The sequence below is a fragment of the Anguilla rostrata genome, chromosome 6 (genome assembly GCF_018555375.3).
Source record: "Anguilla rostrata isolate EN2019 chromosome 6, ASM1855537v3, whole genome shotgun sequence".
Classification (NCBI taxonomy): Eukaryota; Metazoa; Chordata; class Actinopteri; order Anguilliformes; family Anguillidae; genus Anguilla; species Anguilla rostrata.
The window spans coordinates 9,023,498-9,084,564 of NC_057938.1; the positions used below are offsets into that span (position 1 = coordinate 9,023,498).

At 40.9% G+C, this 61,067-nt stretch overlaps 1 protein-coding gene across 3 annotated transcripts; it reads right to left on the bottom strand.

Annotated features, from left to right (window-relative positions):
- Positions 1–45,373: 45,373 nt before the first annotated feature.
- Positions 45,374–58,946, bottom strand: lmo4 (LIM domain only 4). 3 transcript variants are annotated; one of them, XM_064338188.1, is made up of 5 exons: positions 58,484–58,946; positions 55,734–55,980; positions 49,814–49,910; positions 49,028–49,183; positions 45,374–46,282 (listed from the first exon to the last, which is right to left on the bottom strand). In XM_064338188.1, exons 2-5 carry the CDS (start codon positions 55,967–55,969, stop codon positions 46,274–46,276), a joined length of 498 nt encoding a protein of 165 aa, XP_064194258.1. In that variant the 5' UTR covers positions 55,970–55,980; positions 58,484–58,946; the 3' UTR covers positions 45,374–46,273. The 3 variants fall into 3 exon arrangements, with proteins under 3 accessions (XP_064194258.1, XP_064194256.1, XP_064194257.1); XM_064338186.1 differs by having other exon boundaries at positions 55,734–56,094; XM_064338187.1 differs by lacking the exon at positions 58,484–58,946 and adding an exon at positions 57,633–57,812 and having other exon boundaries at positions 55,734–56,094.
- Between the last annotated feature and the right edge of the window lie 2,121 nt (positions 58,947–61,067).

Sequence of the window (61,067 nt, forward strand, 5' to 3'; positions counted from 1 at the left end):
TTGTTTGATTTGGTTAATCTGCACTACATAATCAATAACATGCTTTCATCCTGGTCTAATTTAACAAATTGTCAGTGTTAAATCAAAATTGTCTGAGTTGTCTGAGTCCAGTAGTGATCATGTGTACACTTAGAGTTTTAAAAAAGAGCTGCTGTTTTCACAGAACTTTTTTGCTGTATATAGTTCCCTTCAGTCTAGCTAGTATACCTTCTTTAACTGGCAGGGATGCGCATCGCATTGCATTAATTTTTTTTTTCATTTCTTACGAGACTTTTTACCTTCAGTGTTTTCCAGGGTTCATGTTGGATAGGAAACCAACGAGGGAGCCACTTGATAAAGTTTGCTACAGTGCCGGCAGTACCGTGCATTCCTCTCCCCTCTCCCTGAGGAGGGAGGGGCAAAGGGCACTTATCCACGGGTCAGTGAGCTACGACTATACCCACTTCTCGACACTTTCAGACGCTTTTGTGTGCCAGTCGGTATTCAGAGTTTCGCTACTCTGCTGAAAGCAGTGGACTTGGTCCCGCAGCGGTCGTGGATATAGGTGGTGGAGTCAGAGAGCGTGTCTATCGATCACATTTATTGATCCTGTTCCTCAGCTTGAAACAATGGTTTCTTGCTCACCGCTGGAATGAAGAGAAGGGAGTAAATCTTTAACTCACGCCCGCTGCTCCTTGATTGATCATGAGGCAAAGGTTTGGAGGCTGTGCTTATCTGAATTGAGGAACTTGTCTGATGTTGGCGGTTCTGGCGGACAAGGTTATTCATTTAAAAGGCAGCGCCCGATGAGTTTTCGCGATAAGGTCGGTTTGTTTCGGATTTAGCCAAAATTTGACATCTCGTGGCATGCTCTAAAGAGGTATGTTTGAAACTGCAAGGTTGACCTCTGCTTGCTGTTTTAGTGTGGTGTCCTTGCACAGGAAGAGCAGCTGGAGATATACAGTGTGCAGCGCTGGAGACCAGTTCCCTCAGCCCTGAAAGGCCCGTCAAAAAGATTCCACAGCCAATGCGGGCTGTTTGCATTAATCCAAATCAGAGAAAATTTTGAATCATCATTCACCCTCTCAGTTTAAACATGCGAATGGCAAAGGTGTCCATATTTACTTACTTGCCACTAGTTTCCTGCTATTTCAACTCCTAAACTTTCAGTCAGCCCTTTTCCTCTGCCTTCCTCAGCACTTCCAGTCTTGCAGAAATGCAGGTGGTAGCCGGCCAGGAAAGCCCCAGCGTCTGTGCATCCCCCGGCACCTCCGTCACACGCTTCCGCGCCTGGCCAGGACAAGTGCACCGCAGAGTGTCTTTAATGGGACTTAATGCAACTCGCAAAACACCACCACTCCCACGGGCCCTTTAATTCAACCAGTCCCATGAGCGTACGAGCCCACTGAGCGTGAAGATTAGAGTTCTGCGCTTCGATTGAGCTATGCTCTCTCTCTCCTCTCTCTCTCTCTCTCTCTCTCTCTTTACCTCATGCTCTCTCTCTCTCTCTCTCTCTCTCTCTTTACCTCATGCTCTCTCTCTCTCTCTCTCTTTACCTCATGCTCTCTCTCTCCCCTCCTCTCTTTCTCTCTCTCTCTCTCCCTCTCTCTCTACATGCTCTCTTCTCTCTCTTCTCTCTCTTTACTCATCTCTCTCTCTTTACTCATTTTTCTTCTCCTTCTCTCTCTCTCTCTCTTTCCATTTCTCTCTCTCTCTCTCAAATGGGCAACTATTTCCGGATTAATGTACAAGGTAAATATTTTAGTGCTAACACTTATCTCCTCAGAAACTGTTTTGCTTTTTTTTTCCAGTCCTGTGCTCGAGTGGAATGTAAAGGGGGGCGTTAATAAAAGGGAAGATTCTAGCTAGCTGATGGTTTCCATCAATCACCTCCCAGCTTTGGAAGTGTAATCTGGGGTGGGGGGTGGGGTGGAGTTGAATGTGAGACGAGGCATCAGGCTTTTAATCTTTATAGGTTAATGGACTCACTTGCATGGTCTCTCTGAGCTCCATTTCAACTGAGCTGGGCCATCTATGAGCATGCCAAAGACCGCAAGAACCTATTTTATCAGAAATTCCTGGGTATTCCGGGGGTGTATGACAAGCAACTCTATGAACCAGGCCTATGAAAATCGGAGAGAAAAAAAAAAACCTCCAACATAAAATATGGAGTATTTATTTTGAATGTATGCATTTTCAGGAATACAGTAGCCAGAGAATTTGCTCATTGTTGCAGTTTAATGCTGTATTCACCCATAGCACGGTGACATCTGAGCTTACAAAGGAAGTAATTTACTTCCATGAGCTCAACCTGTCCGGAAAAGAATTACTTGCACATTCAATTCCTTTGTCTTTCCCATTGAATTTGACAACATCTGGAAGCGTTTCGTTAGCGAAATCCGTGTCCCCAAACGACCCTCTCCCCACCAGCAGCCTCAGAGTGCCGCTTTGTCCTTTACAGGGCCTGCAATGTTAATGAAGTAAGGAGCACAACAGATCCATCCTAGACAGTTTCACGGAGCCACATCCATCCAATTCAATTATAAATTAAATTGACTAACGAACCGTAGCTCATTATGGGAATCAATTACTCTGTCCGTCGACCAAAAATGTGGAAAATAAGAAAATAATGGTCATGCTTCGATATCCCACATTCCCAAGAGACGGAAGCATTACACCCCCTCCCAATACCCACCCCCCATCTAACCGTACACACTATGCTTATAACAGGGAAACCAGTGTACATTGGGGTCATTTTAAAGTGTATGCAGGTTTTCATTTCTACTCAATGGCAATTTGCGGAGGAATTACATCAGTAAGCAGCCATTGTTTTCATTTGCATGCCATAAAGCTGCTTGCCTCCGTTTCATTACACAAAAGGCCAGCCCCTCTGTCCTGCCAACCCCTCTGCTTTGTGTTGAGAATTGATTTGTTTTATTTTGTTTGTTCTTCTTTATTTACTCTTCTATGGCAATGTGGAAAGATTTTTTTATTTTTTATTTTTTTTTACACAAATGGGGACGAGGAGGCGGGAGGTAGAGAAGAAGCTGTCCTCAATAGCATTTACGAAGTTCTTCGCGTCATTTTAATGTCATTTCCATTCAACTTCTTTGTTTTTCCGCGAGTCTTCCCCACTGAATTTTACCTCGCCGAGAGAGAGGAAAAAAAGGGAACCAGCTGAGGATCTGATCGGTCACTGTGTTTCCCTGTGGGAAACGTCATTACGGCTCTTCATGTTTTTCCTAGCCTGCGCCCACATACTGACATTAGTCTAGCTGCAGAACGGTTTTCACATTTCATTCGTTTAACTTTCTGTGCTCCACACAAGGCCAAGGGGGACAGTCTGCCCTGCACTGCGGTACGTTTTTATAGATTTCTCCGTATAGATTTCTCTATTAGCTAAGATACTGGTCACCGTGAACACATGGCCTTCTGCATTAATATAAATTTATAATGTATCCGTTTCAGTAATAAGGGTATGAAGGGATCATAACCGGAAGCATCTCCACGATTTCATTGTCAGTGTCTCTTAGTTTGGCTATTGGTACTTGGCTTCAGTACGATTTAATGGAAAAAGTACACTTCCAAACCAAACGTAATGATAGAGAGTGCATTATAATTATATTTACTTTGAATTCTGTATCTGATTTCAAATATATCTAAGGCAGAAAGACAATTTTCTTATAATTAAGACATACTGTAAATAGGCCATGTATTTTTTTTTCTCTTCCTGATATCTAATTGATGCGGGAAAATACATTATGCAGAGCAGCGTACCACAAATGCTTCACATAAAAATGAGCATTTCATGGTTTTTGATGCCTAATTGGCATTCCCAAAAGAAACTGGCTCCCCTATGACTGAAAATTGAAGGGGGGGGAACATTAAAATTCATGCAATAAATTATCTAAAAATTTATTTTTGTGTAGTACAATATCATGGAGCGCTACGCCTTGTATGTGAAATTATACAAATAACTGAATTTGGATCTTGACTGAAACTACCATTCCCTACCTATTCATTGTTCTCTACAATGTGCACACTTTTTAAAAATATTGTCTAGTTGGTTCAAAACCCCATGTGACTAAATAATAATTCTGAGGTGGTAACTAAAAAAAGTATTGCAGTTTCTTCGAATTCCCTTTTAAGAAGATGTGTCTTTGTGTGACAATGGAGATATAGTCCTTCGGGTATTTGGCATTAATAAGATTTTTCTACACTGAGTGCTCTGTATATAGGCATTATATTATAATTTGTTGGCATGTGAATGGATGGCGTGAAGACAAATGTTGCCCTTCTCTCTGCATCATCTGCATATTCCCAAACAACATCCTTTCATTATTGGTCAATTAGAACGGTCATAAATTAGGGTGTCAATAACACATTGCTTGCTGCATGTGATGCTGTTGGTTATGTGTCAGTATTGCATGTCACATCACATAGTTTCTCATCATACCACCCTAAACCTACCTGTAGTATACATTTAAAAAAAATATATTATCCAGGGGGAAAAAAAGAAAAAAATGGATAGACGATTCTTTCCCTGTGTTATTATAGAGCTGTTTGATCATTATATACACTTAAGAAAAAGCATTGATAATTATGTCTTTAATCAAGTCCGTTTATGTGTCGTTCCCATTAGTTTAATTAGAATTTTGAAGTTAACGTGTGAAATGTCAGCTGAATGCAGTAGACACATCTGTATCTGCACCTTTATGTATCAAATGACTACAGGCCTTAACCACTCTGCTATTTTTAATTACATCCAATTAGAATAATTAATTTGCCTTACTTCAGAAGTATATTGAAGGTGTCACATTTAAAGAGTAGACGTGTAGTCAGTTAATTGCTTGTGCGGAAATAAAGGCCTACCAGGAGATGTTGTCATGACAACATAGGGTAGGGCTTGACCTACCTGTTGGGCAATGGGGAGGATGAGTAGGTAGCCTGTTCTCGCTACTGCCATCCAATTAAAACAGTGTTTCCATACATTTGTTTTCTCACTGTCTTGATTTCATCAGTGACTTTCCGCATCATAACTTGTATGGACATTGGACAGTACATCCTCCAGTGCACACACTGCTCTCTCATTTAGGAGGCAGCTTTGGAAGCAGAGCCAGCCAAAGCCCTGTGATTTGCCTTTGGCACAGAAGACTGAATGGGATTGGATAAGAGAAGATAAACAACTGAAATTGTTGTTTTGAAGGGGTTAGAGATTTTAATAGACTTTTGTATTACTTGGATCCTTGATGAGCCCCATGTCTCAGAATTTGTGTAAATACCACCTGATGTGTTAGATGTAAAACTGTAGTCAAATTGTCATTAGGCTTCTGCTGTAATCAGAAAGTCCCTGGAGCACTGAGCACTGAACCCACATCCCTGTTAGTTAGGGAAAATAATATCAAAGTTGTTTTTCTAGTCACGGTTATCCAATAACATTTTCAATCAATACAGCATGATTGTCTTGACCACAGTTGTTTGGTTACAATAGGAAACCTTTGTAACAATTATACTATCACAATACTGCAAATGGTTTCAGTTTCCCTCACAAAATGAAGATTTATATTTTGGTTAGGCTAGCAAGCATAGAGGGTTCTGGACACTCACGCTGGGCTGGACAGGTTGTAGCATACGACTGCTTTGCACTGCAATTTCATATTTTCTGGTTTAATGGGGTGGTAAGATTGCATGGGAGAGTGATTAGAGTTCTTGAGTAATTTGAAGCAAGAATGCATAGTTTTTAAACAGGCCATGCAGGAGAGGTGTCTTGGATCAGTTAAATCCATGGAAAATTGCTTGTTGGACATAAGGATATATGAAGCATTTGTGAGTGAGCATTTCAGCTAATACTGACATGGTGTGTGCTTGGTGCATTGGATTAACCATTCTCCCTGAAGATAATCTTAAATAATAAATATTCATGATAAATATTGCATGCATTTTAAATGACAATTCCCTTCTGCACATACGTAAAGGTTTATTTACAGTATATGTAACATATCATTGTAAAATATAGCATCTCACTTGTTATAGGTTATGGTTCATAGAAAAACAGGATGAAATAAAGAGGACTGCAGTGCAATGTATTGGACAGTAGCTATCATTTGGTTTGATTACCAAAAAATCTGATTTTTTTTCTCTTTTTTTTCCATCATCAGAAGATTTTCAGGTGTGGGAGGAAAATAATTCTAACCAGATACTGTGACATCAAGTTTCTGATTTTAATAAGAAATGCACCACCACTCTTCACATTGGTGGTTGTCCTGGGCATATTAAGCAAATTACTCTGCAATGGTGCCATCAATATGTTGTTAAATTTCACACTAGACAGGCAGTGAGGCATTATGAGTTCTTACATTTTAGTACCTCATTGGCCAAGATTCAATAAAACAGCCTCATTTCTATATGAATCAGCTGTTTGCTGTTAAAGGTCTGTTGTGAGATCCTGGCTCCAGCCTAGATCCTATAAATTTAAGGCCAGAACTGTTCCTGGATGTTTAACCCTCATGAGCAATAGACATATCCTGATACCTATCCATAAAGGCAGGCTTGATTGAATATCATGTGTCTTCAAAGTGGCTAAGTAGGTTTCATTGAATCCAGCAGGTTTGATCAAACTGTATTTCTTTTTAATTAACTCAGTAGCTTTGACTGAAACAGGGGGATTGCCTTTTTAAACGTAATGTATTGCTAATTTTAGGAAAGGTTAAATAGGTAATGTTGTGTGTAAAACTGATTACACAAAAGCAAAGTGTGTATAAATTTTTTACATAAAGTTATATGCGTTTAGACTGTTGTTGGCTCTGCCTTAAATAATAATAATAATTTCCATTAATTTGGTTCTAAGACCACATTGCAGTACTACGATACCTTTAGTAAATTCAGCCATTTTTGCCAGCACTGTTCTCACTTAAATACAAAGAAATCTTGCCTTTTTGTTTTGCCTGTGACATTCCCATAAACTAATCAGAACTACTTAAAGAGAGACAAAAGTTATGCTCAGTCCTCTGTTCCCTTTATGGCAGAAGAGCAAGTGCATGCAGAAATGTCTAAGTAATGAAGATGGATGTGTGCTGTTATCGGGCAGCCATTCAGCCAGCCTTGGTGTAACCTTAAACAATGCAGATAGCTCTATGGCACTTGCCACAAAGAATGTAATTAATGAATAAGGGGCTTGAAGGAAAATGAGCTTGTGTGCATTTGGAGATGAATTGCAGACAGCGAGTAAATGCTGTTCAAATATCAGACAAAATGGCCTGGTTTGTCCTGAGGTACACGGTAATGGGAAGTGCAGGCTTTCTTTGGTCCCACCCCTCATACTTTTTGTTTGCGTTTATATGTACCAAGGCCTTGGAGTGAAAGGACTGATCAGGCTTTGGAATGGTGTACAAGAGGGTGTGTTTAACATCTCATGGAAAACACAACCCATGAGCATAGAAATAGTGGCAATTTGTCTGATTCTCACAGGGACAGCAAAAAGTTTCCTCAGACAAAAGTAAAAAATGAAAAGAAAAGAAAAACAGATGTAAACAATGCTAAAGCATATGTTATAGAGCCGTAAGGCTGTAGGTGAGCCACAGGCCAAATGATTTCCTGCAAGGGTCTTCTTAAAAGCCACCCATCATTGTTTGGCGCTTTACATTTTTGGAGACAAAAGGTGTGCATATTCAGGTAACTGGGACATGGGGTTAAATACGGTTCGCATCCTGTCTCAGCTAGAACAGTATGGGCTTATGTCAGGCCATAAACCACTGCCTTAGACCATTAACCACACCTTGAAGTGCCATATATAATGGCATGAAGTGATTTATATCCCTAATACCATGGCTACTAAAATACATGCAAATATCAAATACAATACTAAAATCATAATGTAGGCTACACATCCGCCATGACGATTGCTCTGATAGTTTGGCAGCTGGTGTAAGCTTCTATCTTAGCATTTACTTTTCTCAGTGAAATGCTCCAAAAAAGGAGGGGAAATCTATCATATCTCACAGATCTCAGCTTGCATGTTGCAACTTTTGTGAAACAAGCCCCTCGACAGCAACAGTACAAGCAGGCGTTTTCACCCATCTGCACTGATTTTGCTTGTGAAATCTGACCATATACTTGAGAGCGCAACAAGTCTTTCAGCTGATACAAGCTTTTAAAACAAAGGCTTTAGCTTCTCTTTTTTATTAGATACTTTATTTATCCCACAGGAAATTACAGTTATTAATTATTATTAGGTCTATTTGGGGTTACGCTGCAAGATTTCTTCCGCATTTATATAAATGTATTCGTAGCCTACTGTTTATTGTTCAAACTTAAAATATTAGAAAAAATTGCCACTTTTCAATAGCGGTGGCTAAGTCCATGTTTAAAAAGGTCTTCCTTTCCCGCAGTGATATTCTGTCACAGTTATTTGGTGAATCCACATCCGTGTGGATAGAAAATACTAATTTCCTGTGTGCTCTCAAGATGGTAAACATGGCTGGTGGTTCTTCGACAACAGCATTAGCCCAGTGTAAACAAGTTTCCACGTCTACAAGGGAGTCCTAACCCCCCCTCCAAAATGTAATACCCTGCTTTTGTTGGTTTCATTTCAACATCACCAGTTGTAGATCCGAGGTCACTGGCCAGGCAGTGGTGGGTGTGGCTGCTCCTGGCCTGACTGCCAAAGTTGCTGGGTCTGGCCCATAGAAGGTGTTCAGGATGATGACAACCTTAACAGCCCCCCAAGCCTTCACCAAATACAATGCTCAAAGCCCAGCAACCTGCTTCGGCAACCCTTTTACAACTTAGCACCTGTTTGGAGGTGCTCCTCAAACATAAATTTAGGAATGCAGACTGTGTGGTTGCTATGGTTTCGCACATCTGTACTTGTTCAATTACTGAGGCATCGTTAAACTCGTGAGCCCTTTATCTCCCAAGTCCCTTGCTACATCGGCCATGTGAACTTCACACACATGCTATACCATAGACGCCAATGATTATAAAATGCCAATGCCTATTCTACTTGTTTTTTTTTTTCTCTGTCACCTCTTTCCTTCCTTTTTGCTGAACAAAGAAACACACCCAAACTCACCAGTGACTGATTTATAAATTGTAAAAATTGATAATACAGAGCAATATAAGGTAAGCTTTGCTTTGACACCCAGATGGCTCCCATTTGTGTGCATCAATTTCATTATAAAGCTCTACGTTGATTATTGTATTAAAGGAGCTTGAATTAGTTGAATCGGATTTTATTTATGTCATTTTTGAGTCACCAAACAACCGGCTTCCAGCTTTGTTATTGTACCTTCTAAGAAATGCATTTGGTCAGAACAAATGTAAACAGTTTCCCCTCAGGTCTTATCTAATGAAACTAAACCCATTCAGAATCAATTGTGCAGGGCTGGTTGAGAATGCTGATGTTGATTAAGGGGTTCAGCTGCAGTCGTGACAGAACCTAGATGAGATTCCAGTGCTTTTCTAAATCTCTTCATTTGTAAGGTTTTGCAAGTAATCGGTAACTCGCTTAAAAATATGAGCATATTCAAACTTTTACTTGAAACATGGAAAGGTCATGGACGTTAGAGATGTTCACTTTGCATTACTATATGAAGAAAATAAAGGTGCACAGACTGGAGCTGAATTCCACTGCCTTACTGGCACCTTTTTTTGCACTGGTAATCAATCACAAAACCTTGTGGCACGATTAAAGGGGCACGTACGCATTAGGTAACTAAACTAGCTCCAAAATGAATAATATAGCACAGAGTAGACATTGCAGATGGAGGCCGAGATTATAAGTCTTTCTACAAAGATGTTTTATGTAATAGGACCATATATTGCATTTAAACCAGTGGCAGTTAAACATCTTAAACACTGTACAATCAGATGCAAAACCCCTTTTTATAAAAGAGCTCTGTTTGTGATTGAAAGAGGTGTGCCCAGTATTGACATAATCAATCATGGGTAAAATGAAATGCTCTATTGATTTTTTTTCCCTCCTCCCCCCCTCCCTTTTTGAAGGCAGGGGTAATTCAATCTCTGTCAACTTTCCGGCATGCATCAATTTTGTTTATATTTCAATTGATGATATGGGTTTATTAAATAGCTGTTTGTTAAAATATCACTAGGGAACCATTCTATGCAATTAAAGCCACCCCAAGGACAAGCTGAATGAGAACTATCCTGAAATATCTGTAATATCTGTCTGCAAATAAATGTAAAGTACTATATCAGCCAGATGTTCCATGTTGCATGTACGCTTGCTGTACTGTTAGTTTGCCAAAAGCCAATAAAACACTGTCTAAAATTATGCAGTTTCCATAGGAAATGCCTTCAATATCAGACTATAATGGGCTCTTCATGTTCTTTTGGTCCACTTTCAAAGAGAAAATAATGGGCCTTCACTCCTACAGCCAATTCACACGGGAAGTCAGACAGTGAGGCCTGGTTTTGATATATGAGTTGGGAGGCCCACCCCTCCCAGCCCCTATTTGCCCACAGCCCATTGGTTCCGTGCTGAGGAGAGCTCCGTGTTTGTCTTGGGCTGTCAATCACCGTCATGCGGGGCCCCGTGGCAGACGCACCTGGGGGGAAAGGGCAGGACTCCGCCCAAGTCTGCAGCCACGCATGGCCCGCCGCTTAATGAGCAGAGCACGCCCGTAATGAGCAAAAAGTCACAAATTTCAAACACCCATTACAGGCAATTAAATGCCTCAGTGCCTGATTTAAGATAGCCATTGTTCATTTCTAGTGCTCAGCACTAAAGCCTGACCACTGGGAACACACAAAGCAAAAGGGGAAAATCTGATTTAAGGCTTGTTATATTGTTCCAAACTGCGAAAGCTTTCAAAATAACTTGCCAAGCAATGTTTCAGCTCTTTGACAGTACAGTAGCCTTATGCACTCCTGCCTTACAGTTTACATTAATACAAAAGCTATATTAAGCTTTTAGCTGAGGACTGTCTTGGCCATTCCTTTGGCCCCCACTCTTTGGACAGACTGAAAATAAACTCGTCACAATTTTTTATTTTAGTCTTTAAAGGTTCTTCCAAGAAATTTTGGAATATTTGTAAGATTTACTTTTCAGTGGAGGAGCATTCCATTTTTGTTCAATTCAGATCCCCTTTAGCAAGGTGTTTTTGTCAGTAAACTGCACCCCACAGATAAAAAGGATAAAAATCCGGATTCCTTTTTGTTTTCTACGGCAATTAGATTTATTTGGTCTTCAACTGCTGTTGTTGACCATGAATGAAGTCAAAGCAAATGACAATGCTGAACATTACAACCTCCTGAAACCCAAAACATTTTCGCAGCTGGGTGACCCTTGGGGGCCGATCCTGACCAATCCCCGCTGACAGGAGTGATTAATCACTACATCCTTCATTACAGCTCCATGCACCTGAAAGGCCGAGGAAGGTCCACGCTGTCTCCTTTAGAGCCGTAGACCCCGACAAATGTGAAGATAGAAAGGGAAACGTTACATCATTGCCTGCGACTCCGAGCACACATGAGCAGAGCATTGACGAGTCCGGTGAAGTTACGTACCTGAAGTCTGAGGCCTTTGCTGAAGGGAGGCACATTGAAAATGAAAGCATTTTCTGATGATGGTGACGATCTACTTGACCTCACTGATCCAAAATGTACAGTCTAGCTAGCTGAGCAAAGTGTAATACCTGTGTCTGGAACAATTAGTAGCTCATAAGTAAACATAGTGTTCCTCACTAGTGGCATGGTCTACAAGTAAATCCATTTGGTGTTAGTTTTTAACTTGCATTTATGTTAAACATTTATCTAAACAATTTCTTTTTTTACCTATAAGCTCTTAACATGATTCTTAGGAGCAACTGCCAGAACTGCCAGGTTCGTCAGAAATGCTCAACGTCAATGAAGCCTGTGTATTAATGAAACTTATGACAAAAGTATAAGACTTGATTTCAATTTGAATCCCTTTCTTTTGTTGTTGTTCTTTACTTCATTTAATTTTTTGTTGTTTTGTTTTGTTTTGTTTTTAATAAAACTAATTGGAATAATACCCGGGGTGCTCTAAATCATTACTAAATGAACAGTCTGCTTTTATTAGGATCCCGCTTGTAAATAATGCATTAAATGCCTGGCCTGAACATCAACTCTGCTCTGAGTTCTCATAATGGGGGGAATAAAAAGATGTTGCTCAAGTTCCCTACTGAAGTAATTCTAACAAATTCAATATGACAGATGATATTTGCAGAAATGGTGATACAATTATGAATCACCTAAAGCACTTTTCCATACTAACAATGCAAATTAAAATTTCATAACATGCTCTGCGTTCCTTGTTTTCTTCCCCTCCTTTTGTTTGAAGTTAGTCAAAAGTGCACTATGGGGGGAAGAAGCTGTTTGTATTCAAAGCAGTACGGTTCATAGCTTTGCCCGTTAAACCATTTTGGGAGGAATGCGGTCCACGTACATTTAATTAATTTTGTTGCTGCGTTGGTAATTTGCACAAACGCTGCTATGCAGTTGTTCAAAACTCTTATTCACATCGGCAATGAGCTGCTGTTTAATGTCAGGAAATTGGCTTATTGTTTAAACAACATAGTCAATAGCCTGGGAGAAGCCATGGCCCACTACTGCCAGACTGACTGTTTGCAGCTACACCATTTTGTGATGAAAACAGGTAGTAAGCTATTACAGTATGAAATATAGATATAATTGTAATAAAGTTACTTTTTTAGAACTGTTTTGTGCTTTAATTCATAGTCTGCCAGATCTGGTGGCAATATTTCTGGCTCAGGTCACACTTAAAAAGCCATAGTAGCCAAAGTTTATGAAAAGGAAAACATACAAGATAAGCCCTGTCATTGCTGAAGCGTTGGTGATTTATATAATCACCCATGAAATTTAAAGTGTTGTACATGACCTGACCGTAGTGTCTGTTCTCAGCAGAATATCCACAACTTCAGATTACAGCTTGAATTTGATTGGTCTGGAGGTTCCTGATATTTAGAACCTATTTGTTCCGAAAACATGTTGTTAGAATACGTTGTCAGTATCAAAATGGCTTTATCTTAAAAATTGTTAAAAATATGCATTGATATTCACAGTTTGAGACTGGTTCCTAATATACCCATGGGTATAGGTAATGAGTGCGCTATGTAAACGGAAGCCCATTGTAAAGCTTCTGGGAGCCTAAAACTGTGTACCTTGTTATATTAAAGGTCAAATGCAGACTCTGTTTTCTCAGAGGAATCTTTAATTATCCCTCCCATTCAGGCCCAGTCTACAACCATTCAAACTCCAATTAAGTGTCCAGCTTTCTCTGCACACTGCTCAGTTCACAACCAAAGCATGTTATCATTAGAAGACCTTTTTTGGTAACAGTATCCAGGAAACCAAAGAAAGATGTTCTTATTTTAAAAGGAATGAAAGTGCCAACAATGTTGAAATGGATATGACAGAGTGGCATATTATTTTCTCCGGTGTTGCCGTGATGGTTGGATTGCTGCTTATTTACGCGTAATTGTTGTCAAACTCGGACTATAATCAGCATGGAGTCATCTGTGAAAGCCACAGTGTGGTGTCATACAAAAATTTCTGTTCTACCAAAATGATCTTAATTAGTCACTGAAACAAGTTTACAAAATGAACGTTCCGTTCCATGCAAAATCTGCTCTCAGTAAATAAACAAAATGTGCTTGCCTGTTTGTGTCTGAGTGAAAAACAGATAGAAGGGGAGAGAGACGGTGTGAGACTGAGTGCACGTGTGTGTGTGTGTGTGTGTGTGTGTATGTGTGAATTTGAGTGTAAGCAAGCACGTGAGTGTTTGCATGGGCTGAGTGTGTAACAGTGAGGCCTCTGGGGTGTGAGATAGTCTCAATGCATTAGAACAAAGTGGCATTTGATACATTGCACACCAGGTGCATTTTGTGCAGGTTTCAATTGATTACAAGGGAGCCACTTATCTCCAGAAACCAAACTGACACCTTTTATCTCTCTAAACTTTCATTTGCCCTCTACCACCGCCCAAGAGTCTGAAAAGGCCCCTCGTCTGCCAAGAATGCCCAATCTTACTGAAAGAGAGCATTTCATGTTGCCCCGTCTCCATTTTCCTGAACTGAACCCTTGTCCCCCTCCCTTCCCCCGCCCGACCCCTGTCATTTGGTTGTGAGTTGGAAGGGGTTCTGAGTAATGTGACTGTGTCCTATGGCACTGTGCCGGCCTCCTGCTGCCCCCCCCCCCCACCCCCACCCAGTCAAAACCTTTCTTCCTCTGTGCCATCACCCTAGGAATCGACTCGAGCAGGCCGCTGCTGCGTCTTTCGACAGGGGGCGCCCCTTAAAACTTCCCTTAAGGCCTCATTTCGACAACACCCCAAATTCCCAAGACCTCTCACAAGTGTTTGTTTTCTGTTTTCTGTTTGTTTGTTGCATTTTATTTATGAGGCCAAGGCAAAATTTCAACTAGTAGACCCGCTTTCATTTAATCAAGCCTGGCAATTTTGTCGCCCGGGCAAACAATTATCCTGTCAACTGCGAAGGCCCTTCACAGATCTCACTGAATGCTTTCTACATCAGTGATAAAGCACCTGAGTACTTGTTTTCACTGTCCCATACCCTGTTTCAATAACTTACTGGTCCAGTCTGAGAGAGGACTGGAGGTGACTGCCCTTATCTGGCACTAGGCATATATACACATTTCCGAAGCCAGGTTCATGATGACCATTAAGCTGGAGTCAATGTTTTGCAATGTCTAATAAAGATACAATCTGAAACCAATATTTTCATAAATCCATAAAATGCTTCCATAAGAACACAATCATAAATAACTGTATGGAAAAGATAGATGGCATATCAGGAATCAGAAAAAGTCTTATATTGATTAGCCACTGACTACATAGTCAAACTTGTAATAACCTACAAGCCAAAAAGGCAGCCCATATCAGCTGGGAATTACAAGGATTTCAATGAATGGATTCCTTGACCTGAGGTAAAGGAAATGCTAAACTTTAAAATATATTTTCAAAGACACAGTATTTTGGGTCTGCCTTTGATTTAATTTTCTTTTCTTACTTTGCCTTTTAATGGTGTCTGCTACTCAGAGTCCTTTTTTCCCCCCAAAGCACTTTGAATGCACTGTACGAAAAGCACTGTGTACACAATGCCATTACCACCAACGCCACCACCATCACCCATTCAACAAAGGCATCCACCCCCTACAGAGGGCCAAGTGTCCTTCAAATTCTTTCTGACATGAAAGATAGCAAATAGACTCCTTAAGATGTTCTGTTCAAGCTCTGCTGGCCCCTCTCCTCACCTGCGTCATCATTCCTCAGTGGCTGCGCTTGGTTGGTGTCCTGTCCACCCTCCCAGCCCCCCCTCCCCCTCTCGATGAAGTGGGTGTGGACCAGCTAGGAGCAGCCCCTTGGACCCACTCCCCAAATGGCCTTGCTGGATTAACATAAAAATGATTAGGAAGGAACAGCCCAGCTTTCAGAACAGACTGTGCAGGATTTATGAATTTGTCCATGGAAATTATCATTTGTTTTGCTCGGCGACAGGCCCAGTGCATTCTTGTGTTGGCCAGTGTGCTAAATGCACCATTAACTCTGAATAACAAGTTTTAAAGAGTTACATTTTCCATGGCTTTCTCTTGCTTAACTTCATGATTTGGAGTTAAGAATAAAGTGGCAGCCAGATTGAACCTGGTCAAAGTGCCTTCAGATATAGAGGTTGTTGTGCATTTGGAGAGCAGTCCTTTGTTTCAATACAGTTGAATACATTCCCAGGTCTGAAGTATTAATTACACAGTGTACAGTTCAAAAAGAAGCCATTTTATTTCAAACACTTTTTGAAGATTTCTAATCTCAAATATACTTTCAATTATACATATATAATATTTTCATAACTGATATGCCTCATTTTAGTGCCATTTAAAAGTTTTCTTTCATGCATTGGTCACCAACTGGATTCTGTTTAACAAATGGCTGCAGTGTAACTGAACACATCAGACCTCTAAATTAAACCCTGGACAGCGGGCAAGAATGCTCTGATGATTTAATCGCACACGTCCCACCCGCTGCCTCCGTGCCACCAGCTGGCCACGTCGTTCCGCCACAAGCCTGTCGTAGCGCTCGGTCCGTAAGCCATACGACATTCGTCAGGGCCGAGCCCCCTTTAAAAACAGTGTCACACAACATGTCCCGGTCCCGTTTCTACTGTCACAGCGAGGAATTCGGCACGGGGAGAATAGCGCCTCAGCAGAAACGACCACACGCTGCAAATTTTCATATACCACAGCCCCGAGGACAAAATCCCTCATTACGCTCCGTGAGATTTATTAGAATAGATTATGGAAATGTTAATTAAGTCATTAATTACATTATTTAAGTAGCACTGACAGATAATGGCGCGCATAGGGGAAGTTCAAGCGGTATGTGTGGTTAAAAGGAAATGACTGGCGGAAACAGGAAACTGCGGGATGTGTCCAGCCGAGCAGCAATTTCAGGGAAATTTTGCGTCGCGTCGTGAGGCTTCTGCTCCGGCCTGTTTGGGAGAGATCACATGACCAGCCGTGAGACGGGACACACTGGCCCCGAGCCAGATTCTGCTGGTAAGACAAACTGCTGAATGTCTAATTAGTGCTGATAAAAATAGGCACCGCAAACACAATGTAAAGACTAAATGGCATCTGGGGATGACAGGATGTATACAAATTGTCTGGCGTGAGGGGTGTTTGAACATAGTAGAGTCTTTCTTGCTGTCATGGTTTTTTTTTTTTTTTTGTATTAATTTGATGTGTTTGAGTTGAAAAGCTCCACAATGTATCTGCAACCATACTTTGGGCAGGGTGGGGGGGGGGTCTGGGGCTGAGGCTGTAATTAGTGTGTTCTTCATAGGTAAATCCACCCCTCCTATCATTATATTATTGACACAGTGTGTTTATGGTCTTTGAAATCAGATTGCCTGTGATCTGTGCCTTTGATTATTTGTTATTAGAATGGTGCCAACCTGTGACTGGTGGTGGTTTGGTTAAGTAAACAATATTATATTGTTTACGAGTTTTTAAGCAACATTAATGAAGCATGAAGCTCTTTCCCTAAATTCACTGTCATCACCTCATCCTGTCACATGATCGATGCGTGATTAATCAGTCCTGTCTATAAAAATGTTAGTGTACTCGTAGTGATCAGGGTCACTAAGGCATCATTCAGTTGGAGATTTATTTATTTATCTATTTATTTATTTTTTGAGAGCTTCAGTCATTCAGCAGCATCAGTCTGGATTGCATGCAGTATGATCAATCAACTTGAATTTTTATTTATTTATTTATTTTTGACAGCAAGAATACCATCAAATATAAACTCGGCTTGTAATGCAATCAGGAAGAGACCTCAAAGAGACGCAGCTCAATCTTGACATCTTCACTCAAGTTTGAGGTTGCCAGGCAACCTGGAGTGTCCTCGAAATTGTCCTGACACTTCACTTTGAGTGGCTCTTGATTGTGGCGAGTGATTGTGCAACTAAAGCTGGGGATCGGTCATGCTTTTCAGAGGTGGAACTGATTAGGGACAAAGTACATTCTCTAAGCGATCCACTCTAATTTCGGGAATATATGAGCCCTTGGGCTGTCATTCCAAAATGTTTTAGAAGTTTACAAAATGGAGCTACTAGGTTGCTCATCTTGCTTCCATGTGTGATGTGCCCCACAGTCTGGTACTGAATCCTAACCCTGCTAGTGTCGTGTCAGGCCCACTAAATTCTACCTGTATATCTAGGGCTTTGAAAAAAGTTAATTTTGTGCTGATCCCCACTTGCCCGCACTCTACATTCATACCTAGCTATGCTAGCTCTGTGCTCACTTACCTGCATGTTCTTTTGAAAACACACCCTGCTTTTTCAGTAGTCGAGCAGAGTAGGATGAACAAAGAAAGTTGTGTAAGAAACAAAAGGCAAGTAGCTTGCACATATCTGAACATATCTGAGTGTTAAGGACAATGTGTATAATGGGCTACCACATGAAAGCCTTTGTGAATCTTAAAAAGTACCAAATCATGGGTGTGTATACAGAAGCTAAAAGCAATGGGAAAATCATCCCTGCACACTGTGATCTTGCAATGGGTGTGAATTTAATCACATTAACGTTCAGGTCAAAATGAAAATTTGAAAGAACAGTGTGTTGAAAATGTTTTTATCATTCACAGTATACATTTAGACAGAGCCAGCCTCAATTCAAGCCTTCATATGAAAGAGTCAACTGCCTATCCAAGAGCTTCTCCGATTCCTTTGAAATGCTGGTCTTAGTTTTAATCCATGAATAGTGTCCACGGTCCAAGTCAAGCGAAAACATGTATGAGAGTACTACAATACAGAGGGAAGACATGAGGTATAAATACATTTCAAAGTGATTTTACAGTTGGTTTGATATTTGATCAGTGATTTAAAGTAGCAACTGTTGCTATTGTGGCAGGAACTAATTGGAAGTTGGCCTTGAGCAATTTCTTTAATTGCATCATGATTGCTATTAATCTCGGCAGTTGTGGGAGATAATGGTTCCATAAAATGCAATATCGTTTTTTAAAAGTGCATTACAAAATCAGAGATATGGAAAGTCTAGGCCTGTAAATGCGATTCGGTGTTTATTGATTCAATGTGCATAAGTTCTTATCCTGCAATACCGCTGAGCTCCACTCCATAAGACTGCTATATTAGAGATTTTTCAATAACCGGTACTGAAAATATAAGTTCAGAAATGAACAGCGAGATAGAATCTGCAATTTCAAATGTTATTCTTTATATTTTTCTTTCTCTTATCTCTGGCACATCTTGTGTTTTGCTCCGGCGCTTTTAAGTTTGCAGACTTTATTTAACTAAATGCACGGAGCTCCAGCGCTGTATAATTATTTTAAACAACACCTCTCAGATCAAACGCGGCTCAGATCGGCTTCTGTTCCCACATCAAATGCATTCCCAACTGTTGGAGGTGTGGACGCAGGGGGGGAGAAACAGTTGTGCGGAAATATTGTCAGACGCTAATAGATCTCGAGAGAGTTCCCCTGCCTGGCACTCGGCTTATAAGGAAGAAGAGCACAAAAAAAACACAGAGATTAAGCTGGTGTAATTATACAAGCCCAGATATGTGTACAGAGGAGAGGGAAATAAGAGGGGGAAAGAGACGGTTGTGATTCTGCTGGGTACAGAAGCGCTCGCTTTCTTTTTTGCTCTGCTAAGGTTTTCTGTTTTCCCATGATCCCTGGCATGCTGAGCTCCAGCTTGTCTGAATTCACATAAGATGGCAGGGCTGACCAACTGTCCTCCTGCTTCTCTGAATTCATATAACATGGAGGGACTGACCAACTGTCCTCCTGCTTCTCTGAATTTTCATAACATGGAGGGACTGTCTAACTGCCCTCCTGCTTCTCTGAATTCATATAACATCGAGGGACTGAATTCACTGAATTTTCTTAATTCACCTAAGATGGAGGGACACTGGACTGGCCAGGCAGGCAGTCGTTAGCAACTGCTTGGCAGTGGCAGCACACACTCATTCAGGATGAGAAGGCACTCCAAAGCTCACCAGAGAACGGGTCATGAAAAGTTGGCAAGGCCACTGACCTGCAGGTCCCAGAGCTGGGAAGCAACGAGAAGAGAAAACTTTCAGTCTCTCGCATGGAAAATCGACTCCGGCTCTCTTCACACGTGACGCCGACACAGAAAATGGCCAGAGTGTTTACGGGTTAAGACGCATGTGTGAAAGGGGCTTTAGCGATTCATTTAGCTTCAGCATTGAGCAGATGTCTCCCCTGCTGGCCGCATACCAATGGGACACTGAGCAAGAGAGAAGACTGGGGCTTATCAAAATACTATTGGTGGTTTTATGCACAAGTGGGACCAGGAGCCTGGTGGCACAGAAGATGGATAGCCAGAAAAAAAATGTAAAAAGCTTCTGGGTTGTTCTGCGATTGTAGGCCACACACTGGCAGACACACTACTGAGGTAGAGATTGGTTTTGTAGTTGGTGGCTTTGGTGTCTGAAAGGGAACGCTTGAAAGCAGAGATTTATATGTCTGGCTTTGAACGCGCTTGTTATTTCAGAAAATTTCTGGGAAATTGGTTTGGTGCCGAATATGCTATCGTACAGAAATCTGCTTTCCATCAGTTTTATGACAGAACGTTGTTTAATCTGGCATGATATAAACAAAAAAAAAAACAATGATTAATAACCTTTCTTTTTAATCCATTCTTCTTTCCTATCTTCCTAATTTTAGGTCATGTTTTGACAAATGTCTTAAATTTTAGTAATATTCTAGTTGCACATTCATTTTAAGACACATTGGTATGGTAAGGCTGCAATGAGAATTTCTTTTATATATGATGAAATAATAGTCGTCTGAGCAATAAGTTTGTTTCAGTAATATATAACTATAACATTATATGGGAACAAATACGTATATAGATTCATGCTGCTGAGAATAATCAAGCAAAATATTTTCCCTTTTTAAAAATGCATGCTTCCAGAAATATTACCCTTGTGCAACACAGTACAAACCATTTCCATTGGCGCAATAAGATGCTGTAGAGCGACAAGCAATGTTACTGTTTCCCATTAGATTCGAGCCACAATGCTGTCACTTCTGCTTTGTGACATTTTAAATGCATTTATACTTCTTTTCTTTGATGCTATCATTCTCCTGGTTGCCGTAGTGAACCCGCTTTGTGCATAATTCTGCCAAGGACCTCCAGTTGCATTATATGGATTCTATGAGCGTTAAGAATGAAAGGAGAACAAATGCTTCTCATGCGTTCTTGCAAAGGGACATGCTGACTGCACCCTCCCATTGACGGAAGAGAGACAGTGTCAGTGCTGTGGGTTCAATATGCTGGTCATTATTTCATGCAAATCAAATCAGATTATTTACATAATCACTGGAATCAATGGAGACACCATGGAAGGGTGTGGAAGGAAATGTCCTTATTTGCGTGTGTTTTAATGTGAGTGGAAACAATTTCATCGTCTATCTATTTTAATTACACAAGAATTTTACAGCATTTCCCATAATTCAGAAGTAAATGAACATGTCTGTCACTGCCAAGCATCTTTATGGCTTGCGTATATCCCCACCTCCCCTTAATTGGCACTTTATTTGAATTGCACATAACCAGATGCAAATGAATATTTTGTGAAGTCCCAGATTGTCCTTTGATTTCACACTCGGTGGAAATGTACGGTACGGTTTCTATTATTTTTTTCTTCTAGATTCACGTTGCCCAGCGCTGCGTATGGAGTTTGTAATTGGTATGCTCTCGGTGTTTTTCATCTTGTTTTTCTAATACACTTTTCCCAAGGATGAGCCGACCTTTCCTGTTGCGTGCCACTTCCGCCACATTCAAAAACCGTGTTATTCCTTGATTGGAAAAAGGCTTATGTGCTGTGTTAGATCTAGAAAAAGAAAAAGAAGAAAATGTTAGGAGGGAAAACATTCCATTTTGGTTTGACCTGCTCATCTGAGTTTTTTATTTTTGTTTGAGGCTGTTTCCTGCAGAAGTGTTTACACTGAATTCAGCAGAGTGCAGAATATTCCTTATTAAAATAAACGTGCATACATTCAATAGAAAGTCCATGACCGTATTCATATACATATCTCGTGGCCAAAGAACAATTCTTTCTCTGAACACCTTCCAATTTACCTTTTAATGTACAAATAATGTCTTCTTAATTAAACATTATTGCAAGTATGGTAAAGCAGTTTGATGCAACCAAAGTGCTATCCCCCTAAATGTAATGATACATTTTCTGATAATAAAGGCTAATTTCTTAAGTGGGAGGGAAAGCTATGGATGAGGACACTATTTGTGCAGGCATGTACGCTTCTAAAATGCCCGTACTCAGACTCATAGTGATGCCTCAATGTGGACAAGGCCACGTCGCTCCGATTAGCGTCACCTGTCTTTGTGCATCTCATCAGCTCAATTAGTCTCTGCTGGCTTCTCCTTCCTGCTCTCCTCGTTCAGTAGCCTATGAAGTGGTGATGTCAAAGGAGCAGCAAACACACTTTCTGTTTTAGCAAATCGTCCGTTAAGCTTCTATTAATCAAGGTAGAGACTGATAAACGTGTGTGAGAATGAGAGTATGTGTGTTTGTGTGTGTGTGAGAGAGAGAAAGAAAGAACGACAGAGAGTGAGAATCAATATTATCTGTAGGACAGATCATGATACTAACACTCGGCACAGAGTACGAAATACAGTAACCATTATGAGCCCGTAGCCTGGTGACTCCAGGGCTTAATGCTGTGGGTGGGTGGGACAAAAGGGGCACCAGATCATTCGACCTGGGTCCCCACGCTGCTCGTGCAGGAAAGGCTAATAGCAGAGAGGGCGGAGCCACGTGCCTGTGATCACTCATCTCCGCATGAGGCAGGGGGATTCACATGGCTTCCGAAAGGTTACTTGCCTGGGATCCTGCACAAGAAGTTTTCCTGAAATGTTGCGCTGTGGAATTCTGCCAGTTTTTTTGAAGGGTCCTGGAGCAAGCCTTGTTCCTCATTTAATGGTTCTTCTCATAGTTTTGTGTCATGGCTTTGTTTTCTGGTTTCTTTCTTTTGGTTTTGGATGACTCTTCTTTTTTTTTTAACCCATTCACAGTTGGACTGACATGGGACTTGACATTTCGTATAGTGTGTTTGCGTGTGTGCAGGTGTGCGTGAGTGCGTGTGTGTGTGTGTGTGTGTATTCGGTCTGTTTCTTCATTTCCCTCTCATTTGCAGTAGAAAAACCTGATTGTTTCAGATTGTTCTCAAAATGTTTGTGATGATCGAAAGCATAATGTCTCCACTGGCCGGACTACACCACACATAGAGTAACAGTAATTCCCATTTGTAACAGGGCAACATGGAATGAACTATAGAGCTAGTATAGTTGTACATATGTATACTGTACATGACATTAGACATACATTTTCTTTCAGTTTTTCACTGCTAATACTGCTGCAGTGTTTCATTACACAATCTGTCCTTACCCTTTGGAACCGCAGTGAGACTGTTTCCCCGTTCAACTGCTAGTCAAATGCATAATCTTCTTTGTCTGGGGCCAGGATCAGACATTGTAACTGGCTGTTAACCCACTGATGACAATCTGTTTCGGAGGGAATAGAGCCGCTGTTGTTTTCGCTCTCTGGTTAAACACAAAGACCAGGGCTTATACCCTCCTTATCATTACAGTTTCCCTCTCTTTCTTTCCCCGCTTGTTACAAAGGGATTTTGTGGATGTCAATTTGTTCCAATTCAGAGATCTATTTGTCTTTGCATAAAACCATGTAAATAATGACTATTACTCAGACAAGTGCTGCTATCTTTTTTTAGACCTGTGCCACTGTGGCTCACTTAATTGTGACAAAGGACTGTATTTATAAACAAACATAACAATGCTCCCTCATTTGTGTAAATACTGTCAGTATAGCAGCATTTTGCAAATGCAATATGATCCTTAGGAAAACAGAAATTCAGAAAATGTGCTTTTATAAAATACAAATGTGTACTGTATTATGTACTGTGTACTGTTTATGCTTGTGTGGGGAAAACAATGGTGACCTCAATTATTATTTAAGAAACGCAGTTTTTATGGCAGGGCGATACAAAATGAGGTGCCATGGAGATGTAAACAGTGTTGACAGCGTGATATTTAAGTCATATTAATGGTCAATCTACGTTAAATTGATTCTTGCTTCGCTCTGACTGTAGTCAAGGTGGAGAGATCAACTGCGCTGTAATCAAATGAGAAGGCAAGTAGCTTAAAGCCAACAAACACTTGGCTGTCAGGGCCAGACAAGCCAGTTGAGCTTATTTATTTCTTTATTTATTTATCTATATATTTATTTATATACTTATTTTTTCAGTCAGTCAGTCAGGCAGTCAGTCACCTTCCTTTTTGTGATCTGAAGCATAGGCGATTCAGCACAGGAATGAGGAAGTGAACACGACAGCCTGAACTCATCCTGGTGAACCATGGGAAGCACAGCTCCTTCATCACCAGCTCAGAACAGAGAACTGCTACAGTAACTCTGGTCATTCTTGTGACAATCCCTTTCCAGTGTAATTATCACCAGGGCCAACAGGATCCTGGCTCTGTGTCAGCTGACCCTGAGTTTGACCCTCCCCTTTCCTTCCAATCAAGATGGAGGGAGCCGAGGTCACTGGTTATTTCATCTTCTCTGTCCTGTCACACTCTCATTCTGTAGCTGTTTTTTTTCCCTGAGCCACACCATCACCGCCATTTAATCTGAGGTGATATTCTGTTGCCTGTTGCTATTATATTTTACACTAATTCAAGCTGCCATATGATCAGTCTGTGAGGGACTGCATGCAAATAATATTTGGTGCAATCATTGATCAATAAATTAACTGATCACTGAGGCTCAGGTAGGCTTGACTCTTGTTCACATTTCCAAGGAGGTTCCTCCAGAAGTTCCTCAGGTCTGATTTGGGGCTTTTCAGTTCTTTCACTTAGATTTCTGAGAGAACTTGGATATGTATCATCTGTGTATGGAACCAAAGTGCTTAAATTCCACACACAGACATCAGGAATATATTTTTACTTTAACAGTTTTCTAAATCTGCGTGTGACAACACTGATATCCAGCTGACAAAGCCATATCTTTTACAGAAGCATTAAATTCCCGTATGGATGCACTGCAGAAACCGAAATATAAGTTTATCTTAAGTATGATTGCCTCATTCAAAATATTATTTCTATTACTTTGTAGCTAAATAAGATGCACTCAAGATTTACCACTGGGGTAAGACGATTTCACCTGACAAGCAAAAAGCAACTTAAAATCTTTTCTCAAGTAGAAATTTAAGTCATAGCAGGACTAAAATACTTGTAAAGACTGAGTTTTCTTGCTGTGTTTTGGGATCAAACGGAGGGAAGCATTTTAATGTATCATGCGATCCTGTCCTGCAAGCCCCTAAAAGCTGCAAAATACGTAAAGATTTTTTCCTGTATTGAATAGAGACATAGTTTTGTATCCCACCTTTACCCCACAAATAGACCCAGAAAGTTCTTGCTGAAGCTGCATGACGATAAGGCCTTCCTGTTGGGATTGAAAGAATCAGATTCTGTGTGCCATAGATTAAAAGCAATTTGAAATTTTATTTATTTATTTGGACTATGCCATTCTACCCATGTCAGACAAATGTGATCATTGGAACAGAGCTCATTTTTGGTCACTGAGGTACATGACAGAGGCTCATACGTACGACTTTGGGAATCTGGTGCATTTAAGGCTCTTGTTTTTTTAAAAATGTATTCCAAGATACATTTTTGCATTTTGGAACTAACAAAAAAGTGTGTTGCATGCCAATGAATGATTCTATGCATTACAAACATGAGAAACTTACACTGACACCAGCACATTTGCCCGGCCTTGAGAAACACCACTTAAGACTGTTTAGAATTCTGTTTAGAATCTGCAGCACTGAATTATCCTTGGGTACCTGGCTTAAGAATGTATAATAAGCATAAGACTGTAACCAATCAGCGTAGATGTGAACCTTTACCCACAACAAAATGTCAGGTTGGGGATGCATTTTCCAAGAGATGTTATTCAGGAAAGACACTTTAATTACTTTTAACAAGAAGTTATCCACAATCATTATTTTGTTGGATAACAGTGTGCCTAATATAGTTTGTGCCAGACCTTTAAAAGATAAATCAATGAGAATCTTTTTTAATCTTATGTAATTTATCATCACAATCCCAGAATAGAGGACAGCACAGAATTATTATCTGCATTTTAATAAAGTTCAAGAACCAGAGAGATCCATATTAAGCCATTGAAGCACAACATGTGCTTGAGGGTATGCATTAAAGCAGTCTGGTAAACACAAGAGGAAATTCAAAGTTCAGTTTCATTTGAGTAGTGAGACATGTAGGTGGAGAATGCAGGCCATTTTACAATTTGAGTCCAGGTTAATAATGAGATTAATTCTGAACCAGACTAATGCCAATGATAACATAACTGTACCTTTGAAGTGTAAAAGATTTCCAAACAGGATGTGGGCTTTCATAGAAAATAGTTCAATTTCCTATTATATGAATATGTGTTGGTTCAATAAAATGTCACTGTGGAGTGCATCTTCATTGCAGTGTTTTGTACATACATACTAACTGTGTTCATATAGGCTATGCATACTATACTTGTACAATTTATAAAGAGGTTTAAAATCACATGGATGGAGCTTGCATGCCCCTCCCCACTGCACTAAAATCCTGTTCCGTTATTATTTCTCAGATTTTAATGATGTGTAAAAAAGTTGGGAGATGTGAGGCATAATGTTCTCATGAATTTCAGCCAACGAGAACAATCGTACCGTGACGCTGACAAATTTAGAGCTGGGGAATGTCAAGAGAGAACTTTTTTACCGCAAATTTGCCAGAAGCTCAGATCCTGTAGGAATCCATTAACAACACAGTTAATTCTCTCATTAATTAAAAAAAGGAATCACAAGTCAGTGAACACTTTAAATTAATCTGTTGAGATTTGCTGTCACACTATGCTTGCATTTGCATTTTTTTGCATTTCTTATCGCAGGCAGTCTTGACATTAGAAAGAAACCTGCTCTGTTCTGGTTTAGAGAAACCATGTTTCTGACCAATGTGAGCTTCAAATTCATAATTTCCATAATGCCACTTCAATATAATCCATAGCATTGTAAAAATGAAAACCACAGTGACTCTGGGCACACTCAACAGTGCTTCTGAGAATCACGTCCATCCCTGACTAATTTATTTTTACAAGTGGAGTGCGTTCAAATTAATGGAATATGCAGACTTGGGTATAAAAAAGAAATGTATACAAAAACAAGGCATTTTAATATCTGAAAAAAGCCATGCTTGTAGAAACCTTACTCATGTCATAGTTTAAGGATTGAGAATTGCTAGTGCATAGACCATCATGCGATTCTGTATCTTAACATTGGATAAATGTACTCACCAAATGGCATCACGGCCCTTTTAAGTGAAGCGTAACACCATGCAAGTTAATATTTCAACTTCAATTGTTTTTCAGCTTGATTGTTAACTTAGTTTAAATCTAGGTCAAAATGCTTCTACCAAACAGAATTTTGAAACATAAATGGACTTGCTCCCATAATTTGTCAGCAATCACATAACAGTGTTACTCTTTGATAAGGGTTATTGTCCGGTGCAGAAGGAAATTCATTAACATTTTTTGGTGAACTGTCTAGTCTGCATTCATTTTGCATCTCCCTGTTTTGACGTTTTGAGAGTGAAGACTAAGATGTTCACAGCCGCAGTGTCCTTACTCGTTTAATGTTCAGGTGACTCATTTCATTGTCATGTGATTCAGGCAGGCATGGTTTTATCTTGTTTAATTTACTTACTATTAGGGTGGCACAGTGGTGCAGTGGATAGCCCTGTCGCCTTGCAGCAAGATTCAAATCCGAGGCTGGGCCTTTCTGTTCAAAGTTTGCATGTTCTCCCTGTATCGGCGTGGGTTTCCTCCCACAGTCCGTTCTTATTTTTGGTAGAACCTTTTTTTCCACGATCATGTTGAAGAACAGACAATAATTCAATATGAGTTTAAATAAAGAGATTGGGGAGAGTAAGAAAGAGACCACACAGATTTCAAGATAAAACGTCTTTTATTAGCTAATTTATTATGCTGAAAAGAAAGTGAAAAATAATTAGGTGGCATTAATAGATTGTGCATTCTATTAATATTTCATGTTTTGTGGAGCCAAAGAAGGTTCTTTGAAATTGAGTGCTTTATTATTACAGCACATGCTGTCTTTAAGCAGCATTGGAATAGCAGTTATTCAATCCTATGGGTTTCAATATGCTTTATTCCCACATGTGACATGCGTACGAGTTGGTTTCATCACGCAGCTTCAAATACAGTGCCTTACTGTATATCCACAGCTATGCCATTTGAGGTCCACCGTGCATTTATTGTACATTTAGATTATTTTAAAATATGAAGGGCGGAGGAGAAGGGCATTTATAAACCTCGCTGTTTGTGGGACTTTAATTGGATGCTTTGCACTATTCAAAAGGTCAAGGAATGCCTCCTCTATCCACATTCTTCTCACGATTGAATGCCATGACCAACAAACAAGCTGCCCCTTTGTTGTAAGAATATGTTGATTAAAACATTGCATTTCTTTGTAGGGTTGACCCAGAGCAGACTGAAACTGAAGTGTGATGGTGTTAGAAGCAAAGATCCACATTGATCTATCAAGTGTCTGCAATCCGACATCAGGGATTTGCTCTCATATCTCCAGAGATCCTGCTACGGGGGACACCCTCAGATGCTGTTTGGCATTTCATGATGGGGCAGGTATTGTTTATTTATTTATTGGGCTACAGGACTACCCTTTACATGAGACTTATGTCACTTGACACCAAATCCACCTTCGATTGTTTTATGCTAAATCTAAGGCTGTATGTCTGCAAAATTCATGGAACTCTGTGTAAACTGAAAGCACACAATAAATGGCAGGTTTCTGCTGTAGATACAGTGAATCATCCTTTCAAAGTGCAAATATGTTTCAAGGGATTTACTGTGAAAGCATTCTCTCTCTCTCTCTCTCTCTCTCCCTCTCTCTCTTGTTCGGTAAGCCAACTTCTCACTTTCTTTAATTCTTCTTGTTTGTTTTCACAACTTTGCTTTTCCATAAGTATATACTTATGCCACAGGAAAGCTGCATATGATCACATCCCACGAATGCAATTATTAGTGTTATTTCTTACAGTGTGTAAATTGCTTTATGCAATAAAGGTTTCAATTTGGTGCTATCAAGCAATCTGGCACATGATTTGGTGCTAATTAGCATCTGCAATACTAGTCACAAGGGGGAAAAATAGCCATACTAGTATTGTCACTGAATATTTGCGGAATGTTTCCATTCCAAGTGAAACCCAATTGCCAAGTCAGATTTTAACATTGGAGGGTTCAGGCTCTGGGATTTATTCAGATCAGTTTAGATGCCAGAAGCCAGCATTTGAGCACACAGCACAAGTGGTGCAGAAATCTGGCGAGCTGGCCAGTGACCCTAATACCAGTGACACCAGTCCTCAAAGCACAGGCGGGAGCTTTGACGCTGTGCCATCCCTGGCCTCAGTGGGCATTCGGGCCCCCTCCATGGTACTGTGGAGACAGCTGGCACGAGTGGCCTGAAATCTACACTGCACCTGGGGTGACTGCGTTGGCACCATTGTCTGAAGCTGCCATTTCAAAGTAAGGTCTCTTAAATATTTAATGGTAAAAACTCATCATTACCATTTTAATGAGCTTTTAAGTTGGAAAAAAAAGTGTCTAGCATGCAGCATTGTTATAAGGTGAAGTATTGTGAGGCAGAAATGACCAGAGAGTAGCACTCTGTAGGCAATATTATGGCCCTTTGATGTAATCCCTAGCTTTATGCAGTTTCATACTTTGTGGTTAGTATCTTTAATTCAAATATCCAATGACAAAGAGATGAATAACATTTTAATAAATTACTTGAACATTTTTTAACATTATTTATTATTTCATTTTACCTTGAGCAACAGGGCTCAGAATGGTATTATCTGTGTCAAAAATTTGATTCTGTGCTGTCTGAAGATCAGGGTTAAGCAGCGTTCACCAAAGCCACTGCAACTGTAGATTCAAGTGTGACTGGACAAGCCTCAGGTTTCTCCATAGTTCACAAGGATAGTGAACTGTTGGGTTCACCCAATTATTCTGGATGCCAGATATCTGAGAATGGGCTGGCCAGAGGTTCAGAAGTGACCTTTTCCAACCATTTTTTGTGCCTCTGCTGTGTTGAACTGCTGAGCAACAGAACTCATCTTCTACAGTGACATCATAAATTCCATGACAAAACCACATTCCAAACGTCTTTTCCAGTTTGTCTCCTCTCCTGCCATGATGCTTAATGATGCACAGAGAATAGATTACGAGTGTTCTCATGGCCAAAATAGGTGCCTAGTAAATCCACACGTAAAAGTAATGCTTACAATTTACAATTAAGTCATTTGGAACATCCTCTAAGCCAAAGTGTCTTACAAGAAAGTGTATTTAACATAATAAGGAAGGAAATACTACAAAAGCTAGATAAGGTTACAATCAAATAAGGGTTATCGTCAAGGCGCATGCCTGCAAAATAAATGAATCGATAAATAAATACATTTATTTTCTCCAGAAACATTAATAGAGGTGTTGTGTGAAAAGAGGTTTTCAGAAGTTTGGAAAACTGCCAGTGAATCTGCCTTCCTGACTTACTGGGAAAGGTTGTTCCACCATCAGGAGGTGAGGACAGAAAAGAGCCGGCGTCGGACACCTGAAGAGAGGGGACCGCTAGCTGACGAGCGGCTGCTGAACGTAGAGGTCTACTTGTGCGACCATTTTCTGAAGATACAAAGAGCCAGTGACATTCATAGCTAGATATTCCAGGGTGAGCGATTTGATTTGAATGTGGGCAGCCACAGTAAGTCAACAAAGGTTGTAGAAAGCACTGTGGCTCTTATTCAATATTCATGAAGAGAATGCTGATTACATTTTTCTTTAGCTATATTTAATAGTCATTGCTTTCCCCAGAATTTTTTTAGGTAACTTGGTTCTGAAGAGGTTGGGAGAGATTTGCAAGGGGAAGTCATTGTCTTTTGGTTATTAATGGAAGCTCTGTTCTGAGTTTCAGCTCCAGTGCTTATCAAATTCAAGCTAATATTTCCTGTGATGAATGTATCATCCTTCTCTGAATCGGCCTCTTGTCGTCGATGGCAAATGTTACCAAACAAAATCCTCCCCTGGAACTGTGCTGAATTCCAAGTAGCAGACAGGTTGTGTCCATTTTTCTCAGCTCTGGAGCCACAGTAAGCAGATAAACAATCTCAGAAAACAGTGTGGCTCTTTTGAATGAAACTAAATTATAATTTGTATCTTGAGATTGTATCTACGGAAATCCGAGAGAGAGTGAGATTCCTTTTTATGCTTCACATATGGAACCTAGAAGTGTGTGTGTGTGTGTGTGTGTGTGTGAGAGAGAGAGAGAGAGAGGGAGAGAGAGAGATAGATTCCTTTTTATGCTTCACATATGGAGCCTAGAAGTGTGTGTGTGTGTGAGAGAGAGAGCGAGAAAGGGAGAGAGATTCCTTTTTATGCTTCATATATGGAGCCTAGAAGTGATAGCAATCCATGCAAAATGTTTCCTCCTCATGCATAGCGAAGTCATTTGATAGTGCCCTTCTGGAGGCGATGACTAGCATGCCGCATACCCCTGTGTATCAATTAAGGAAAAAAGGAAAATGTAGGGAACAATGCAGCCCTGGTATTTCATTACCTCTTAGCTGCTTATTCTGACGTAGTTATTCTGATTCACTCCCTGAATGTCTGATTTTGCCAATAAACATGCAGGAGTAATATCCTCCAGAAATATATCCATTCCTCCGTTTGTCCAAAAGTCCTGCAAATTTATTTTTAATTTTTTTAAATGACCTCGTTTTGCCCTTGAGCGGCACAGATGGCGGTGTGAATTTTGACCCAAAGTGCGCATGGCAACCAACTAGCACGTTAGCCCGTTGTGTGAAAATGGGTTTCACAGTTAAAACGGTACCGTGTCTTTTCTGTTTCAAGGGAAGTTTAAATACACCACACATTCTAACTGCCTTAGCTAGCTGATTCTACCATTCTAGTTTGAAGGAGGAAGCCCTTGGCATAAATATATCCACATGCTCATCCACTATATGAAGAGAGGCACGTACTTAAATAGTGTTCATTACAATTGTAAATTCCTGCCCCAAGGCTCTCAGCCCAGTGCTAGATTACACAAGGTCTATGTTCACGGACAGTGCTTGCCGTCTGATTGAGGGTCCAGTGCAGCTAATTAATTTCATTAGGAAGTGAAGTCATCTTCAAGCAGGATTTAATATTTCGAGCTTGATGTTGGTAATTCGTTTCCACATTTAATTAGCTTGGAGAAGAAAATGTTGCTCGGGCAAGAGGACTTTTTAATTATCAGCTTGGATAAATTTGAAAATGTTGATGCCTGGGGGTTGAGTTAATTAAAACCTGCATTATTTTAACTTTAATTAGCTCCCATCTTTGTTTTGCCTCGCCATATGGCCATGTCCTGTAGTCAAATTTAGTTAATTAAGCTAATTAAGCTAATCATTTTAATTACTCAAGACAATGTGATTGGATCGAGGAATGACTACAAGTTTATGGCCAAGTGCTTGTTTTTCATTAAGCTGAAGGGACAGAGTTATTTCTGATTGCGTCTGGCAAGCACCACTGAACAGTGCAGGGATGTGACAGCCTCCAAGATATTAAGGCTGGAGCCTAATTGCATTCCTTGATAAACACAAAATGTCACCAACACAACTCTTTTAAAGGGAAAAATAACTTAGCGCTCCATGTTCGTAGCACTCTTTGGGACCTCATACTGTTAAAGCTTTTAGCCATGCTTTAATGGAGTCTGGTAGAACAGTAGCGCAAGCTCGTTCGAGCAAAAGTGAGCTGGTTGTATGTATTTGTGGGCTAGTGGCATGCATTTTATCCTGTTAATGTATTATTGGAAATTTTTGTTTGTTGTCTGAGATCATATTGATATACTGATGCAAATATTAATACGTTCTTCAGATGAATTGGAATGCAGCAAGGTATATTTCAGAATGCTGCAATACAGTACACTGTGCTCCTTTTCCCAGTTTATATCTTTTTTTAAAGATCTCCTTAAATACCTTCAGGATGCAGAGGAGATATTTTGGTAGGTGTGAAGACAAGCGAATAATGATGGCTCGTTCAATAAGCTTTGCATTTTCTGATGCTGCACATGTATACTACATTTGCAAAGTACATTCACTTTGTTTTGCATCCACCTTTCATCTGAACTCTTAGAAGGAAAAAAATTCTATACCTTCCTGTCATCTGTTTTTATTGGTTTCTCCTTTGTTCAAGGTACATTCAGACATTCAGGAGCCATGAAACCCCATTAAATGTTTTTATCTTTTTTTTTCTGTGCCTCAGTTGTTTTCAGTGGGTCTGTAGGGTTCCCCTGCACACTTATGCCCCGAGTAGTCTTTAGTATCAGACGGTGTAAATTTTAGCTCCACTAGCACACACTCTCCTGATCTCAAGCCAAGCCCAACTTAGAGACAGAAGCTGAAGGAAAATCATTAAATAATACAGTCAGACTTCATGTCTGTTGTTCCCTCAATTTTAGTGGAAGAGCCCCCCTCACTTAGTTAATTTGATCCTTTTGTGTAGTCCTACTGCCCACTATCAAATGAAAGCAACTGGTCATTTTGGTTTTACAGTCCATAAATAACTCTGTTGCCATGGACATGGGCAGCGAGTTTGCAGCGTCTCATCTGATTAAGGGGCAGCGTTTCATATGTCCGTCAAAAGGAGGTGACTTTCGTTTCAGGTGACCTCGATGGTCGATCACATCATCCAGCAGCTCCGGCGCTGCCAACGCCTCAGTGTGGTCCCCTTAGCATTTTGATTTGTGTCCACTTAGGCCCTTTTTTTAAACGCAGTACATCCGGCCTCCCTTACAGGCAACATGGAGGCCGAGCACTGGGGAGCAGTCAGAGCCATAAAAGCTCTGGTGATGATTACGGTGATTATGAAAATCCTTAATAGCAGCTGACTGTGTCTTTGCAGGACCATGGCTCTGGGTCTTGTCGAATGTGCGAGTCATTGGGTTCGTATGACAGCCAATAATGGGCTAAGACAGATGCATTAGAGTAGCGCCCCCAGCAATGCCCTTGGACAGCTAAAAGTCAGCATGACAGTTAAATTAGTCATCTTGGCTTTTGCAGCCTTTGTGGTCGTTGCTGTATTTCCGGGTGATAATCCCACCCTATACTCCTGCAGCAGGCCCTTCGTGTCGACATCTTTGGCAATGTCTTGAAAAATGGTGATTAGCATCAGAACTGAAAACCCATTTCTTGGAATATAGCCCGATGGCCATAGAAGCGATGCGTCACTCGAATCTAGTGCCCCAGTGTCTTGACCTTATCCTCTTGCTCACCAGTATGTATTGTGACACTATGGTTTCTTAATTGGCCATGATAAATGAGTCAGAAGACCACCATGTGCTAGAATCAAATTGCGGTGCAAGATTAATTCGAAGCACCTCAAATAATTCAAAACAGTGCAACATGATGTAAAGCATCAGCGCGCATGCACAATGACACGTATAGAGAAGTTTTTCCCAAGAAAATGACCAGAGATATGATCCTGCTAACTGTTTTTTTTTTTTTTTTTTTTTTTTACAAAAGTAGTGTTTGTCAGACTCCTCCTTGTTATGCAGTGAGATTCATCCGGAACCGTGGGTCTGAGTTGCCGGTTTTCATATCCATGGGTGGCACTTTTATTGGGCCTGCCATGCTGCGCTGGTGTCCCTCCCTGTCCGTGTGAAATAATTCCTGACGCAAGCAGGGCCCATATAACCTGAGCCCTGCGCGGAACAGCTCAGCAGAGAGCCGCTTTAATAGATTTGGTGACAGGGGGGGTTGTGGCATCACCAGCCAGTTGGGAACAAGAGCAACATCTGCTTAAAGGCCATCTCCCCGTGCCCAGGCCGTGTCCTCCGGAGGACCCCAGGCCCCCTGCCTCAATTCCGGCTCCACAGTAATTCTCTTGCCCAAACCGCATTGCATGGCTAATTAAGGTGGGTGCACCGTTGTGGGGAAATTTATGCGTGTGTTAGTTTGACGGCATTGTTGGTGCCAATTGTTCATTCTGATGAAAGGTGTGCCATTGCCCTCTAATTTAGGTCTCTCATCCTGATCTGATGTTAACAAAAACCACAGAATTAACAATCAAGTACACAACATTGTTTAATTGACTGAGGAAGTAGAAATAAAGTCAGAAAAATTTTACATTTTCACAACATTTTCCATTTGTCAAGTCTAGTATGTTTTAAAGCTGGTTAAAACACTCCGTATCTGTTTCCACTTGGCACACAAAATTTACAGTCGATCCTAAAGTTGCAAAAGTTCACGCTAACAGAAACACGGTTAATGAGGACCGGTGCGGGACCACTCAATTATGAATGCCCTCTAATAAAACTTTGCTGAAATTATGGCCACGCAAAGTCATCAGTGCCTGCTGAGCAGAACCTGGACGGGGTCAAGTTTAGAGCCTAAATGGTCGTAAGGGGAAGGTTCAGATCTGGGCAAAATATGTGAAGGAGACAGAGTGGGGGGAAGGAGAGGCGATTCTAAGCAGATCACATTCCCTGCTCTGTAATTGCGCAGACTGTGTGGTCTAATGGAGTCACTTCAGCAGACAGCCAGCAACCCTGTTCTGATTTACTGTCTTTTAATGGTGGGAACCTCAGACACACACGCACACATATTTTTAGCACATTTTGAAAAATTCTCTTTTGTCTTTCCTTCATTTATTTGCCTTTTGGTATTGCCCAGTAAGCAAAGCCAGATATATAGTATTTTATAAAATGCATTTAGTAAGGCTGTTAAAGGCTTTTTCTACTGACTATCATAAATTGGTTTCCCCTGCTTTCTACTGTTCCATTAGATCTATTTATGAGTGAAATGTTGCAGCATGATCACACTGCACACATTCCTTGAGTGCTTGTTCTATTAAGACTTGCTCAGTAAAGGGTATTTTCAATTAACACACGGATGTAATTGGTATTCATTCAAAAGTCATTATCTTAATTTGAATGGAGTATGCTTGTTCGGCCTTGTAATGTGCTCAAGCCCAGCTGACACTGAAAGGAATCCGAATGAAAATTCCTTCCCTGCCTGCTGCCAGAATTTTCCTCCTTCAGTAAGACAAACGGTCTTTTTGATCACAAGGGCATTTTTCTGTCGTTTAATAGCACTGGGACCTTCTTTGTGACCTCTGCACTTGCACAGTTCATTTCACAGAAGCCCAGTACACTGCTCGACCATTGCGTTCAACGGGTTCTGAATAGCATCTACAGTATGAAACCGCACAGGGGTTTTTAAGGTCAGTCATAAGCTAGATTGAACCTGATATTAGCCACTTCATTACATGTCCTACTCACACTTGAGCAGTGTCAGTTGGTGCATTTAGTACAGAACAGGAATTTAATAAATTATAAAACAGGCTCTGTATAAATGCCAATATAAATAACCTTTAAAGTCCCCTTTCACATGTATTTAAAATTCTGTACTGAAATAATTTGTTTAATATGGGTTTTTTTCCCAAATAAAATTAAATAAAGTACTGAAAATGGCTTGGTAGCATCTCTATACCTTTACCATCATTGAGAATGCCAGAACCTATGAACATGCAAATTGGCAATTCCCCCATGGAGATGGTGTATAACGCATCACAAAATTAAGGCTACGACCACAATAGGGGTTCTTAGAGTTCTTATTAGCCATCGGAGGATTATCAAGATTTGAAAAAATGCCAGAATGCCGTTGTATGGTGGGCTGCACAAAAAACTAAGCCGGGAACCCAGATCTGAAGTTTTGTGTTCCCAGAGGGAAAAAAATTGGATTCAAACCATTAGACAATCAAGGCATGTCTATTGTTGTGGTATCGTTAGCTATTTTGTCACCAGTAAGTGCTAATAACTTTCCAAGAAGCTGTGTTGGAAATGGTCATTTGTATGTTTGTTTAATTTGTTTCTTTAGGATGTGATGTGACATATAGCTAGAAACATTATATAGCCAATCACATCACGGCCTAAAGAAACAATGTTAGCTATCTAGTTAACGTTATTATGATAACTATGCTTCTTTTAACTAAGTTAAATATGTCAAATATATACTGTTTACCAAAGTCGGAGAATGTATCTGAATGGTAAGTTTAGTTCTTAATTTGCATTTAGATATTGTTATATCTTAGAACTGGCAACTACTGTAGCTAGCTAGGTAGCAAGGTAGCATATAATTTATTTGCATCATCAGATGAGTGGTAATTTTATTTATTTTTCTTGCTAATTCCTATAAATGATTAATTGTATCTTCTAGAAAACGATTATGGGTATAACTAAGAAAGAAACTATAGAGATTCTGAACAGCAAAATTTGTAAAACCTCACAATAAACTATGACAGAAGATAAAGTTAAATTAGCTGAATTACAGTACTGTTACGCCCCTCCGCGTCAGGTGGGGGCGCTGGCCGTTTGGAGGCCTGTGTTTTTTTTGTTCTAAAGCATTTGCCAACTCTGCTTCTCTAATTCGCAGGGTTGTCTCATTTGAGTCACCTGAAGGGAGACTAGGAGAAAGGGGTTGTTCCTCAGATTTATCTTGTAGAATGTCACGATCAATCAAGGTGGCTTTCAAGATAATTTTAACGTTCTCTTTATACCGCTTGCTGGGAATTTCTATTAAATAATGCTCTGCGATTTTTAACAGCTGATCTTTTGTATACAGCTCGAGCAGTTTCACGGAAGGTTCCGCAATAAAATCCTCTATGACCGAAGCCATCGTTAACACTAAACGGACAAGGACAGAGACAATGTTCGGAGACCGAAAACGGCACGATAGTAGCTATAGCTACTCCACAAGGCGGTACAATAAAGGATATCAATATACAAAAATGCGTTTTTACTAAACACGAACTGTGATTACTTTACCGAAACCAGCCCCAAGCTCTCTCGTCCTAACGCCTGAGCAAAACCTCAAGGGATACTAACACGCACTAATTACAACAACTGAGGTCATTGGGGCATTACGGGCATTACTTTGACTGGTGTGGGCTGCCAGGCCTTCCCCCCAGGTCCTAACTACCTATAGCAACAGAAACCTAACTAAAAAACTAACCTAGTCTTCAGTGTATTCACCGGGCTCGAGGCGGCTTTTAAACGCAAAACCCTTGAACGCTAATGGAAGACCAATATGGATAGTCCCCCACAGCGAACCGGAGCGTACCCCCACCCAGAATTAACACCAAAAATAAAAAAGACAAAATAAAGTGACAAGCCCGAAGGACATGCCCGACGACTACACCTACCCGAGGGAAACTCAGCAGATCACTAACACACAGTCAACTCTACCGCCGCACTCCACAAACGCGAAAAACTTCCAAACTAACAAAACTGTGCCCCAGCGAGAGAAGCTAGAGAATACCTACCGGATCAGCAGATCCCGGACGAGCCCCCAATTATGTTACGGTTGCTCTCCACACCCGCAAACATAAGCGATGCCGACACCAAGGTTTCCCAATAATAACCAATACTTATTATTAGACACCATACGTAAGGACAAAATAACTATACAACATAAGGTGAAAATCCCGACACGGCCTTGGTCCAACGGCGAGGAGATAATCAAGCCCCCTCCCGACTCCAGGCTTCCTTTTATGGGCACCACCACAGGTGCTTCCAATTATCTGAAACAAAAAAAACACAGGCCTCCAAACGGCCAGCGCCCCCACCTGACGCGGAGGTATACAAACTGTAGTATACATAAGCCGCGTTTCCACCAAAAAAATTACCCGGAACTTTCAGTCCCAGGAACTACTTTACCAGGAACTAAAAGGTTCCTTCAGCCAATGGTTGTCTGCGTTTCCACCGGGGTCTAAAGTACCGCGAAGATTAGGCAAATTAGCCCACTGACGTTGTCGTCGGTCCATCTGTCATATGATTTCTTCTGTAATCCCATACTACCACCGAAGTAGCCTACATTATTTTCTAATAACCGGGACAGCCCGGAGGGGTTTATTCCACTTATATACAACGGGTTACCAACAATGACTATATATGGTTACTTTTGTATTTATTGATTTTCATATATCCTCTCAAACACATTCATTAACAGCAGAAAACATGCACACGTTGTAAACAATTTGCTGCTTTATTATTTTCTCGTCGTCAATTCCATATAGGCTAATCGCAAAATGACAAGAATAGAACGAAAACTCGGACTTGCGTGAAAATGTAAATTAGTAGTGGTACAGCCACCGTTTGCTTTCCTTCGAAGTTACTGCTAGCCGAGCAGCGAAGTGTGCCCTCCAGATGCGAACCATGCACCATAAATGAGTCCATAGTCTTCCTGGTCTTTTCGTGGAATTGAAAAATGGCAGTAAAATTGAGTAAAATTACGGCAGTCTGAAAAAGCTAAAGGGAAGATTACTAGAATTAACCTGTTATTTTACCCGGATAAAAAGTGCGGAAGGTGATTTCCAGTTTGCTTGTACTGTATCACCAATGTTAATTATGCAGAACTACCGCATACCTCACATAACTGTATCAAACGTTTTGAGTCAATTACAACGGGCTAACAAAGAAAATCCGGAAGAAAATATTCAGCAACCGAATTAATCCGTTTGAATGTTTTGGTAGCCTACGTAATATGCTGTCCCAGCACGAATGCTTAGCATTTTATAAAACGAATACTAAAGCAAGAAAAGAACAGAAGAGCACACGTTATAATTCCAAGACGTTGACAGGCTATAACCAAAAGTAGGCTACTGCGCCGCATAACATACAAGTTTGATTTGAAGTTATTATGAAAATAAATTGGTTTGCCGCTGCATATTTTCAAACATGGCGGGTAATGGCGGAAAATAAATACAACGCAAATGCTACGAGTACTCGACCAATCAGAAATGTTCAGCGCTGCAAGCTCCACCCAAAAGGTTCCTGTACTTTCGGAAAGTACTACCCCCCGAGCAGGAACGTTTTGGGGGGTAAAACAAAGCCCCCAGAACTAAATTTAGACCCTAGTTCCTGCGGTGGAAACGCACTGAGTTCCTCAAAAGGTTCCTAGTTCCGGGGTATAGTTCCTGCGGTGGAAACGCGGCTTTAGAAAGCTTTGCAAGTGAAGAACTCCATCACCTGCCTTCAATCCAAAAGCAACATAAATCTCTTATGTGCAAAAACAATGTTTTGTAAAATTTTCAAATTGAATAACTATCCAAGTAAAGTTTGAAGAACAGGATCGAGTCACTTGATTGCAAGGAATTATCTTTGATGTTCATATTGTTATGTCATTGCCTATATGCAAGAATGCTCTCCAGTCTGTAGAACCTGTTCTACTTCTGATTGTTGTGGTTAGATGACGGAGCCAGAGTCAGTTTGTGGGTGGTGGATGCTATTTGGCAATGATTCATTTGGTACATTTGCATGATTTTGCATCTGATAGCCCCAGGTTCTTAGGAACCAAGAAAAACCTCAGCAATTCTACATTTCTATCCATTTTAAATGTGCATTCCTTTTCTCCTTGTGTAACATGTGTAATGTATTGATGTAACCAGGAAGGTTGTGTGTTTTGTGTTGTATATGTATTTCATTGGTGCAAATCATTTTCAATCAAGCCAACACTGTACAGCCATCTAGAAAACTAAATAACAAGCGTGTTTGCATATAAATGACCAAAAATGTATTTGTTTTATGTACATCATCACTATTAATTATGTTTGTACATTTCTAATACATTCATTCCAATTCGATTACATTTTCCCCCTCTTAATGTACACACTGTCTTTTCTTTTGAGCTTCTGTTTACTAGTATTACGTGTGAATGTGTGCCAAGTATTTCCTGTTTAAGGGAGTTACCAAAACATATTTCAGTAGTGCCAGAGATGCTGGTTGGGTATATTTGCTGCACGAACTTGACAGAACTCCAGGGCACCACATCCACCCGTAACCTGGCACACCTCCGTCAAAACTCTTGGACCCCTAGCATTGATTTGTTACCTTCTTAACATTATAAAGTGAAGAGAAAAATAATACTCATTTCCTATAGTGTTGGGTGAGTCGGGTACATACGGTAAGATATGACTCCATTGCTTGAGTTTTTCCTTTCTTTTTTACTTTTGCTTTTCCCAGGCTTTTTATCCACTAGCATTTTCATTCCATGTTCTTGGATTCTCAACAGGGTTTGCCGTGTGTCCCACAGAGCTTTCAGCACTTAGAAACACACACTAGCCCAGCACTTAACAGAATGTACTGGCTGGCCTTGGCTCCGCACAGCTTGCTAAATGCATTATCATTGTTGGCACAGTCTTCACTAAAATGGTTACAAAGGACGGGAGCACAAAAATCCTTTTCATGAGTCTAACAAGAGACAGAGGTAGTCCGTCCCTTGATGAACATGGAGTGTTTACAGTTTGCACGATCAATGGGGTCTTTTGTGGTCAATACAAAGTAGGAGTAGAGGAACGATGGCTGCTCGGAAATAGACCACTGGAGCAATTGCAGAAAGGGGCAGAATTTCCAAAGCAAAGTGTGAAGAGGTGAAGAGAGAACATTGATTTGATTACGTTTTAAATGGTTGACCTTTGAAGGCCTTCTATGTCAAATACCTCTTACTGTACAGTTTCATGGCAGTTGTACCTTGTTCCTGTCTATTGATTTTAAGATGGCAAATGTAATAAATAAACTCTTGAGTTGGTCTTTTTTTATTTATTTTTTTATTTTAAAAGGCATACTATGCAGGATTTTTAACATAAAAATATAAAATAACGATGCTAAGGCATATCTATGATGAACTCACAATCTCTGTCTTTCACCAAATTTGTGTGCCTTTGCCTCGATTTGTTGTTCTAAAATGTGTTTGGGACGTTTCTGGGTGTGGTGCTCTTGTCTGTGTGGGGAGGGGTGGGTGTGGCCTACAGAGTCTGTGGTTCGGGATCAGATTTCTATGGAGTGTTCGTTGCTGTAGCTAGCTAGCCTCTCTAATGGCGTAGATACAGCAAGTCTAAATTTAGGTGACAGATTTTGCCCTGATAGCAGGAATGAGCTGTGCGAGCAAGTTGGAGGCACACCAGAGATCATTTGGTTGGGGTCCAAGGTAGACTGAGCCAGGCCTGCATTCATGTTCAGTATTCACATTGGATTTTTAATGAATGAATTAAAAACAAATTATCTTTGTTTTACAGGAATAAGAATACTCTGTATTGTACCAAATTATAGCTTTTTGTGACTTTTGATGTGGTTAACCGACATTGAATAATTTCTTCTCAGTTTCGCAATGAAAAAGTTCTCACTTTGTCATGAAATAAATGGTGGTACAAGTTAAAAAGGTGAGCAATGGGTTGGTTCTCTATGCCGTTTTCCATTTGCAGTTCACAGGACACACCCAAAAATACACCTTTAACTAAAAACAGGAGAGCTATAGACCCGGTGCATTAGTGTTCTCAGTGCATAATGGACCCAAATGTATTACCTTACACTTCAGGGAAAACAAGACTGCCCTTAATTGCCTGCCTAATATTTGCATGTCTCTTACAATGTCACCGAATACCCTGCTAAGTAGCTGGGCTCCATGGCGAAGGCATCATTTTAAGTTGTTAGCAGACGTCTCAGAAGAGTATTGGACAAGAACCCTTAGTAATCAGATTTCCCTGCATTTCGTATGCATGTAACGTTCTAAAACTGGGTGTTATTCCTACAGCCAAACTGCTGTAGAAATGCTATATACTAGCAAGTTATGAATACCAATGGTATGCAATCAGGCCTCTGAATTCCAACCAAAACTTTTCTCTCAACATTTTGTGCTTAATATATTGTGAGAATGTGAATATTTTCACATTTTCACCATTTGAAACTATGCCTTTTGAACTGACTCTGCTGACACAGTGACATCAGAGAAGTATGTTTGAAATGGAAATGGGTACCAGTTTGAAAGTTCCATGGTTCTGTACCTTATGGTACAGTATGGCTTATTTTTTTTTTTAATGTGAAAAATTGGCAACCACTTTATATGTTGCTAAAACACATATGATTTATATAATAATCAAACACATTACAGTAGTGTGGTGCTTGGTCTCGCTAAGTAGGCGGCCCATCAGAACTTATCCATGTCCTCATTACAGTTTCTTAAAATGGCTCGTGTGTGTAAAGTGCTTTCCCTACGGCAGACGTGCAACATTACAGTACGTATGATCTATTATTGTGCATACATCCGATCCATTAGTCTTGTTTCCATTTAACACTTCAAAGGAAGGACTGTAGCTCTTGCATGCAGACTGCAGTCACTTGCTCGGTGTCTATAATCTTATAAGTTTAAAACTAAAGGAGTGCCCCCTGAGCTTGCTGCTAAATTAGTTAAGATTAACAGATGGCATTACAATAGCTAATTAGGATCATATTCACAAGGAAAAAAGTTGCAAATTGCCTTGCCAAATAGGTCTGAAGAAGGCAGGCAGTAGCTGCCAATGCACTGAAAGCGAACGTTGAACAGCTGAATGCAAGTGCCTACACGTTTTTGAGCAGTTAAAAAAAAATTAAGGTTGAAAATCTGCCGAGAATTTTGTTGACACCAGATGTCGATACCTTTTGGTTGTAATTATCACACTATTTATGACCATTAGAGAGGTTAGGGTGGTCTAAATGTTAAGCTAAAAGTACAGTAATTTCAATGCTGTCAGTGTATACAGCTTCTATTTGTGGTTGTAAACAGACTAGCTGACATTTTGTACTATACCTTATAATACAAATATAGTATACTTATCCTGCACAGTGATGGAGAATCTCCCAAATGCATTCATTTGTACAGTACATCATTATTGTAATCATTAATGTTACTAGATCTTTGGGCAGTGCCTCAGTTATCTATCAGTATGGACGTAAGCTGTCATTTCCTCTTATACCAACTGTTTGTTCATTATGTGCGAAAGTACAACATTTGTAGCAAGCTAATGAGTGACCAATAAATGCAGGTTTGACTCTGAACCTTGATTTCGAATCATTAGCCAACTGTGTTGTTGAAAAAGCAGTTTCTTTCTTGGACGAACACGAGACCTGGTAAATCATTAATGCACAGTATGGATTCCAGTCTTCTCAAATAGGTTTCCAATTCAATAGCAAACAGTGAACCTGTGGCTTGGGGCAGAGTGTGTTCCTTTTCATTTGAAACAGGGAAATGTCCTGTTTTTCGCCCATATATGTATTAGACAGGTTCATTTATAGGGCACAGGAGATATTTCACCAAAAACTTTAGGATTACTTTTCAATGCTCCTGCTGTACAGCATGCCCTGTACCTTTAACTGTCATGTGAGACATATTTTTGGTAATTTCGCTAGTACAGATTTTCCAAATTATTCGGGATGTCCCAGGAAGGTGTTAAGCTAGATGCACTAACACACATAATAATATCCTTTGCACAGCAGATGTTTCATGTCTCCAAACAGACACTCTCCCTGAGTTCCATCCTCCCAGGTGTATTGTAAACGGCGGATGTAAATCAGGGAGGAGAATGGAGAACATCTCTAAACCAGGCTTTCTCACTGCACAAGGTCCCCTCCTCATTCTCAACCTGACTCTTCTCTCATCACTGATTTCACATGATTATGTTTGTACATGGAAACTTCATATCCATTGGCAAATTACAAATATAAAGATCATTTATTTCACATAAGTGATGCTTTTGGGGAAATTGAGAATTGTTTCTGGAGAAATTGTGTAATTGATTCTTTCACCTTTGAAATAGGTTGTATTTTCTGTATTATCATTTTTGAAAGTATATTAGGGCTTGATCTAAATCCGTGGACTTGTGGTAAACATTTATAAATGGCATACTACTTCTGTAAAAATGACATTTGTACTACTTATGGCATAACAATGTACTCGCACAATTTTACTTGTGATTTGAAAACATAGGTACAGCAACACTACAGCTTTAGCCATACGTGTATATATTCTCAAAGGTAATACAAAGACAACACGGAATAAAATGAATAAAAAGACAACAACAAAAAAAAAAACACAAGTAGCCTTTTTAAAATCACCTTTGTCTGCACTGGATTCTAATGCCAATTTGTTTTGCAAATAGCTCATCCACTTGCCCCAAATAGTCACGTCTCTCCTTCTTCCTGCAGTAATTAAACCTTCAAAAGGCATTTCCTCCATTAGAACACAATATTAGACAGATGAATAGCATTTGTTGGGGGAAAAAAATGCCTCTTTATGTTTACCAAGTTTCAATTACGTATCCATTATTAGCATTAATCACTGGGCATGAAGGTTCATCATCATTCACACATCTGCTCTACCCCTGAAAGCTTAACGGATGCTTTCAGAAATGGACTGAATACTGGCGATGTTTTAGCGTTGATAAAAGGTAGCATCAGTAATGAAGCGTTTCCTGAGTAGAAATGCTTAGACACCAGACCGCCTTTGAAGTTATGATTACAGTGTACTTAAGACAGTTTCCTCTCTTATCCACAAACAGGAAATGGAGTACTTTCATGCAAAGGCTGAGCGTTTAGAAATTTAATCAAGGATAGCCACAGAAAAAAAAATAAAGGAGACAGTATTAAATTCAAAAAGACAACACATCTTGGTTGACATATGCACATGCTGTACACGTACTGCGGCATACAAACGTTCTGGATCGAGACGTGTTGAGGGGGAAAAAAAGCATAACGCACTTTCACAGGAAATCTGAAAGGCTGAAACTAAAGCAGAAGTTGAATTTCATTATAAGTATCAATGGCACTAGAAAAAATGTAGACCATCTGTGCATTAAAAGGAAACAAGAAGGGTTGATTTTCTCTTTTGAAATTTTATTAATTAAATACACAATAATTGAGCAAATGTCTCTGAAAATATCACAAATAGATTTATTTTTCATTCAGCATTTATAGGTTGGTGAAAATCTCTACATTATCGGCCGAAAGCGACAGATCTTTTCATTTTGTTTATTAGCCCAGGATCAGGCTGGGAGTTTTTGGGGGTGTTTGTGTGTGTTGGGGTGGATTAGGGGTGGGGGGTGGGGGTGGGACAGGCTTGGATCACTGGAAGGAAGTCAGGGGTGCAGGGTGCCTGGACAGGAGTGTAGCCACATTGGGACAAAAACCACTTTACATGCATACATACATGGTATTTTTACAGGTACACAAAGTATTTATGATTCAATTTCCACAAATTCCCCAGGTTCTGAAATCAAACAAATTCCCTTTACAGCACTAAAAATATAGAAAAAGGAAATATCAGGATGTAAAGAAAAGATGTGCGTGTGTGTGTGGGGGAGGGGCTGGGAGCTTGAGAAGGGGGGGGGGGGGAAATCTGCAGGTCAGCGCCCCCCATTAAGAGTTAATGGCGGTATGATGCAGATTGAAAAGCTGCACTTAATTAGCGTCATTTGTCATTTTTCATTCTCTCTTTCCCAGGTTAGGCTCCCTCTTTCTTTCTTTCTCTCCACTTCTCCTTTTTTTCCCTCTCCTGTTTGCCGAACGGTCGTCCATTAGTCCAGGTTCACAGAGTCCTCAATCTCCCGCCTCCATCACGCCGGCGCGGGGCGTCCGTCCGTACAGGAGCTCCAGCAAAAGGGAATTTTGGGTATTGGGGGAGGGGGGGGAGGGGGGTGGGATTTTGGCAGGAGTGCAGAGACTTGCGGGGGGACGATGGGAGAGGGCAGAAGCGAAGGCACGCATCCTGTCCCTCTAACACACCTGCAAAAGACAGACAAGAGCATCCAGAAGACATTATTCCAACAAGCACTCCCTTCCAACTCCCCATACTCATTTCAGCTTTTCCTTCATTTGGAAGAAAGGCTAAATCTCTGTGTCATGCTTCTGATATAATTGGAAATTTACATGGTCTGACATGCAAAGACAAACAAACAAAAATAGTTTGCCCTAATCGAAGACAAGCCAAATGTTACATCACAACCAGCCTGAACTCTCCAAAGTTACTGCACCTCCATTTTTTTTTGGTTTTAATGAAGCCAGGATGATGACATCATCCATTGCCAGCTACATTCAAGCCTCGCTTTATCTATTGATCAGCAGGGTTGTGGAAGCCATCTGGTGTCTATCTCCTTTGTATGGTCTTTGGTGTACATTTATAAAGACAGCATTTTTTCAGCAATTTCAAAAACACTGTGACACAAACCCCCTTGGGGTGTTTCATTTCTGTGAAGTAGAGAGACAGCACAGAACAAAGACTATTTCCTTTGTTTCAGAACTGTTTTTTTCCCCCTCTAACATTTCTCACCAACTTGTTTTCCCCTCGTTTGCCTTGTTTTTTTAGTTTCCAGGGGAAGTTAGCTTTCCCAATTTCATCAAATGAGTTAAGAAGGCATGGGTCTACTAGTGATTGCGATTCCAATTTTCAGGCTAATTAAAGTGACTGAGGCAGAGGGGCCCAATTCCCTCGGGTTGGGGTTCAATGAGAGAAAGGTAATTTGTCTGTCCCGAACAAAGGGCAGGCCCACTTAATGACATGTCCTGCGACACACACACACACACAAGCAACACCAATTATGTCACTGCAAAACTGCACATAGTACAAACGCCATCGAATAGGGAAGCGTATGCATGCGTATGGGACAGCTCCATTTCCCCCCATTGTTACTTTGGTATCTGATCTTATGAATTATAAGGTGCCACTCAGAAAGGCAAGTGGAATTGCCGGAATGAGTGAAAGGGCAAATTGATAACTGCCATCCAATCTAATGAAGGAGAAAGGCCAACACCTATTCACCATTTAAACAATGGAGCCTAATGCAGTGAGCTTAGGAGCGTTATTATTGTCTGAACTCCGAGGAACATCCACGAGCCATAAAAACATGCCATTTCAGCACAGGAAGGTGGCCGTTTGTTTTTGAAAGCGTTCTTCTCCATAATTAAAGCGCTGCACCCAATATTCCAATTGCATTTTAGCATCAATAATTCAGCTGTTTTCACTACAATAGATGTTGGCGCATAAATAAGCAATGAGACCTCATATTTACCACACCGACCGTAGTTGGAGAGAAGCAAAGGCTTAAACAGACATTTCAAATTAAGATGGATAATGCATAGGCTTTCAATTTAAATGCTGCGCACTCTTAGCCCCAACACTGGAAACTGTCTGAGGTCGAGCAAAGCTTCTAACGCTAGGAGAGGCTTAATGGAGTTCTCCTCCTCAAGGCCTTGTAGTCTGCTCAAGAAATGCGCCACGGGGCACATTTAGTCACCATTAGACTGCACAGACGTCTTCTGTTCCTCCCCATCTCCAGCATTCTTTCATGGCAGCTTGCCTCCATAATCAACAAAGAAAAACATACCCGGCCCTCCATTTTGCGAGTGGACCGAATTACGCTTTTAATTTGCCCCTTTCAATCCGTCCCTTAGCTAAAGAGCGTCGAAAGACCAGATCAATAAATGCTATCTCCGTCTGCTTCTTGGGGAAAAAAAAGAAAAGGGAAAGGGAAAAAAAAAGACATACACCCGGCTAAAAACTTCCAGCTCTCTCAATTCCTTCTTTGTTTATTTTAGATAGGCCAGGTGCCACGAACTCCAGTCTAGCACAGCTGGAGGTGTTCCTGAGCTAAACACCATTACGTATGGTCACAGTCCCAGATGCCGCCGATATTAATAAAGTTCCCATTGTGAGTCCATAAAAATGGCTGAGTGATTGCGCACACATTTTGTTGCTCTGCAAAAAGTCAGCCCCCGTGTCAGGTCGCCTCGCTTAATGATGAAAAAGTCAAGAGCGCAATCAAGACTGATGGAAAAATCCATCACCCATCCGAAATTAAAATTCATCTTTGGTCAATAAGATTTAATATCCCCACAGGAAAGAGTAAATGAATCAATGCCATCAATACATAATCAGCGTGAAATATGATGCAAATAAGTGGGGGATGGTGAGCATTTATTTCCGAACCCATCCAGACTTGCCTTAGCAGTGTTCTCATTTTCGGCGGTTGACAGTAATTGTAACAAATTAGCTTCTGCCGATATCAAATCACGCTTGTCCTCCTGTCAGGGGCCAAAATATGCTGTAACTTTCCTGGAACATGTCGAAGCTCTTACGGATGAACACACTTTCAAACTGCGGAATTCAGACTTGACAAGTTAAGTTCTTTTCCATTATGCTGATTTCACACTGCATTCACAACTCTTTAAGAGCAACAGACACTTCCCCCAATATGTGTTTCACAGTTGAGAATATCCTTTCAAAGGAAAAATTCAGGTGAAAAAATTTAACAGCCAATTTTGAATCCAACAGAAATACTGTGCAGTTTTTAAGGAAAATTAAAGTACAGAGAGGACTTGGCAGACTTGGAATCTTCCAACTGCTAATGATGAGCAGGGGGAGCAACAGAGTACACTTCCCTTCTGAAAATGCATGAGCTCCCATTTATTCTAGACATACCTCCCTCCCCTCTCCCCCGTTTGTACATGGAAGAGAACGCTTACGAGCCTTACCTTCTGGTCTGGCATTAGCGGGTTCGTCTGGAGAGAATTCAAATGGCCGTTGATGAGGGCCGTGGGTCTGTCGTGTTCGCAGAACAGGCTGCCGTTGATGTAGTGGAACCGGTCGCCGGGGACCAGGCGGTTCCGGCAGGTGGAACACGTGAAACACTGAGGGGCGGGAGAGCGGACACGGGTCACGGCCGCCCTCGTTATCACCCCGCCCAGGGTCCTTCGCCCGGGCGCGGACGCACAACCCTCGCTACAAACAAGCGGGCCGAACTCCGGCCTGCTGGTGTTTGCCGAGGGTCGATCGCGACACACCCCGGCTGTGCGGCTACGCGATAGCTGTGTTTGTAAAGGGGTAGCCTAGCTTTACACCCACACTAGCTTTATTCACATCACAGACTGCAACTGAATGTAAACATTCACCCGCTCTCAAAACAAATGACGATACTGGCATGATGGCGCTTTTTACTCTGGTGCAAGCTCTTACCAAAACTCAATTTATAATGTGTTCTTAAAAAAGACAGCTATCTGGACACGTACTCCATATTTATTCTTACTTTTGGATTCTTATGCTATAAACCTTGTTTAAGCTCCTGAAGCCAGAATTTAAGTGCAGTTGATACTGGTACATAGAACATAGACTTGGCATGTCTTCATATGTTCGTTTCAGTCCAATCGTATTCCAAATTTTAAACACTACGGCAATTGTCAGCTCTTACTTTTAAAAGTTTCAGTGGAACAGGGCACAGACATGCAAAGATGACCTCAGTTTTGCGTTATTTTTGTATTTACCTTGAGATGGTACACATTGCCCTGTGCCCGCATGACCAGTTCACTGGCTGGGATGGACTGCCCACACGCACTGCACGCTCCACTGTTGCCAAATAACCTAGAATTGAAAGCAGGAGAACAGTCACATATGACCGTGATGGATGCTCTGGACATTGTTAACATATGACAAGCTGAGCTAACGCATTTAAAATAACTCTTCCACTCTGATATAATGAGAAGGTTTGTGTTTATTCATCTTGACACAACAAGAACTGTGATTTGATCTATGTAGACTCGAAGCTTCTCTGTATGGGCTCTCTTTAAAAAAAATAGCTTCAATCCGTCATCTAGAACAACAATGTAAATCGTGTTTAGTTATAGGGATAACTGAGGGAATGATTCAGTTACATATTCACTGACATATATTTCACACACGTATTGATATGCTTTTCTGACATCTGTGTGCATGTGTACACACACAGCCTTCTGACATTTCAATGACGAGCGCTTACAAATAGCCTTTTCTCAAATCGGTTCAATCTTACGCCTATGGAAATTGCAGTGACTCTCAGAATGAGCACAACTCTGAAATGTTTCATATTGGAAAATAAAATTATGGTAATAAGAGAAAGCAAATCAAAAAGTTGTAGCCCCAAGCTTCAGCAGTGAAATTAAGTATTGACTTTAGCGTATATTTTGCATTCTAATAATAACCCCGTAACACAAGCAATCAGAGAACGAAGGGGATTTGATTGTACATCTAAGGGAGGCGCCGTGCTTCTTGCCACGAGAAACTCCCGCAAAAAAACCTCTGACAGAGGTGTGTTTCCATTAGCGAGGCTTCGCTATCCGGGTTGATATATATAACGTGCATGGGTTAACCTTTTCAATCATGGTGTCAACACTTTAGATTTGCTCCTGCTCATCTCTTTCATCCTAACCTCTCTCTCCCTCCCTCTCTCTCTCCCTCCCTCCCTCTCTCTTCCCTCTCTCTCTCTCTCTCCCTCCCTCCCTCCCTCTCCTCTCTCTCTCTCCGTCTCTCTCTCTCCCTGTCTCCCCTCCCTCCCTTGATAATGAAATGCTTGCTCTAACTTCCCTCTATCTGCTTCTGGAGTCCACAATTTAGATTACTTCATCTTGGCCAGCAACAAACTGAATGAAATTTCGATTTGAGCAGAAAGTAATTTACTGGGATCTGGCCCCATTTGTCATCGTATCTCACTGGGTGTTTGCTCCATCACCGCAGTTTTCCTGTGCAATCAAATAAGACCACAGCATCTGACATGCTTGGGGGAGAGAGGGAGCGGGAGGAGGGGGGGGGGTAGGCAGGGGAGCCCGGGTATAGTGTTACCCTGCGCGCATTTAAACGAGGATTTTGCTTTAATGAACACATAAAAGTGCATCTGCTTTTAATATAACGCGCCACGTACGGGAGGCAAAAAAAAAAAAAAAACAAAGAAAAAAAAAAAACAATCAGCCACAGGAAAATAGCATGTGAACACGCGCGTTTCGATGGAAATGAGCGGAGCGAGCGAACCGCACACGACGCGCCAAACATCCCGCAAAGGCTGAGGCGGCCTCTTCCCTTTTTTTTACGCCATCGTTACGATTGGATGGAGGACACTTGACACCAGCCAGGCACTAATTTGCTGTCGCCGTGCTACTGAAAAACGCCCGCGAGTTGTTATTAAACGTATCGACGAGAGCGCCAGAGAGTGCGGCAAGACTGCCCCCACAATGCCTTTCAATGGGAAGCGAGAAGCAAATGTTAGCCCCACCATCGATTCAGAGAGTTCAATCAAAAGTCCATTTCCAAAGTAATTAGTTTCAGATCTGTGACACATCAACACTTGGTAGCAAAATTGGAAAAACCGGAGCAGAACAAACAGACAAGAGATGTTATTTGGGAGATACACATCAGTGGGAAAGGCTGGTTCTATAGCCTTTAGAAGTCAGTTTTATTTATTATTATTAAATATTATTATTATATTTTCAATATGTGCTCATAGGTCATTCATTTCAGTGCATATGGTTATTATGAAATGTGACATAATTTAGGTATACCTCATTTTTGATCAGTGATTCTTTAAAGGCACTACTCTTACATGTACATATCTACAGAGGTATAGCATATTTATTTGATTGGGCACTGCTCGTAACGTCACGCCTGTTTAATCTAGAAGTCTGCAGGATTCAGCCGTTCTATTAGGTCACATGCCAACCAAATTAGTTTGTGTGTTCACACTAATGTGTCCCTCTCCTGAACTCCTGTGCTGGGGAAAGATAGCCCAGGTCAGGATAATTAAGGCCAGGGGACTCTAATTGAGATGACATAATTGGTTTCGGTTTCTGTGCTTGGAATTGGTGATTCCGAGGGGTCATTTGCAGTTCAGCCATATGAATGTACAATCAATAACAAACACAATGTAGTACTTTTCAAACATTGTGATTTGTTGCATGTATAGTTTACTAAAAAAAATTATCATGAATGAATTCAATTCAATTCCAAGATGCTCTAAGTGTAAGAACACAATTTCCATGCATATGTATTTGATAGCGATGTAGAATGTGCAAAGTATATCCATGTAATATAAGCACTTGCCAACTATGGGGGGGGGGACTTCTTGCCAATACAGACATTTTCTCTTTCTTGACAGCTTTAATAGGATATGAACCTAATTCAAAATTAATGCCAGAAACGCAGCACGCCAAAGATGCAACACAAACATCAGCCAGTATGCATTAAAAGCAGAGGGAGATATTGATACTCAGGAGCTTTGCATAATGGCATGTGCTGCATTAGAGAAAGATGGTGGGGGTGGGGCACAGAGGGGGGAAAAAAATCTACCAAATTAAGCTTGCTTAATTCAGAGAAACAGATCTGGCCCCGAGTGGATTGGAGGCCTTGAATTAATTCTGTTATGACAAATCAAGATAAACGTTTCCCCTAAATTGCATGCGATTTAATTAATTTTTGAGATCCTGGTTTTTCCCAGCTAATAGTTCACATGCTCCTGAGCTGTCAAAGTGCTTGAGTGGGCAGACTTCGAAGTGATATTAAATAACCAACTATTAGATTTACCTCGCACATTCTATTGGAAAAGTGCCATTTAATTACCTAGCCTATTCAATTAAAGGGACAGCATTCACAGGATCTTGCATCCGCATGATTGCTAGCTAAATTAATTCCCTTGCAAGGTTCGTCTTACACCCTTAAAAATAAACTGGCTTACGACAGCATTACATAAATCAACACTAAATAGGCCTGACTAAGTTTAATGATAAAAAAACTGACATCTCTGACGCACGGTATTTGGATATATTAAGGCCAGCGTAAGAGATCAGATGGCACATGAGAATGCTTTGCGCTGTGACACAGGGCTAAAACAGTTACGTTCTGAGCAGCTAATGCGATACTCTAAACCAGTGGCTTTCTGTGGGATGGACAGTATCATCTTAGGACATTTTTCATTAGGGGTGATGCAGGCGATGCATTTCCTTATTGCATCCGATCAATCCGCGAGCGCTCTGCATTTGCAGATTAATAAACGTGGGTAAGCATTACTATATTATTTACACCACTGTGGCAAATTCATAATCCATTACAAAAATGAGGCTGTGCCTTTAAAGCCCGCAGGCAACTTGCCCTCATAATAATCCCCTCCTCTCTCTCTCTCTCTCTTTCTCTCTCTCTCTCTCTCTCAAAAGCCAATTTTCTTAATTAAATGTTTTGTTTGCGATGCGGCTCTCATTCATTTTGGACACGTCATTCTGAACAGATCCAAGCCGGGGACCAGATCTCATTAGATAAAACCCATCAGGACTAACAGAAAATGGAGAAGGCACTAATTAAAGCTTTTAATTGTGTAGACTCACTGTCAGCCTTTTTTTCCCTCTTCTTCTTCTTCTTCTTCTCCCTTTTTTTAAAAAAACCTCTGCTCGCATCACGCGCCCGCGACTGTTGTTTAAGCTCCGCTCCTCCGCCCGCCCCCCCTCTCATTACCGGCGGAAAGGTGCGCCCGCCGCTTTCTCCGGGTTTTTAATGAGGCTGCAGACCCATTACAGGCGGAGCGCCCCGTCGCCTGACGGGCCTCTCGCCGGGCCTCTCCAAATTTTGACTCCTTCCAGGCAGGTCGTTTCATATCCCGCGCCAGCCAGGACTGCTGACTCGGCGCAATCCCGCCAAACTCGCGAGCGCTGCTGTGTTTTTAATTGGCGCTCGTCTCGGCTAACTCGAAAAGTGCCCGCGCATACACACCGCTAGACGCGCTGAAAACGAATCTGTGATGTGCTGGTTGTTTATGAGATTAGGTTCATTTAGCCTACTATATTTAGTATAAGGCACGACTTGCTATAGTCAGTATAAGACAGCAGTTTGGCCTAAGGAAGCCATGCTATTTTGTTGTATGCCTGCTGTGCCCAGCAATCCCCGGGGGTTACTTCCATTCACTTCTAGGCTTTGTTCCAAAATGCTATGATTAATTTCAAACTCAGATTACATCAGTATGCTAATTTGCAACTGAAGTATTGGGCTTTTTCACAGAACAGCCTTAGGTGCTTTTCAATGGACATCACACCTGCCAACATGTGATGCGCCTCTGTTAAATCCCCAACTGAGGCACTCCGACTTGAGGAAACCAAACAAGGAAGAGAAATGTGACTGAAATAATGTGTTCTTAATTATTACTGCAAAACAATTTCGGGGAGCACTTTTGTGTGCTGTTTTTCCTCACTTAGTGAAATTAATTTTCTTAAAGTTGCTTTCCTTTTTTTCCCCAGTCCCACGTGCTTTTGTTTCCACTTAGCTGATTGAAATTGCACTCCAGCAGAAGATGATATCAAAATAACAAAATGCTCTCTAACTTCATCGTTTTACACTAATGAGGTCAGAAATATGTGTGGCTCTCCACATATATTAGAGGCGCTCTTATCCGCTTTCCTGTCAACACTTGCATAGGAGAATAATAAACACAAAATAAACAGAAACATTTGTTATTTCATATTTTCTACTGCGGAGTCATGATCTGTTGAAACATTTTAAAATCAGGGTATTCAACCTTCTCAAGTATCTTCTCGAGTGTTCAAGCCTTTCTTCTAATGAAACCCACAAAGCCACACTATGCGCAGTTAAAAAGGCTATTCATATCCAACCATTTTTTCCCCAAGTTTCTCAGACATCTAAGTTGTTGTTTTTTCAGGTTATATTTTGGCTTCAGAGAGAGCTTGTACTATAAAATGATGCATGGCTGGCAAAGATTAGAGGACTCTTTCATCTCGTGTCCTGACAACTTGGCCTTTAAAACATTGATCCAGGAAGGAGCCTATGCTGATGTCTTAATGGGATGATTTGAGAGTCTGGCCAATCAGTCGTTCATGAAGTGGTCAACCCATCCACATCTTACTAGTGCCTCATAAACTTTACGCCGTATCTAAAAAGGGCATCTCGTTCATTATAACAGAAGACACACAAGAAGCCTTCACAATTCTGATCTGCAGCTTTTCATTTATAATGGAAAGCACCCCTGATCTGAAAGGCCTTTGATACATCAAAATGCCCTTCCATAAAAGGAGACCATGTGTGTGCTAAAATCAGCCGGTACCTCTGAGCTACTCCACACTGAAGTGATGATGTACCCTCTGTTTTCTTTTCAATTTAACTTGAGGGGTGTTTGTAAGTGGGATACCATTAACTTCAGGTCTGTGTGTGAGTGTGTGTGTGTGTGTGTGCGCGCGTGCATGTTGTGTGTACACGAGTGTTGACGTGTGAATGACTGTACGTGTGCATGCATGTATGTATGCGCGTTTGTTTGTTTGTGTGTGTGTGTGTGTGTGTGTGCGTGCGCGTACACACCATAGTGTATGTGTGTGTGTGTGTGTGCGCATGTGTGCACGGATGCGTTTGTGAGTGTGAGACACTGTACTGCAGCACAGGCCATCTCACCTGATGTAGTCATTTCTGCAGAGGATCATGCCACTCTTGGTGTAGCAGGAAGTGCCGATCTCCCCCAGTTGCGCCTGGCAACACGAGCACTTGAGGCAGCGGCTGTGCCAGTAGCTGTCCATAGCGTAGAGGAGGAAGCGGTCGGCGATCTTGCCCCCGCACCCCGCACACCTTTTCCAGGGGAGGGTCCCAGCTCCACCCGGGGGGGGCTGGGCGCTGCCGCCGGGGTTCACCATAGTGTCAGTACCTTCACCAATCAGAGCGGACATGGGTTAGAGAAGGGTCAGGGGTCACGGGCAAGTCCGCCGGCCCCACAAGCGCCTGGATCTGGTCCCTCTCTTCTGGAGAGTGTCTGTTGAACCTACAGTGGCATTAGAGATAATAACAGGTATGTGTTCTCAAACCGGTCATAAAGCACAATCCAACATTTCAATAACCAAAAAGGCTAGCACTTCTTAATATTCATGATAATTCACAATATTCATAAGTGAGGTGACAATAACGATCAATAAGTTACCAAAAAGGTTGCAGCTTCAAATGCTAGTTAGGACACCACCCCTGTGTAGTTCAACATGTTGCTACACATGAATTCTTTCAATAAACAACTGCCTGTACAGGTGATGTGAAGTATATTTGAGCTGCCGTGTAACATTCAAAAACATTGATAACTAAATATAATAATCTAACTGTCCCACGTTATACAGAATTATGTTTGGAAAAAGTCATGAATCGTGAATCCATGCGGATACACAAAATGTTTCAAAACAGTCTGCAACGTTTCAAAACAGTCTGCATGCAGCTAGTACAACAAAGGTAAGCCATAAATGAATATGGAATGGGTGTGTTATACATGTGGACTTGAAAATGCAAGTTCCGTTTTGTCTGGAAAACAAGAGAAGTGTCTGGACGCCGAAACACAAGTCATTAATATGAAAAGGCACTAATGCCACGGGATTAGCAGTCAGAACAACACCCTGATATCTACCAGCTATTCATACAAGCCTTTGTAGCTCACATGTTGTCATGAGACCTGTTGGGCTTGTAGCACTCAGCTTTCCAAGAAGCACAGACTACATGTTTTGGGTGCAATTTGAAACCACTTATAGTCCCTATAGACCTCCATCCATCATTCATTTCAATGCTGTTCTCTTGGAATAGATCAACATGCAGGCGACGTTTCGAGATCCGAGGTATAAATGGATTCTGCAGCTTTAAGGGGGTTGTTTAACCTGTTACACAAACACATTTAGACCACTTTTCCTTCCCTAATCTGTCCTTGATCGCTCATCTAAATGCTGCGGTTGTCTCACTCTTCCTCCCGGGTGAATGCTGTTTACTGATAAGACTCTGGGTGATGGAACAATTAAAGGAGCATTGGTTTTGTCGAGAGGCCCAAATTGCCTTTAAATTGAACATCCTTCTTTCTGCAATTCTTCAATCGGGACAATGTGAATCTTTCAGGAGGAAAGGAAATGCGCGCTCGTTTTAGAGAGGGTCGGTCCAGAAAACTGGAGTGATGCTAATTGAATAGCCATAAAAGTTGAAAAGACTATAGCAAATACGGAGGTTCCATTAATCTGGTCGCTGTGTTTTGCTGACATTTTTAAATTAGAAAAGTTAATTGCCTGCAGAATTTAAACCTCGCTCCAATGGCTGTTAATAGTTCAATATGAAATGGATCCATGTTGTAAAATAATTAAAATTCGGCGGCCACAGAAAATGGAGCTTTGTCGTCACAGTCTACAATCAATACTTTGCATAATAGTTTGTTTGGAAGGAATTATTTCCGAAAACGAGTTTCTTTTACATTCAATGCCCTGTGTCCTCTTATTTCGCACCCTATTACTCAGAAAGCGTAACTAGTTCGCGGAGATGTATTGATTTATATTCGATGCACACCTTTCGATTTCACTCTTCAGCTAATGCATTTTAATTTTTAATCCTTTCAGATTTCTAGTGAGAGACTTCATGACGGGCTAAGCCAAATCTTTGCTGAAAGGTAATTAGAGGAGAAGAGGCAGGGAAAAACGTTACACTGAGCAAAGCATTCAGTAACCCCATTAGCGGGGACTCTTATACGGACAAACAAGACCTTAGTGCTGATTGAATCTACAGGAGATTAATCAAAGAGCCTGGCCCGAAATAGATAAATAGCATCGGTCCATAGTCAAGTTTCTTTTCGAGTTTGGATGGCGGAATTGGGAGAATGAAGCCATTCATTTAGCCTTCAAGTCTTATCCAATTACATAATCATGCAATTTTGAACCGAGATGGGAATCAAAGCTGCAAAGCACCACGATTAGCTACTATTTTAAAGACTCCGGCGCTTTTGGCGGAACAGATTTAAGTAAAATTAATGATATGTATTATCCAACTGAATGGATACCGTGAATCTATTAGGAAATAATTTGAACTGCACTGGTAATAATCTGACTGGCAAATGAAAAAAGACTAGTCGTCCCTTGTCCCCGACATCCCGTGACCAGACGCTCAGCCTGTCAACTGAAACGCCAGGGGTAAGATAACATCGCGTAATTTTATGCTCATATGTTTGATGGGACGTAGCCAGCTGTACTACGAACCTTCTCTACTATCTCAATAGTTTAGCGTTACATCCCATGCGGATCTCTATTTGAGAACATGCGTCTTTTCAGACACTTGATTGAGAATAAGACTACAGCCTATTCAATAACGTACCACGGCATAAAAAGTGAACACACTGCATTTGGAATTCAAGGAAAAACACCTACCTCTTTGCCTCTTTAAAATGCAGACTGAATCGTTGCGCACTACTCTTAGCTCAGTGTTAGCTAAGCGGGTTTGATTGGACGAGAGTAAAAATGAGAGTTTAAAAAAATGACACGACTTGCATTCAAATCGGAAATTGGGGAAATGAGGTACCAGTCCGTTCAGATAAAGTCCTTCGAAAGATCGTTCGCACTATAGCCAGTTGCTATTTAATTCGAGCGAACTGGGTTTTTAGACTGTATTTCCACTGGTTTCCGCGATCCTTTTATTGTTATTGTTTCAAAAGAGTCCTGGGGATGTCCTTGAAAATTTTGTTCAGCAATACGCAGGGCATCATTTCCCATGTAGAAGAGAACTGGCTATTTTTCTGCCTCTCAAAATGCGAGTAAAATGTCCTGTCGTTTCCCCCCACGAACGTGTGTTCTGCAGTGCTCTCCTGCTGGTACATGTGTTAGTGACAGAAAGAAAATCTCAAGTACATCTCTTCTGGGAGGATGACGTAAATCATTCGTGAACCAATCTCTGCGCGACCCATGCAGGCGAAATAATAAAACCGCCCAATCAGAAATACATGAAATTGATTTGGGCACACCAAGTAAAGGAGGAAAAATAGAGGTCGAAGTTGCTTGCCGTGTTGTCTACCGTATTATGTGTACTGTATAGCATGGCCTATATACATCGATACACCTGCCTTATTGGAACGTGAGTCGTTCCAATCATGTAAATTCCCAAACGTGATTGCAAAATTCATGGTACAGTTGAATATTTTTGCCTCACGAAAACGTTGCGGAGTCTTTTTTCCCTTTGTTAATTTATTTTATAAAGGTAAATTCAGGTACACATTCTGACGTTTGTAATCGTATAACTACATTGGCCTCTTTATTTGACTCACTAAATTACATGTTCCACCGTAAATCGGGCGCAGGGAACTTATTTTGACAAGAATTTAATTTCATGTTTGTTCATCATTTGTCAACAGTCATAAAGTCTCAACGATTAATACGAATCGCACCAACAACGTATCAGTAAAAAAATGCATCTGGTTTTCTCCATGCCAGAGCAATGTTGTTTTAGAGAACGTTTCACCTCGGTTCAGTATTTTATTTCCTCATGAACCTTCACAATGGCGCCATCACCTGTCAACGAGTGGGATCGCAAATCCTTCATTGGAACAGAGAAGGAAAAAACACATTAAATGTCAGTGTTATGTGTCCCTGTACTAACATTTTGGAAGCATCAACCGGAAAAGCATTATATTAGCTAAGATTTTAATTAAATTATCCCTGTATTCATGTAAATTCTTGTAAAATACGATTTTACTTTGCATTCTCGTCAAATAAAATAAAATAAAATACAATAATATACAACTTTATGTTACGAGAAACTGTATTAGTCATTTCAGTCCGAACAGTTCGTATGCTTTTGTTCTGTTTATGATAGGTAGCTAATAGCATTCAAATTGTTAGATGATTGGCTCCACTTATGGTGCATCCTCCGTGTGGGGCATTGCAGGCTGTAACTAACTCACATTGCAGGCTTTGGAAAGAACGTCTCATCCATATAGCCAAGGCAGACTTGCTTGGTAACAACCAGAGCTGGTTTTCCTTCTTATGTTACTGTTCCACAAATTTGGCAGTCCTCCTCTACCTTCCAAAAAGTCCTTCCTGTCCAACAATTTCCACCCATTGTGATCCACTGTGTGAGTCTCCAGTCCAAGTTTGCCCTGAACTTGTAGTCATAATGTGTCTCAGAGTAGGATCTAGGTTCCTTCCTTCATAGATCAGCAGCTGAAGCAGAAGAAGAGAAAGCCATCCAGAAAAGCTTGTAACTGCAAAGAAAAAATGATTTGCTCTTCCAAACATAAAACAATCATTTTTATTTTTTCACTGTTTTTCCTACGTTGACGTTCCAAGTCAGAGTATATGCCTTCAATCCCATGTCATAGCATTTATTTCCTGTTGGAAGAGGTGTCTCCCAGGATGACAGTGCTTCAATCCACAGAGAATGTGTGGTCAACGAATGGTTTGATGAGCACAACAAGAATGATTTCCATATGCCCATGGCCTTTTCAGTCACCTGGTCTATACCCAATCTAGCATTTATGGGAGATTCTGGAAGAAGATTTAAGTTAACAAGCCCTGACCTTCTCATGGAAGATGGCATGGTACATCCATCCTGCAGAATCCTTGATGCTGGTAGATTCTATGCAATGGTGGATACAAGCCCTTCTGGTGGGGCGTGGCATCACAATGCCCTATTAAGTGACTTTATATTAGTATTTCCACATTTATGTTTACACACACACAAATGCATGCACACACACAGGCACGCTCAATATATATGTATATATGGCGAAACCACGAGAAACAATGTATTTGTGCAATTCAAAAGTTAGGTGACTTTCAAAGCTTAAATCCAACAACTCCTTCCCAGATTCCCAGCACGGTATTGTTATATCTGGTCCCTGGGTTCATTAAAAGACAGCAAGTGTTTAATGACTCTCCTACCGGCAGTATTAATGGTTTAATTGTCCCAGTTCCTCCCAGACCGTGAAAAAAAGTATCCTTATTTCTCATCAGCAAAGGC

Coding starts and splice junctions, on each gene's coding strand:
- lmo4 (XM_064338186.1), bottom strand. CDS start 56,002: ATGTCCGCTCTGATTGGTGAAGGTACTGACACTATGGTGAACCCCGGC. Junction 49,911..55,733: donor TGCAGAAATGACTACATCAG/GTGAGATGGCCT, acceptor TTTCAATTCTAG/GTTATTTGGCAACAGTGGAG. Junction 49,184..49,813: donor GCAATGTGTACCATCTCAAG/GTAAATACAAAA, acceptor CCCGCCCCTCAG/TGTTTCACGTGTTCCACCTG.